The following is a 72,089-nucleotide window of genomic DNA, read 5'->3' on the forward strand; positions in this document are numbered from 1 at the left end:
CTTTATTTTCTTATCTTTCCTTCTCCTTGGTTACTTTTCATTGTGTACATAATAGGTAGTAATAAATCATATTTGTATTTCCTACCTTCGTTCTTCTTCTTCATGCTCGTCCGGTCGTCTTTGTGGTTTCCCCATTGAAAACCTGTGGCGCGATTTTGCCCAACGTTTCAGGATCGGGTTTAGTCTCTGCTAATGGTTCGTGCCACGGTTGCTAAACCGCTCGGCAATTAACATCTGTCCACGGTCGCGAACGAGGTTGCGCCCCTGCCTCTCCGGAGGGAGCTGTGCAGCTTCAGGACCACGTCGGTCAGTCATAGACGAGGGGATTAATCCCCCCTCGATAAGGGGAAAAGAGGCCGACGGAGAGATCCGTAACAATATATTTACAGTTTTAATTTAATTTACAATTTAATTGTTTACAAGTTTAACTTCTAATTAAATGTAATGATTGTTCCTGATTTTCTAAACACTTGAGTTATAATCCAGCATTGCTTACAGGATTATTTTGAACCGTTAATATGCGGTTGATTTTTGAATTTGGTCAGTAACAACAGACATTTTAAGGCCATTTTCCCTGCTAGAGCAAGGGTTAGCCTTGCGGGCCCCATGACGATCTCCTCCATTTTGCCCTATTTTCTACATCTCCCCTTGTTAACCCCCTTTCCCGCATTTCTTCTTCCACCAACTTTGGCCAAGTCTTTCTCGGTCTTCCCCGTCCTCTACTTCCTTTTACATTCATTTCCATCACTCTTCTCAACCAGTCACTTTCATCCATCCTCAACACATGACCAAACCATCTCAACCTGTTTCTCTTCACAGCATCCATCACAGGCTCTATTCCCATCATCTTTCGCAATTCATCATTTGTCTTCCTCTCTCTCAATGATACTCCACACATCCACCGAACCATTCGCATTTCCACCCTTCATTGCTGCTCGACGTTCATTACCCATGTCTCGCTCCCATGAATCATAACTTCTCACACATGCAGCATACACCGTTCCCTTCAGCTTCAACAACACTCCCATCCTCGTCAGCACGCCACACAGTTCCCGAAACTTCTTCCATGCACATCTCACTCGAGCAACCATTGCCGAGTCTGATCGACCTTCTCCATTCAGCATGTCTCCTAGGTAGTGAAATGTTTTCACACCTTCAAGCTTCACGCCGCCACCAAGATCCAACTCTTCATTTCCTCCATCTGCAGCTCCCTCTGTGCACACCTTACACTTGAATGTAGCTGCCACACTGGTTAATGACCCTCGAAGACAACTACATTTTTGATGAACCCACTCAGCGCACATTGTACATTGAATGGAGTTCACTCCGACATCCTTCCTGCATATAGCACACGGCCACTTCCCAGTTCTTTCCACTTCACCACATGCTTTTCCACTTGCCATCACCTTCGTCTTTCAGATATTCACCTTCAGACCTTTTGCCTCCATACATTCCTTCCACTTGTTCATCTTCTGCTTCAGTCCATCCATACTCTCCGCAATAAACACCAGATAATCTGCATACAACAACTCCCACGGTAAATCCTCCTTTAAGTCCTGAGCCACCACCTCCATCACAGCTACAAATAGTGGTGGACTTAGTACCGACCCCGTTGCACTCCCACCTTCACCTCAAACTCACGACTGTTCCTGTCCTTCATCCTTACAGCTGTGCGTGCTCTCTCGTACATTGCTATCACTACACTGATCAACCATTCCTCCACTCCTAACTTCCTCATTGCCCATGTCACTACTTTGCGTGGAACCCGATAGAATGCTTTCTCCAGATCAACAAACCCAAGAAACAACTTCTTCCTCTTCTCCATGTACTTCTCCTGCAACTGCCTCACAATAAAAAGCGCGTCTGTCGTTCCTCTTCCTGGCATTAATCCAAACTGCATTTCATCAATCTTCACTTTCTTCCTTATCCTCCTCTCCAACACCCTTTCTAATACTTTAATTCCATGCTCCAATAACTTTATCGCTCGGTACGAGCCACAGTCCATAGGGTCACCTTTCCCCTTGTGTGGAGGGACGAGGGTACTCAGTTCCCAATCCACTGGAATGCGGCCTTCTTTCACCACCAGATTACAGATCTCTGTCATTCTCTTCACACCCCAACTTCCTGCTGCCTTCAACATATCTCCCACAACTCCCGTCGGCCCTCCCGCTTTCCTACTCTTCATCGATTTTATCGTTTCTTCAACTTCCTTCTCAGTTATCTACTCTGCATGTGGAGTGGATATTCGGACAACAGTAAACCCTTGCTGTCCACGGGTGGTTACGTTTCCTCTCACCTATAAACTCATGCGTCCTGAACTGGAGAGGTTTTTTGGAATCACCCTCACTCGCAGTACAAAACCAGATGATTTTTGGCGTGCAGCAGTACAAAACCCTTTACTTCACGGATATTACACTGTACCCATAAACGCCATACAGTGCCTTCAGAATGTATTCACACCCCTTGACTTTTTTCACATTTTGTTGCGTCACAGCCTGAATTCAAAATGGATTGAAGAGATAGTTTTTGTCACTGATCTAAATATAATACCCCAAAACTTTTTTTTGACAAAATAATTAAAAATGAAAAGCTGAATGTCTTGAGTCAATAAGTATTCAACCCCTCTGCTATGACACACCAAACTGAGCTCAGGTGCATTCAATTGCCTTTGATCATCCTCGAGATGTCTCTACAACTTGATTGGAGTACACCTGTGGCCAATTCGATTGATTGGACATGATTTAGAAAAACACCTTTCTTTTTAAGGTCCCAAGGTTGACAGTGCACGTGATAGCAGAACCTCCACCATGAAGTCCAAGGAAATGTCCATAGAACTCCAACATAGAATTGTGAGGAGGTATAGATCTGGGGAAGGGTATAAAATAATTTCTCGAGTGCTGAAAGTTCCCAAGAGCACAGTGAGCTCGATCATTATAGTCCAGTCATTCTAGCGAACTTTTACCCCTAACCCACCACTAATTGCAAGAGAAAAAAAATGATATTTTTCTGAAACCTGTCGATCATCTGAACAAATACATAAAATTATACTCAATTATAATGAGTGGATCATACTTTATTTTCAGATTGAACGAGAGCCGTGAACGAGAGGTGGAGTGACGCTTGCAGTGAGAGATTTGATCAGTGTGCTGAGGACAGTTAAACGCTGTGGTCATTGTGAATGTAAGTCGTATTATATTTAATTTATGATTGTTTAAGGTTTTATTTTTATTTTTAAAAGCAGTTTTTTAACATTTAATTTTATAATAAACATGTTCAAATTTTGTATTTTTATGAACCTATACATTTATAGTAGGACAACACAGGGAATAAAATGTAATCCTAAGTTCCCTCTCTTTTCAGCAACATGGGTGATATGGACTGTGTCTTCTGTAAGAAACCCCTCTCCAGTGATCCAACCAGTACACCGACGGATAAAGGTTGTACGAGGATCGAAGAAGCTGGACGTGAGCGTGGTGAAGAAGTCCAAGTCCATCCAGGACAGGCAGTTCATACAGATTGTCGTAGGGTGTTCTGCAATGTGAGAGACATTGAACTTTCTCTGAAGCGAAAACGTGTTTCGTCTGAGGCAGACAAAGGGAGGTGCCTTCGTTCAATGGATTCAGCGTTTGACTACAGAACTCAGTGTCTTTTCTGTGGTAATCCTGACAAGTACCAGGGGAGGAAAAAGGACCATATGTTGATCCAGGTTAAGACATTCGACTTCCAAAATCATGTGTCTGCTGACTGTGAAAATCGATCTGACAACTGGTCGGGTACTGTGAGGAGCAGAATGGCATTTGTTGGCGATCTACATGCAGCAGATGCGGTATACCATAAGGTGTGCAGTGTTAACTTTCATACAAAGAAACAGATACCACTCAAATTTCAATCGGAAGAGGCGTCTTCATCAAAAAAGCAGAAGCTTGGTCGACCCAAGGACCAGATCAGACATGAAGCGTTCCTGAAGGTGGCAAAGTACCTTGAGGAAAATGATGAGGAACTAACCACAATTAGTGATTTAATTGGGAAAATGGAGGACTTCCTCGTAGACACTGGCTGTGATGCATATGGTTTTTCATACATGAAGGATAACCTTTTCAATCACTTTGGTGATAAGATCATAATTGCAGACATTAATGGAAAATCAAATGTTGTGACATTTAAGGGTGTGGCATCGTCGATTCTTCATGACTTCTATCGTCAGCAAAAGGAAAGGGACCCTGAAACAGAAAAGTTGCGTCTGATCAAGACAGCTGCTGATCTCATTAGAAGTGACATAAAAGAGGTATCTCAAAATAAGGACATTTACCCGACTATTCTCGATATGTCCACTGTCAATGCTGCAACCAAGTTCCTACCTGAGTCACTAAAGCTCTTGCTCGAAATGCTGTTTGTGGGGAAAGGAAAAGACTTAAAAATCTGCTCACTGGGACAGGCGATCATGCAAGCCACGAGGCCTAGGATCCTTCAAGCTCCACTGTTGGTGGGTCTTGGAATCCAAATGCACTTCCATTTTGGTTCTCGATTTCTCATAGACACGCTCTTTGCACATGGGTATCGTTGTTCATACACGGAGGTGCAAACATATGAGCGCAGCGCAGCAGTCACGTGTGGAACAGACATCCCTGGTTTTACCCCTGGACATTTCATCCAATATGTGGCGGACAATGTTGACCATGACATCTGCACATTAAATGGGAGAAACACATTCCAAGGTATGGGCATTATTGCGAGTGTGACCCCGAAAACAGTCCGGACACTTCAGATTGCCCGTAGAGCTGTCTCGGCAGAGGACATCGCACAAGTGGGGCGAATCAATATACGACCTTTCACATCAGCATGTGGAGGAATGCAGTCCTTTCTCTACGAGAAGCTTCCAGCCTGTACCGACTTGAGACAAATCAGCTCAAATGTTGACCTCCTCTGGAAGGTTTCGCTTACTGTTCGATCACCTCGGCCCTCTTGGACAGGAATGATGCAGATGGTACACAAGGGAGAACATCCGGGTGAGGCATCAATAATGTTTCTGCCCATGATTGATCTCAGTCCAAGTGACTTGGACTGCATCAACTCCACACTGCATTTCGTTTGTGAACATGCGCAGAGATATGGTGTAACCCCGATACTGACATTTGATCAGCCACTTTGGTGGAAAGCTCTCACCATAGTCAAGAGCGAGCCAGCGGACAGCAAACTTCACTCGATTGTTCTAAGACTAGGAGGATTCCATACACTCATGAGTTTTCTTGGGTGTATTGGCCACCTGATATCTGGTACTGGACTCAAAGAGCTTCTGGAAGTTGCATATGCCAGCAACACTACAACCCACATGATGAGTGGCAAAGCCGTGTCTAGAGCTATACGTGGACATCTACTCGTTGATGCAGCACTCAATGCAAAACTTGCTTCAAAGGTATTTCAGATGAACCTCCCAAGTGATGGAGACAGCGAGCGTACAGTTCCAGCAGAGCTCAATGATGCAGGCGACTTGTTTGACGGTCTGATGTCGGGTGACCAAGCAGTGTCAGACATCGAGTCATCGAAGGTGATGGAGGTCATTGGAGACAAAATCAATCAGGTGATTGATACAATAAGGCATCAACGGACAGCGAGACTGTGGTTACAATACATGGAAATGGTGGACATTATCCGTTTTTTTCTGAAATCTGAAAGAACAGGGGATTGGATGCTTCAGTTGCATATCCTGCGCGCCATGCTTCCATATCTTGCAGCTTCCGGACACAGACACTACACAAAGTGCCTGCACATATATCTGCAACTGATGACCGAGTTACCAAAGGACCATCCAGAAGTACATCAGAAATTTCTCCAAGGATTCCAAGTTGTCCGACGGAGCGACAGATACTGGGCTGGTCTGTCTACAGATTTAGTCATCGAACAAGTACTTATGAGAAGTCTGAAGACATCAGGTGGTCTGACCAGGGGACGAGGGATGACAGAGACACAATGCTCAGTCTGGGTCATGGCTAGTCCTTTTTTGCAGAGGTGAACAATGCCCTCCAACACCTCACTGATGTGATGTATGTGACAAGTGAACAGCACAATGATCTATCAAAGTCTAGACAGAAGAATGATGTAGCTGATACCCAGAAAATGCTTGAGTTTCTTCATGAGAGGGATCCCTTTCAAGACGACGATGCTCTTCACAACATTTTCACTGGTATAGTTGCCCAGACAACGGTGAATGTTGATGAGGTGAAAACTGTGGGAGAAAGGCTCTTGGGCCAGATGAGTGGTAAACGTGTGCTTGAATACAGCTTCAAGAAGAAGGGTCAAGCCATAACTATGGACTCAGAGTCTGCAATGAAGACACCAGACGGAGACATCAATATCGACCCTCAGTTACTCTTCCAGAGACTTGTGATCGCTGGCACTGAAGTAGGAGACTTATCCAAAGCACTCCTTTGTGAGTTATGCACATATCCTCCATCTTTGTTCGAGACCAAATATGCCTTGTTGTCCGCCAATAAGCCAGCGTTAGCCTCAGCAATCAAATCCTTGGCACCTGCCGATACTGCACAACCGTCCGATATACAATACGTACTCGATGGCGGTGCCCTATTGCAGCGCATACCGTGGCAGTCAGGTGAACAGTACAAGGATATTCTTGACCACTACCTGAAATATGTTAGTAGGCATTACGGGCATGCTGTCGTCGTGTTTGATGGCTATCGTGAAGGTCCCTCAACGAAAGACTGTGCCCATCAGAAAAGGGGTGAGCGACCATCAGTGAAGGTATCTTTTTCTCAAACCATGACGCTTTCTGTCAAGAAGGAAGAGTTTCTTCGGAACAAGGAGAACAAGCAACAATTCATAGACATTCTTGGTAAGAAACTGGAAGAATCTCATTGTGAAGTGCTTCATGCGAGTGGGGATGCGGACCTACTCATAGCAACAACTGCAGTTTGTAGCTCTTCAAAATCCAACACTGTTCTTGTTGGCGAAGACACTGACTTGTTGATACTACTGTGCTACTATTTTCGCAAGAATACTGCGCACACTCTCTACTTAATGTCGGAGCCGAAAAAGGGTTCATTGAATCCAAGACAATACTTGGACATTGGCAAAGTCAGAGAGGCTCTGGGTGATACTGTCTGTGAAAACATTCTCTTCATCCATGCGTACCTGGGATGCGACACGACATCAAGGGTCTTTGGGATCGGCAAAGGCACTGGACTCAAACTGTTCAAGGACAATGAAATGTTCCAGCAAGAGGCCCTAATTTTCGGCAATAAAGAGTCAACACAGGATGAGGTCATTGCTGCAGGAGACAGAGCAATGGTTTGTATGTACAGAGGCAAACCATCAGACAATTTGAACGAATTGAGGGTAGCAAAATTTCATGCTAAGGTGACAACAAACAAAACATCGTTGCACCCACGGGTACTTCCGCCCACGAGCTCAGCTTCCAAATATCACAGCCTACGGGTATTCCAACAGGTTCAGGAGTGGAAAGGACACAAACTCAACCCGCTTGACTGGGGATGGAGGATCATGGACACCAGGATGATCCCTATGCATTCTGACCTCGCTGCAGCACCGGACTATCTCCTAAAGCTGGTTAGGTGTTCTTGCAAGGGTGGTTGCAGTGATAAACGTTGTGGTTGTCGGAAACTTGGGCTGCCTTGCACATTTGCATGTAGGGAGTGCAGAGGTATTTGTGCAAATGCAGACGAATCAGTGGACGTTTTCGAGGATGCTGATGATAGTGACCATGGAAGAGACGAAGTGACATGTTAAATATTGTGAACGGACAGAAGGACATTGGGTACAAATAGTTGTGGTAGTGTATTCAAACATGGTTAAATAAATAATTTAGAGTTGATTTGGTGTATTATTAAGTGATATTGTCATATAATTAATTTCCAAACATTGCGGTAGTCCGAAAAGTTCCCAAATCGGAAAGGACCTGAAAAACCATGTTCCACTCAATATATTTAAGTATAATTTTGGGCAGATATTTCGTAGACATCAAGGTCTCAGAAAAGTATTACTTCGTTTCTCTTGCAATTAGTGGTGGGTCCATTCACATTTTGACTGGACTATTAGGAAATGGAAAGAATATGGAACTACCCAGACTCTTCCTAGAGCTGGCCCTCTGACCAAACTGAGCAACTATGCAAGGACCTTGGTCAAGGAGGTGACCAAGAACCCAATGACCACTCTGACAGAACTACAGAGTTCCTTGGCTGAGATGGGAGAACCTGCCGGAAGAAAAAGTCTCTGCAGCACTTCATAAATCTAGGCTTTATGGAAGAGAGGCCGGACAGAAGCCACTCCTGAGAAAAAGGCACTTGACAGGATGCATGGAGTTTGCAAAAATGCACGTGAAAGATTCATAGCATGAGGCAAAATATTTTGTGGTCTGGCGAGACGACAATTGAACTCCGACCTGAATGCAAAGCGCTATCTATGTCTGACTTCCAGGCTTGCACTTCCACACCCAGCTTCTTACAAAGGAGACATCTGACCAACTGAATCAAAGGTCCATCATGGGTCTAGTCTAACGTGAAAAGGCTACATTAGGAGACGTATTTCCTGCCAATGTGACTTCATCACAGCTACACTGTGAAAGATTTTAAATTAGATAAAGAAGTTACAGGGCCCAGTCATGCATTGCTCTCTTGCAAGTCCAATTCCCTGTTGGGGATTACAACATGTAGTCATGATATTTGCTTTAAAAGGTAGCCAGGATTTATCTGGACAACAAATGCATCCTTGTCACAATATTCAGCCAACACCAATGAAGGAAGTACTTTGCCTAAAACTTTGTGTGTGTGCAATCTAAAATGATGTGACCTAAATCTTTGTAATCATCATTATCTTAATAGTGTAGCAGCATAGCAAACCTGTTGTGCATTTTGTGATACAAGCACCAAATTTGGCACAAATGTACATTAATATGTTGCGAACATTTTCAGATATTGGGCCACTTGAAATTCTCTCTTTATGTCCGCCATATTGGATTTCAAAATGGCCGCCACTTGAAATCTACATTTGCTATTATCTCTGGACGTAATGCAGCTATTGACTTGATTCTGGTATCTAAATGTATGTTTTTGGGGGCAAGGAATCCAATGGTACCAATTTCAACTTAATATTATCTATCACAGTCTGTTATATAATTTTATTTGGAAATTATCTAGGCAAATATTGGATTCAACACAATACTTTGAAAAGAATGTCTTAGTTCTGTAAATGTCTTAGGTATAATACTGACATGCTACATGGTCTAGTATTTGAGGCTAGGTGTACTGGTATCTGAGGCTAGGTATATACCGGTACTGAAGATACGTGTACATAAACAGTGTCATGTTAACAAGTTCAGCATTGCCACAAGTACATGTATGTTGTTGACTCATCGTCATGTGCAGTCCCCTTCACACACACAGAGGGCTGTGCACTGAAGGGCAGCCTTTTTGCACTTGCAGCGCCTCACACACCCTTTCTTGCACTTGCAAGAAACCAGCTCAATGCAGCTGTGAGCTGCCTCAGTTAGCCTGGTCCAGTAAGGTGTGTACTGTCCTTCTCCAGTCCTTGAACAACCCCAGTTGGTTGGTGGAGGGAGCTCTGGTGCTGGCAGCAGTATCTGACCCCACACATGTCCACCTTGATACACTGCCCTCTTGACATGTTCCTCCAGAGCTGCCTTCGTTGGAGGGATGAGCTGCACATTGTTCTTCCTTGCGAAGAGTTTCCTCCTGGCCTTGTCAATGTCTGTGCATTTGCTGGTTCGATCATACATCAGGATCACGAACCTCTCGATGATGCGCATTGCATCGTCTGGTATGTCACGAGGTGCAGAGGACAGCAGCAGCAGCACCTCAGTGAGTTCTGGCAGTACAGTCCAGACTGCCCACGCAGTGTTCTTGCCATGTCTATGAAAACTAGACACAGTGTCGCATCCAGTTAGAGCGTGGAACATTGGCAGTGCACGAGCCTTCTCTCGTCCCAATCCAGCTGCTATTTCGTGTGCTGCTAGGTATCGGAAACTCTGGCCTGTTCCGAATGCCAGCCACAGTTTGTCTTCTGGTTGCAACTCCTGTGCCAGGGACACTGCCAGCACCACAACATCGGTGTCTACAGTCCGGATGAGTATTGCATGGTGTCCATGCTGGACTGCGTGAGATGCATGCAGCAACATCCGACTGTCAGCCTCTTCATGGTTACATGGGGCGAGTGAGGTCAGATCTGGCAGTAGTGGCTTGCTGAGCACTGCCTCTCCATCAGTAATGACGAGTTGCTTGTCCTCCTGGTCAAACCATTCCATGAGAGCTGCTGAGAGGAACCTGAACAGCTCGGTCTTGTTGCTGTCCACTCGTAGGAAGTTCTGCCAGTTTCCTGGTATGGCTGCGGCAGCCACCACATGTCTCCCCACACCTTGTCCCCGCGTTGCACGTGTACTACCTTTCAGTGAATCAGCAAGGTAAGTATCCCAGACCAGATCCAGGCGTGACACTGTTTGCAGCTTCGTGGACATATATGGGATGAAGATCTGTTGTGCATACTCTTCAAAGGTCTTTGATGCAGCCGGCTTCAGCATCTGGACGATGGCTGCTCCATCAAGCACAATACAGGTCGTGACAGGAGTCTCTGTCTTTGCGTCGGAGACTTCTTCCAAGCATGTGAGGAGATCACTCTTGGTACCAGTGCAGAGGCTTCCACCATCAGACAATGCAGGAGGACATGCCTGATTCTCGTGACAAAAGAACTCCTCAAGGTTTCCATCCCTCGTCTGGCAGCCAATGTACAGGCGTGCGAAGAGTTCACGGTCATTCTTGATGGAGGCGAGCTGTTGCTGACCTTTGCTCTGGCTTCTTGGAGTGGAAGTGCTGAACACCTTCAGCTTGTTACGAGGAATGGGTGCGTCCACTGCCTTTGTTCTGTCCAACAGACACTCTCTGGTGAAAGCCTCGAACTGCTCTTGGCCAATCCTCTTGGCATTCATCACGGTCTCCACAGCAGCAGGATCTGCGATCTCCTTTGTGTCCAGTTTGACTACATCCTGACTCTCCTCCTCGAATGGGTTGCCCATCTCCTCTATGACACCGACGAGAGAGCGAACATCTTTCACAAATGAGGCCTGTACACTTGGCGTCTGATCATGATGACGTGTGTCTGCTGTTTGCCGTCTCCAGTGTTGGTTCCCATCCTGGAATTCTTCGATCACCCTGGCAACTTCTGGTCCCGCAACCATCCAGCGACGTAGGGCACTAGGGTTGTCAGTGAGCCCAACTGCTCCACCGTCTCCTTTGATGCAGGCATTATTCTGCTCATGTGCCTGGTCAATCGGGATTGAAGAGAACACCCTCTGTGTTTTCTGAACGGTGAAGTGGCTTTCCCTGAATTTCCTAGCTACATCTGGGTGTTGATGGTGAGTTCGGCCATGTCCTTCAGGTGCACTGGTATCCACCTAGCATAGTGGGTGTGATCCAGTGCATGGAACCAGGGGACCAGCTCTGTCAGAGCATCGAGGTACATCATTAACGATCCCTGCCTGAGAGAACGCACATACACTAGAACCAACAGTTCTAGTTCCAGCACGGTTGCCCAGTAGTGAAACTGGGGGATGTCTTCTCCTCTCTGGCAACACCAGTCTTCAAACTCCGGAAGGTCCTCTGCATCCCTGGTTTCTCCCAGACAGTAGTGGTTGTAGGCACGGTGTTGCAGGATGTACAGTGCTGCTGCAGTCACTTGATGTGCTCTTCTTGTGCGCAAGACATGGGATGCTCGCAGGAATGAGTCTGCTGTCCCTGCTGTCGCAATCTCGGCTTGCACAAGTGCTTGCACCCAACCACTCCCTTTCAGCCAGTCCCCCAGTGTCCTCAGTGCCGCCATCTCTATGTGGAGGCCACCAAACATCACCACTATCTGGTCTTCACCATAGCTCTATGGCCACTTCCACTGTATCTGCTTGGCCAAAGCAAACAGTGGCTGATCAACGGTGACCACTGGTGTCTGTCCAGGATTCAGGTGTTCCACAGCATTCTTCACGACGTCCATTGAGTGCCGGATCATGGCCACTGTTTGGGCACTCTCCAGGAAGAGTGGAAGCAGCGACGTGGGGCAGATGACTCGAGCATCTGGTGGCTGTCGGCTGGCATGAAATGCAGCCCAAGATGTGTTGTCATTGTCCACTGTACCAGTGTTGTCTTCCAGGACTCGCTTTGCATTGCCTAGCCATTGGTATTCTTCATCAGTCTGCTGTTTGAAGTCTCCTCTGGTCAATGACGCCACTTTAGCAGCTGGGACAGGCGACTTCTTGATGCTGCTAGTGACAGGGGGTACATCAGTGTAGTAGTGCGGCAAGGGGGCGACTGTCTTGGACCGTGCATCCCCAGATCCTCCAACAATGACGATACTCCGATCCACTCCTTCACCAGTGTAAGAAGGATGTTGTATGAGGGAGATAGCGGTACCATGGAAGGAGTCCTTTGATGTTGTTGCACTGGGGTTGTGATCTATGTTGTCTACAGCGGCAGTTGTAAACACTTTGCCACGCATCTTCGGAGGGCAGACCACTCGTTCTCTGTGAAACTGTTGGCAGACACTGTTGCCCATCTGTGCTGAGAGCTGGAGCACTCTATCATAGGAGATGCTCAGGCCAAGGTGTGACAGTCTGTCGACCAATTCCTTCTTGCATGTATGAGCATGCAGCATCATCCCTATGTATATTGGAAGTGGGGTCTCCTGTGCAACACTGTGCCTGACACTGGTGGATGATGTGGTGCCACGTGTTCGCTTGTGTTTGATGCTGTTGAACTTCAGTATCTGAGCTGTGGCAATTGCTGCAGGGTTAGTGTCTGCCATCTGTTCCTTGATGCTGGGTCCCTCTAGGATCATACTGACTAGGGCAAGCAGCAACGGTGGCACAGATTCTTCTTGACATACTTCAGGGAATCCTGTGAAGGGCTTGGCTTCTCCAAACATGTGACGGCGAACAATCTGTGCAGCATGGGCAAGATGGACTGCATCACTATCACTGTCCAGCTCGCAGGCTTTGGCAAGAGCAGCACCGACATCTTCTTCAAATGCCATCAGGATGTCTCTCCCCTTGGTGTGTGCCCCCATGTCAGGAAACTGAGCCAACAGTCTCTGTTTCAGTCGTGTGGAGTGGACTCTCGTGTCGAGCTGGACTCCTAGCTGTTCCATTCTGGACTGATAGAGCTGGACAAGGTCAGCCAATCTGAATACTGGTGCCGTCTCCTCATCTTGTCTGGTTTCTTCAATGTAGAGGACGAGTTCAGCGAAGACAACTGCCGACATTGCTCGCTCTTGTTTTGTGTCCTGTGATCCTGTTGACTGGGCCTTTCTTGTGCGATTGTAAAGTCCTATCAAGCACCGTGGGTGATACTGGGCGTCCAACGCTATCATGTCCCCACCACTGAGACGGCCCAGCAGTTCTGTATCACCAAGAAGGGTTGCACAGGCACGCACCCGTTTGTCCATTTGGAATGTTGCAGCTTTCCGAAGACTGTCAGCCCCAGCAGGTTGTTCACAGAAGAAACAATTTTCTGGGACCTTCTTCTCTGTACTCGATGAGCGTGAATGTAACCTGGTGCGCTTGCATGCAGCTTGTTCCTCATCGCTCTCACATTCTTTCTTGAGTGCTCTCTTTTGTGCTCTCTGCAGTTTGGTGTTGTTGTACTGGAGCCTGCATGTCTGATGATATTTTGCACCGTGTGCAACCATCGCAGCTTCAATGCCATGACCATCATCGAGTCTTTCCAGGTGAAATGATCCTGGAAGCTCTCCAAGTTCACTGAATTTGACCAAGTTCTCTGCGAGTGAACTGTACCCACTCCCAATGTCTTTTCTCTTTGATTGGTCAGGTTTGGTCAGTGTCTCCGTCTTGTCCTCTTGACATATAAGGCATAACTTCCAGTCAGTTGTGGTGAGGTGCTGTGATGTTGATGGTGAAGTTCGCTCAACATCAGCTAGTCTGAAGCTCTTGGACATGGTGGAACTGTCTTCTGAATCTGCAACGATACAATGATATAATGTTAACATTTTGTTATATATATAATAGAGGGGTTTCCTCCGCCATACTAATGGAGAGGAGGATAATTCCTCTATATCGTAGAGCATTTAGCTTGGCACACTTAGGGAATTAGTTTTGTGAGATTATGCCGGAATTAAATTTTCACCCATACCGGAGGCAAGAAGAGAAATAAAATCACATGAGATTCTTTAGTTAAAAAATATTCCCAAATTTATTGAATATTTACAAAACATTTGAATTCATAAATTCTTACAATATTTACACAGCCAAGATTTAAATATAAATCAGTCTAAACTCTTATTAGGTTGGACAGTACATTTTCCAGACATACCCCGTTCTGTTAATTACAGCCTTCGTGTTAAATTCAGAACATGTCAAAACTGTCAGTGTGGAATACACACTTCACTCAAAATACTACTTTATATAAAACATTTCTAATTTAAAGCCTTATAGTAAGAATTTCAGATAAACCCCAAAAAAGTAAGACCAGGTTGGCTATTAGACAACCTGCCTCTGTCGTGCCCACCAGACAAGTGGTTTTAGCCAGCACACATGTGTATCAGGTAAGCTTGTGCTGAGTACATCATACCTGAACAACTCAGTGAGGCAGAACACAGCAGTGCACACCAGGGTGACCCCTTCAGTGCATAAACCAATTAACCTGTCCACTGCAGGGCATATAGAAATGAAGTTATTTTCTGCATATAATAATAATATAAGTTCAGTTCTATATAACAATTTCTGTTATCACCACTACCACTACAACTACCACTACTACAAGCTTTGTCTGGAATTTTGTGGACTAACAGACAAACAGACATACAGACAAGCTGGGATCAAAACATTACCTCCTTCCACCATTGAGTGTAGAGGTAAACATCATGGAAATTATATCATGCCCTAGATTTAATTCATGCTTACCCGTGTATTTGCTTCACTGGTTCACAAGGTCTTTTGCATACATGTAATTCAGACTCTCGTCTTCATTGCTGACCACACAATGTTGTCTAGCTGAGCCCAGATTGTATGTAATTAACTCATTTATGTGGAGTCACAAGGTGATTTAAACACAGCCACACACAAAGAACACAGTTGATGTGGGTCAACACACATGCAGCCTCTCTACTCTTTTATTTGGGTCAGGGCTGTGATTAAAGACATGTAGTGGAGTCATGTTTGTAAACATTGTTAAAGACATGCTACAGTGCATTGTTAAGGAAACAAGACAGATGGAAGCCTAGACAAGAAATTTCTGTACTCTAGAAACACAAAAGATGGCTTAAAGGGTCTAGGAAAAGGGGATTATGCATGTTTGGTATTTATTGACAATATGAATGTAATGTTACATAAAATATGCATATGAAAAACACAATTGAATGGGTCACTTTGTTTCCTAATGGGATATGAATTTATATTTTAGACTGCCAGTATATATGAGCTTGTCTGAGTTGTTACTAGTGATTTAGTATAGTTTTTTAAAAATTTATATTTACAGAACTAAGACATTCTTTTCAAAGTATTGTGTTGAATCCAATATTTGCCTAGATAATTTCCAAATAAAATTATATAACAGACTGTGATAGATAATATTAAGTTGAAATTGGTACCATTGGATTCCTTGCCCCCAAAAACATACATTTAGATACCAGAATCAAGTCAATAGCTGCATTACGTCCAGAGATAATAGCAAATGTAGATTTCAAGTGGCGGCCATTTTGAAATCCAATATGGCGGACATAAAGAGAGAATTTCAAGTGGCCCAATATCTGAAAATGTTCGCAACATATTAATGTACATTTGTGCCAAATGTGGTGCTTGTATCACAAAATGCACAATTCTTTTGAATATTTGGGCTAAGCCGCCCCACTATGAGAATTTGTAGTTCTTGTGGGGACGTTATTTTTTTTTATTAAATTTTTTTTTTTAATTAAAAAACCTCCCGATTAAATTAAAATTAATATTATAAATTAAATTAAATTTATTAAATAAATAAATTAAATAAATAATTTAAATAAATAAAATAAAATAAATAAAATAAATAAAATAAATAAAAATAAATAAAATAAATTAATTAATTAAAAAAATAAAATTAATAAATTAAATATTAAACCTCCCGATTAATTTTTTTTTTGTATACAGAATCGAGGCTCGCGAAAGAGCTAACATTTACTTCACAAACAAATCAACCAGACAAACAAAATATATAAAAAGAGGGAGCGGAAGACAAGATGGGGAGAGAAGGGGAAGCACACATACACAACATTTGAGAGCAGGGAGATGTGTGGAAGGGAGAGGGCTTGGGGGGAGGAGGTGTGGGAAGGGGGGGGGGGGGGGGAGAGGTATAAAACACAAGGACACCAAGGACTTCCAAGACAGAAGTTGGTATTTCAAAAAAGTGGAATTGGGGTGAAATTAGCGGGGGTAGAAAAGATCAAGGTTTTGGATGGGGGAAGATAAGAGATGGTGGTGAACAGCTGTTTTAAAGACCTGGAGGGTGGAGTGGGATTGAAGAGAGTGAGGGAGTTTGTTCCAGAGCAGGAAAAAAGAGGAATGAAGGAGTGAAGGTGAGCAGAGAGTCTTGATTTTGGCAGTTTAACCATAAGAGGGATGCAGGCAGATCTTGTGCGACCTGTAGGAATATTTGGGGGACAGAGCCCAGAGAGATCTGGGGGGAGGGGGAGGGGGCAAGGCCAGAGAGGAGTTAGTGCATTATGATATGTCATGAGTCACTCATGACGCTAGATTTTTGTGCCAAAAGTGATTTTTTTGCAGTTTTGTCAACTTTGTGGGGTAAATTAACAGAAAAATTAGGGGTTGAATTTGTTCGCTAACTTTTGGGGCATTGGGGGTAGAAAATTAGGGGTTAAATTTTTTCGCGAACCTTTCGGGTATTTTGGGGGGCCTTTTATGGGGGGGGGGCCCAAAAATTGCAAAATCTATATCTCGGCTCCTAGACATGCTAGCTTCATGATCTTGGTGTCTAGGATAGGGTTTCTGGGGGCGCCGAGTTCAATTATGATGTTTACAAGATGATCTGAGGTCAAGGTCATTGGCTCAAGGTCACCACAGGGAAATAAATGACCCCAAAATGTAAAATCCTAGTAGGACCTAGTAGGAGCCGAGATATAGATTGTGCAATTTTTGGGGGTCACCCCCCATAAAAGCCCCCCCAAAATCCCCGAAAAGTTCGCGAAAAAATTCAACCCCTAATTTTCCTTTTAATTTACCCCCTAAATTTGACAAAACTGCAAAAAAATCACTTTTGGCACAAAAATCGAGCGCCAGCCCTTTTTCTTACATATCATAATGCACTATCAGTCTCATCTCAAAACATTGTGGACCACGATCGGTCTCGCGTTATCTCTCATCTGAAGAGGTTTGTTCGAAGATTCTAAATTTATTATTAACACTGAGTGTAATGGGTGCCGACCACATTCGTTCGTGGTAGTCTAATGTTTTGGTGTACTGGTGGTTGTGGCGGTGTAGCGGCTGTGTGTAGTGCTTTTATCGGTGATTCACATTGTGCTTTTCGTAACAGCAATATGTATCTCGGTTTTGTAACGTCCACCAACACCATTCGGCTTCATAGTTAGTTCTATCTTTTATATTTTAACTAGCGGAGTCTTTAGGATATTTCTCATGTTGTAGTTTCACGGAGGCAACGAATAAAACGCCTGTGCGAGACCCAAGGTTTCCTGTCATCCTATTTCCTTGGTCTTCTTCTTCTTCACAATTCCCAGCCTTAGCGGCTCCTCTTCTTCATAAGCCGAACCCCAGCGGTTACACTCAGTGTGACGGTCGGTAGGTCACACAGACATTGTTATGGAACTGGACACGGGCGCGTCATGCTCCACTATTTCAGAAACTGTATGTTATGATAAGTTGTCTGAATTTTCATTGTACAACAACATAACTTTGCGTCGTTGTACATGGGAATTGGTTCTTTTTGTTAGATGTACCAAGTTACCAGTTATGGTATCGGGATAACCAGGCCTCCTGTGAGGGTCACACTGGAAGCCGATTGTTCTTGTAACACATTTTCTGGAGACGATTCAGACAAAACTGTTCTCGCTTTCTCTACGAAACGTTAACTCGTTGTAGATACCAATTTAACTTGGTGCATCATGAATTTTGTTTTTGCAATTTTGACTTAAACTGGCTGCCATTGCCTATTACGTCATAAGCTTTAAACATCTTCTCCATAACCGCTGAACAGATAAAGGCGAAATTTCAAAAATATGATCACCTCGGTATGTGGATGAAAGTTTGCGAAAAAAATGTCATGGGTCATGTGATTTGGTGGCCATATTGGGTTAAAAATAAAAATTAAAAAAACTACTTATGCGAAACTGCTTATCAGATCGATACAAAACTTGAAATATGTGAACATACTATGGGCTGTCTTTCCCTCACGGTCCCCCTGTACTGTCTTTCCCTCACGGTCCCCCTGTGCTGTCTTTCCCTCGCGGTCCCCCTGTGCTGTCTTTCCCTCACGGTCCCCCTGTGCTGTCTTTCCCTCGCGGTCCCCCTGTGCTGTCTTTCCCTCGCGGTCCCCCTGTGCTGTCTTTCCCTCGCGGTTGTTAGCTCTTTCAAGAGCCTCGATTCAGTATATATATAAAAAAAAAAAAAAAAATACTAGTGGGGGAAAAATATTTGCAAACTATTATGTCATCAGTCATATGGTTTGACCACCATCTTGAAATTAAGCAAAAAATTAAACAAGAAATATGTTGTGCATAGCACGATACTTGCGAAATCCCGAAGCCTAAAATAAGTTGTTGGCCTATGATGACCTGAAAAAGAATTGGTGGTTGGATTGAGTGACCTGGTATGCAAATCCTCTTAAAATTTCAAGTCTATCCGATGAAAATTTAGCATTATGGAAACTTGGCCTATGTTGACCTCAAAAATATTTGGTGGTTGAATTCAGTGACCTGGTATGCAAAATCCTCTTAAAATGTCAAGTCGATCCGATGAAAATTGACGATTTTAGAAATTTGGCCTCTGGTCGCTTTTGGCCTATGTTGACCTCAAAAATACTTGGTTGAATTCAGTGACCAGATATGCAAATCCTCTTAAAATTTTAAGTCAATCGGATGAAAATTGAGGATTTTAGAAATCTGGCTTATGTTGACCTTTTGGCCAATGTTGACCTTTTGGCCAATGTTTACCTCAAAAATAGTTGGTGGTTGAATTCAGTGACCTGGAATGCAAATCTTTTTTAAATTTTAAGTCAATCGCATGAAAATTAAGGATTTTATAAATCTGGCAGATGTTGATCTTTTGGTCTATGTAGACCTCAAAACAAGGTGGGGTTTGAATTCAGTGACCAGATATGCAAATACTCTTAAAATTTCAAGTTAATTGGATGAAAATTGAAGATTTTAGAAATTTAACAAAGTTGGTGACCTTTTGCCGATGTTGACCTGTTGACCTTTTGACCCCAAAACAATAGGCGTCTTGCTTATGACCAATTCTTCCATTTCGTGAAGTTTGGCGATGATCGGTTGAAAATTGTGACCTGTAGGCGACTGACATACAGAGAGACAAACGGACAGACAGAATAATGCACAAGACCAACCAATATACTTGAAACAACAACAACAACATGCATTTTAAAGGCCATTTTCCCTGCTAGAGCGGGGGTTAGCCTTGCGGTCCCCATGACAATCTTCTCCATTTTGCCCTATTTTCTGCATCTCTCCTTGTTAACCCCCTTGCGCGCATTTCTTCTTCCACCATCTTTAGCCAAGTCTTTCTCGGTCTTCCCCGTCTTCTACTTCCTTCTACATTCATTTCCATCACTCTTCTCAACCAGTCACTTTCATCCTTCCTCAACACATGACCAAACCATCTCAACCTGTTCCTCTTCACAGCATCAATCACAGGCTCTATTCCCATCATCTTTCGCAATTCATCATTTGTCTTCCTCTCTCTCAACGATACTCCGCACATCCGTCTAACCATTCGCATTTCCACCCTTTCCAACCTTCGTTGCTGCTCTACGTTCATTACCCATGTCTCGCTCCCATAAATCATAACACTTCTCACACATGCAGCATACACCTTTCCCTTCAGCTTCAACGACACTCCCCTCATCATCAGCACGCCACTCAATTCCCGAAACTTCTTCCATGCACATCTCACTCGAGCAACCGTTGCCGAGTCTGATCCACCTTCTCCATTCAGCATGTCTCCGAGGTAGCAAAATGTTTTCACACCTTCCAGCTTCACGCCGTCTCCAAGATCCAACTCAACATTTCCGCCATCTGCAGTTCCCTCTGTGCACACCTTACATTTGAATGTAGCTGCCACACTGGTTAATGACCCTCTCAGACCACTACATTTTTGATGAACCCACTCAGCGCACATTGTACACTGAATGGAGTTCACTCCGACACCCTTCCTACACACAGCACAGGGCCACTTCCCAGTTCTTTCCACCTCACCACATGCTTTACCACTTGCCATCACCTTCGTCTTTCCGATATTCACCTTCAGACCTTTTGTCTCCATACATTCCTTCCACGTGTTCATCTTTTCCTTCAGTCCATCCATACTTTCCGCAATCAACACCAGATCATCTGCATACAACAACTCCCACGGTAAACCCTCCTTTACGTTCTGAGCCAGCACCTCCATCACAGCTACAAATAGTAGTGGACTTAGTACCGACCCCTGATGCACTCCCACCTTCACCTCAAACTCACCACTGTTCCCGTCCTTCGTCCTTACAGCTGTGCGCGCTCTTTTGTACATTGCCAATTGCCAAAACCATTGCCAAAACCAATATACTTGAAAGATCTTCGATTTTCGGAAGTCATAATATTTTCCAGAGTACCTCTTAATGGATCAATGCAAAATGTCATACATATGATTAACTACTGATGTGGCAAATATATTTGTGAACTATGACGGCATCAGCCACGTAATATGCGGCCATCTTGGAGTTAAGGAAAACATTTAATCATTTTTTTCTCCAAAACTGCAGAATGTTTCAATGCGAAATTTCATATGGATGATCAACTCCGCATGAGGAAAAATATTTCTTTAATAAATGTATTATCATAAATATATGTGATGCAATGAGAAGTCCTTTGACAGGAATGCTGGTATAATCGACTGGAATACTCGGTATATGTCCTTCTCCAGGATACAATTGGGATCATCTGGATTCTGGTCAGGTATTCCAGATACACTGAGCCAACAAAGCTAAAGACTGCAAATCGGTTTTGCAATTTATAAAATTGACGAGTCTCGTTGCTCTGAAGACGCCATTTAAACCAAAAGGAAAAGAAGAAGCTGTAGGAGCTGGGCTCCAACGTAAAGCGGAAGAATGGACGCGACAAAAAGCTGGAATTCGTCCGAGTTTCTTTATTGTGTCAAATCAACTCGGGTACTCTGAAAAGCCCGTTTATCGGGCAGCAATATACATACACATTATCCCGGAGCGTTTGCCCGGGAAAGGCGAGACCGGGCGAGACCGGGCGTCCTGGGCGAAACCTGGAAAGGCGAGTCTGGACATGCCCGGGCGTCCTGGACGAGGCCTGGCAAGTCGAGAGCGGGCATGCCTGGGCGTGCCCGGGCGTCCTGGGCGAGCCCGGCATGGTGATCGCTCCGCGTCCTCGGTAGGTGCAAGGCGATTGTGTATACCCAGCAGTAGCCCCTACAAAGCCTTCATTTTCGCTTTTATTTTCGCACTGCAATGTGGCGGCGACACACAAATTGCTGACGTCACAAACAATCTTCTTACAAACTGGAAGAAGAATGATGTGCGTAAAAAAGAAGTATTCAATAACGTTGAAGAAATTCCGGGTGATCTTGTAAATCTCGGACTGTAACTGTGACGAAGGTTCACGTGATCGGGTTGGATCTCATCTGAAGAGATTTGTTCGGAGATTCTCATTTTATTATTAATACTGAGAAAGATCTGTAAAACGTTTATTTAAAGACAAAAATAATTTTCTGTTTGTTGATGATGGGAATGAAGATAAGTTAAACGAGTTTTTATTAAACGTATGTTGAAGTGTTTCATTGTTCATTTAATGAGGTGTTTTTCACTTGTTTTGTTTTATTCACTGCATTGTTTTATATGACTATATGATAGCCTGGTGTTGGCTTAGCGGTTAGGGTGCCGGCTTGGGATCCTTGGATCCTGGGTTCGAATCCCGGTCGATCGCTGAATTAACGCCAGGGGGGTTGACTCAGCCTGTCATCCTTCCGAGGTCGGCAAATTGAGTACCAGCTTGCTGGGATGAATGATCACGGTGAGTACCCTGATTTAGAATAGGTACACCGGCTCCCTGCGCATCGTAAGAGCGTGACCAAAGGTTGGCGTCAGGAAGGGCATCCAGCCTAAAAACATTGCCTCAAACAGGGAACCATGATTGTCATGGGGCCCGCAAGGCTAACCCCCTCTCTAGCGGGGAAAATGGCCTTAAAACGATCATTCATTTTCATTCATTCATTCATTATTGTTTTTCATGACGTCATCACTAAACTTCATACAGCGATGGTTAAACCGCATTCTTCCTTTTAACTACAAACCACGCAGAAAGTTTTCATAATTAACTTGTATATCCAAGGTGACCTCTAAATGAGGAGGTCTTATAAAGGTTGTAGATGGATGGATGGATGAGGGATCTATGTAGCGTTGGTACGGAAAAAAACGTCGGTCCCATCTGCTGCATCCAAAACTAAAGTTGGAGAATCTTCTCTAAAACGTCGTTAAGACCAGAGATTCTCAACCAGTGGGTCGCGATCATCAGTGGTCCGGAAGGCGCAACCTTGTGGTCCGCGGACATCATACCCAGCAGAGAAGGCAGGTTATTAGTTTACCTCACGAGTGTCGTAGAATTTACCTTACGAAAAAAAGTTATATTGATGTTGTTGTATTAATTTGTGATTGGAATGATGCTGTTTAACATGAAAATATGGAGAGATTGAGTTTAAAGGTGAATTAGGAAATCATGTGAGGGTTTCCATCCATAACATTCGCGGATTCTGTATTTGCAGTTTCGCTGTTGATCGTATTTGGTTGATCGAAGGTTTTTCCGGAATGGAGAACGTCTCGGACATCTCGTGTTCACACGAAAAGGCAAGCTGCTGTATTTTACTTTTACTGTGTTTTATTTTGACAAACATGGACCGTTAACTGAAAAGAAAAACCGACGATGGTGGCGAAACTTCAGGAGTTGCTAAAAGGAGGTGAAACTCATCGTCAGAAAATCCGACCCTGAATATATTAAGTTTGGATTGACAGTGACATGGGATTCAGTCAGAGTGGTCAATCAAGCTCCTGTTAACTTGCACCACCACATACCTGTGTGAGTCAGGGTTTTCACTTGTAATTGGCACAAAATCAAAGACAAGGAATATACTGAAAGCAACTTTGAATGGTACTCTGTGAGTCGGACTCTCACCCATCCCACCTCAGATTGATCTGATTGGTTCTGATTGGAAGTATCCCACTGATGTAAGCAGCACTCTATATTTAAGGCTCAAATGTCTTAAATAAGGAACCAAATAAAGTTATCATTAAAATTACTAGCAGAGTACCCGCCCTACGGGTGACCCTACGGGCAATCTTGTTCCAAGCGTGCAACACATTTTTCTGACATCGGACATTTCTGCTGACAACTGCTTTGATTTGAATTTCTTGCTGATTTCCTTTGGTAATATTGCTCTTGCTGATTTCTGTTCAACTTATGTGTCCTTGGTTTTTGAGGCATCTCAATTTTCCAGAAAAAAGCAAACAGCAAACGTCACCCTCACTAACAATACCCACAACCAACCCACACCCCCTTTTTCCCCTTGCCTCCACCATCCCCTCACAATCCCCCATCAAGCATCACCCGAGCTAACAATACCTATGACAACCCCACAAGCCTCCGCCCACTCTACTCCACCTCACAATCCCCCTTCAAGTGTCACCCTAGCTAACAATACTTATGACCACCTTACACCCCCCTCCCCACCCTCACAATTCCCTATCAACCGTCACCCGAGCTAACAATACCCACGACCACCCCACACCCCTTAACCCACTCCACCATCTCCCCACAATGCCCCCCTCAACCATCACCCTAGCTAACAATATACCCATGACCACCTTACCCCCTCCCCATCCCTTCACATTTCCCCATCAACCATCACCCTAGCTAACAATACCCATGACCGACCCACACCTCTCAACCCACTCCACCATCCCCTCACAATCCCCTATCAACCGTCACGTCACCTTAACTTGAAATGACCTTCAAACTAGGATAGCATCCAGGTGCTACTCAGGTCTTTGAAGACAGCGTTGAATTAGAGTGGCCGAGAAATTTTGGTCACAATGACATTGAATTAGAGTGGCCGATCCAGCTTATGCCCTTATTATGGGCACCTCGGGATGACGTACTGGCAAATCATTTATTTGTGACCATGCTTCACATCTCAAAGGTGAGTGTGGCTGTCTCTTACATATACTGTCAGTCCAAATGTGATGATCAAGTTGTATAGGTTTACAGGTGAGCTGGATACGTGAACAAATTGTACAAGATGATGACTCACCAAACATTCCAAACTAAGAAAAGAAAATGACATGTATAACTTTTCCGTGATTAACATATACATTGTATCCTTGGCAGGTAATCGGTGAAATGGAGAACTTCTTGGAATGGCTCAAGTCCCAAGGCCTGAGAGCAGAAACAGCCCAAGCAGTGATGGATAAACTTGGAATTGAGAACCAGAAGGTTATTCGAGCTTGTACTGAGTCGGATCTACTCGGATGTACTGAGTTGGAGTTCTCGCGAGATCTTGGAGACGGCGGCAGGGACTTTCGAAGCTCCACACGGTCTCCACGTTTTTCGAAGTTAAGTCTGTTCACAATTGTATTTTGTCGAAACTGTATTTATCTTTCGGTGTGTGAAGTTATTGTGTGCAACTTTGGTTGTTTCTCGGTGTTTATCTTTCATAAATTGATCGTCTGTTTGCCGTGTCGCGAGCAAGGCCTTGTACAGTGTGCACTGTACAACCTTGAGGCTTTGTTTTGCTCTCAGTGGTCCGTCGTTTGTGATCCAATAACTTTCGTTCTCTGTATTCCCAGACTTTTCACCCATAGCCTACCTACTTCCTTGTGTAAATCTCAACTCAAAAAAAAAACAAAAACAAAAAAAAAACATTTCCTTCTCTGTTCTCATTCGTTTATTCATTCTTATTCGTTCGTTCGTTCTTCGACCACGTGTTTCTCCCCCATTTCCCCAGATAGTTTTCACTCATTAACCTTCAATGTTTACACTTTCCCCTCAAGTTATGTATTCCGTCATATTTTATAACACCTTTTTCTTCTTCTTCTTTAAAAGGCTGCTTTCGACTTGCTCACCAAATCAATTCATCCCAAAAAAAATATCCATCTCCTATAGTGCCTTTGTTCTACATTCCCTAAACTCTCCTGCACTCCATCCTCCATCCAGCGTCCTTAAACGTATTTTTAACTCGAAGGTCACAAGAAACTCATTTTGCAATAAATGTTCGTTTCCCATAAATCGTACACTTTCAAAAATCCAATCTCACCCCTCCCCTCCAAATCTTCCCCATAACCCCTCCCCTCCAAATCTTCCCCATCACCCCTCCACTCCAAATCTTCCCCATCACCCATCCCTTTCAAATCTCCCCCCTTGCCCCCTCCCTCCTAAACTACTCCCTCACCCCTCCCCGCCAAGACGCCCCCTCGCCCCTCCCCTCCTAGACTCCTGCCTCACCCCTCCCCTCCAAATCTCCCCCATATCCCATCCCTTTCAAATCCCTCCCCTTGTCCCTTCCCTCCCAAACTCCCCCCTCACCCCTCCCCTTCAAATCTCCCCACCCTCATTGCTTCTCAATTTCCCCCCGCTCACTCCCCCTCCTCAAAGCGTCCTCCCCGCTTCTTCCCCCTTCAAACTCTCACCTCCATCTCCCCCAACCTTCTGCCTCGCTCTTCCCCCTCCTCAAATAACACCTCATTGTGGCTCACCCAATCACCATCAAACCTTTTGTCCGCCCCATCCTTCCCTTTCTCCGAGCTATTCTGAAATCTCTGACACACCTTCAACAGCTCTCCCTACCTCTTCCACCTCTTCCACATCTTACCCTACCCCTCCTCCCCCCTGTTCTGTATCTGATGCTCCCCCTTCCTCTTCATTAACGGTATGGACCTCAAACATCCGGGGCCTTCGTTCAAACTTAACTGATCTCTCCATACAGGTTGCTTCTGTCAAACCAGACGTGATCTGCTTAACAGAAACTTTCCTCCTTTATGATGTCTCTGATTCCATAGTATCTCTCCCGGGCTACTCCCTCCTCCGGTATGATAGACCTGAGCCTCGTCCTGGAGGCGGGGTTGCTATCTTTATCAAAAACTCTCTTCCTCACTCGCCCTGCACTGCACTCTCTCCACCTCACCCACAGGAATACCTCTGGCTACGGCTTCCCCTTCGCTCCCACCTCTTGTTCATATGTGTGTTGTACCGTCCACCAAACAGTGATGACTCCATCTACATCTCGCTGTCTGATGATATGGACCAACTTCTATCTACTCATCCCAACTCTCTCTTCCTCATATGTGGTGATTTCAACTGTCATCATGCCAGTTGGCTGGGTGTGGGTACCTCTCTCACCAGCCATGGCTCCTCAGCAAAGGACTTCTGCGACTCACTGGGACTGACACAATCTGTCAATTTCCCGACCCGGATCTCAGTCAACGGAACATCTTCTCTTCTGGACTTGGTTATGACTAACTTCCCTGAAAATGTCTGCTGCTCTTCTTCTGCTCCGATCGGATCATCTGATCATGTCCTTGTTAAAGTGGACATCTCTCTGACCATCCTCAGGGAGCCTGCTCAGCGTCGACGAGTCTGGCATTTCACTCAGGCCAACTGGCACGGTCTTCAAGCAGCCATCAATCATCTGGACTGGTCTCCCATCTCTACCACCTCTGACATCAACTCATCCTGGGAATTCTTCCAAAGTAAATTGCTCTCTCTCATGCACAGATTTATCCCATCTCGTCTTCAGTTGTCATACCCTTCCTCCCGTCCATGGTACACGGAATCTTGTGGTGAGGCTGTTGCCCAGAAACAACTTGCCTTCGTCTCCTGGAAAGCAAATCCAACGGAAGGAAATCTCATTTCCTTTCACAAAGCCCGAAACAAGTGTGTGTCCACCCTCAGGAGAGCCAGGAAACAATATCTCTCCGTTCTCAAGACCGAACTCTCTTATCTGTCTCCCTCTTCCAAATCCTGGTGGCGTCTGGTCAAATCCGTTTCTGGTGTTTGTTCCCCCTCCATCCCCTCCCTTACCTCAAACGGCTACACAGCTGACTCCGCACGTGAAAAAGCTGAATGCCTCAACTCTGTGTTTGCCTCTAAATCTTGTGTCCCAAACCCATCCCTCTCTGTACCCACCATACCCAGTCGTACCCTGCTGCTCCTGGACTCCGTGTCCTTTCCTCCTGACAAGGTGGAAAAGTTTCTGTCAACCCTCGACTCTGATTCTGCAACTGGACCCGACGGCATCAGCCCACGGGTCCTAAAATCCTGCTCTGCTGCTCTATCTCACCCTCTCTCTGTTCTCTTCACCCTCTCTTTTGCTCAAGGTCAACTGCCATCTGCTTGGAAATCAGCCAACATCACCGCTTTGCACAAAAAAGGTGCAAAAACAGATCCTAGCAACTACAGACCAATCAGCCTTCTCCCAATTATCAGCAAAGTCATGGAATCCATCATTGCTTCTGATATGAAATCTTTCCTCTTCTCCAATGGCTTGATCTCTGATCATCAATTTGGTTTCAGACCAGGTCACTCTACTCTGGACATGCTGCTTCTGCTGTCTCAACAATGGATGGAGGTCCTCAATGCCAAACAGGAAATTAGAGCTGTCTCCCTCGACATATCACGTGCCTTCGACACGGTCTGGCACCCCGCTCTGCTCACCAAACTCTCCTCCTTTGGTATCCATGGAAATCTCCACGCATGGCTGGCGGACTTCCTCTCTAGTCGTCGTCAACGTGTGGCCCTGAATGGGTTTCTCTCATCTCCTCTTCCTGTTCAGGCTGGAGTTCCCCAAGGCAGTGTTCTGGGCCCCGTGCTTTTTCTGGTCTTCATCAATGATCTCTCTGACTCTCTCGAAAATCCTCTCTATCTCTTTGCTGATGACTCCACTCTCTGCCGCTCCATTCCTCTTCCCTCAGATCGGCAGTCTGCTGCCTCCTCACTCTCTGAAGACCTGGACAAAATCACAGACTGGTCAAACAAGTGGAACATGTCTTTCAATCCTGACAAATCTCACACTCTTACTATGTCTCTCCGAAAAGATCGACTGGACAACCCCCCCATCTACTTTCTCAACAATCCTCTCCAAGAAGTTCTGTCGCTCAAGATTTTGGGTCTCACTATCTGCCATGATCTTTCTTGGGAAAACCACATTTCCAAGCTGGCCTCCAAAGCCAGTCGCCGACTGGGCATCCTCCGTCGTGCGAAGTCCTTCCTCGGCACACCTGAGCTCCTCACCACATACAAGGCTTTCATCCGCAGCTCAATGGAATACTGTTCTCCCCTATGGGCCGGTGCTCCTGCCTCACACCTAGCTCGGCTTCACGCTGTTGAAACCAAAGCTTTCAGAATTATTGGAATCTCCCGCGATGAAGCTATCTCTGAGGGCCTTTCACTCACTCACCGCAGGCAGGTAGGTGGTCTTTCTGTCTTCTACCGACTCCTCTCCGGCCTTGCACCCCCAGCTCTCTCTGTGCTCTGTCCCCCAAATATTCCTACAGGTCGCACAAGATCTGCCAGCAACCCTCTGATGGTTAAACTGCCGAAATCTCGGCTCTCTGCTCACCTTCACTCTTTCATTCCTCTTTTCTCCCGCCTCTGGAACAAACTCCCTCACTCCCTTCAATCCCACTCCTCCCTCCAGGTCTTTAAAACAGCTGTTCACCACCATCTCTTATCTTCCCCCATCCAAAACCTTGATCTTTTCTACCCCCGCTAATTCACCCCAGATCCACCTTGTTTGAAATTCCAACTTCTTTCCTGGAAGTCCTGGCAGTGTCCATATGTTTTATACCTCTCCCACTGCCCCCTTCCCACGCCCCCCCCCCCCCCCAAAGCCCTCGCCCTCTCTCAGATCTCTCGATGTCTCCATGTCTCTCGGTCCCTGCTCTCAAATGTTGTGTTTGTGTCCTTCCCCCTCTCTCCCCATCTTGTCTACCGCTCCCTATGTTATATGTTTTATGTGTCGGTTTGTCTTTCTGTGTGTTCATGTGATTAATGTTCGCTCTTTCACGAGCCTCGATATTGTATACAAAAAAAAAAAAAAAAAAAAAAAAAAAATCCATTACGGACCGAGCTCCTCTCTCTCTCCAAAGAGAAATTACAATTTGCGATGTATGCTGACTTCTGTACATTCATGAATTCTTTTTCGAAGAGGCAAGATGTCCAGATTGCAGGTTCTTCCCTTTTGGGAAGTGTTTTCGTCACCTTAGAGAATGTAATTCGGGAACTTTCCAGTTTCTGTGAAAAGATTTTCGGATCCCAAAATGTGCACCGGGACAACGTTTCTGGTTTCTGTGGAATCGGGCTCCGTGATTTCCGCATTCTCCAATTTCAGGATGATGGATTAACACCCAAGTCTGGTACGTGACGTATTTTTTAAATACAACTTCGCATGTCAAGAAGTAATCTTTATGATTTGTGATTTATTTTTTTCTTTTAACCTCTGCCGCAAAAAGGTGGGTGGAGGTTTTTTTTCCACCTCTATCTGTTTGTCTGTGAGCAGAATATCTCAAAACATTATGGATGGATTCTGACGAATCTTGGTGGACAAGTTGCGTGTGTGACGAGGACGTATCGCTTAGATTTTGGGGAAGACCCGGATGCGGATCCAATAATTAGCCCTTCTGTCGCACAGCAGGAGCCACTCAGCAGGCTCCACTCTTTGAATAACTTTCTCCATCCCACTCACATCACCAGCCCTCTCTCCACCGCAGCTCTTTTCTTTCCTTCCCTTCGTCACCAAGGTCCTAGTTTCGGGACCGCCACCGGCGGGTCTAAGCCATGAGTCCAAGTGAGATGGTGTGACATTATGTGCCAGCTTATTTGATGCCCATCTTGTGTGTGTACGTCAGGTTGTATCCATGTCCTTGCTCATTAATGAGGTTTGTCTGTCTGTGTCTGTCCCCGAACTTTTTTTGTACCGTTTGAGCTTTGTCATCAAGTTTTCAACATAACTTTATTTTGGAGAATATGGAGAAGACAAAGTAATAATTTGGTGGACAGGTCAAAGGTCAGTGTCGCATAAAATCTTCAATTTTCATCCAATTTACCTGAAATCTTAAGAATTTGCATACTGGGTCACTGCAGTGGTTCACCAATCAAAATTATTGTTTTTGTAAGAACAAACGGTCATGATTGTATAAAATCATCAATGTTTATACGATTGAATTGAAATTTGAGCAGGGTTTGCATATCGGCTTGCTGAAGCCTGTTGCTTTTGTGGTCAAAAGGTAAAGGTCGTCTAAAATTGTCAATTTTTTTGTTAGATATCTACCATGTGAAGCACAATGTGTGTTTGTTTATTTGTGCGTTTGTGTATTTGTGTGTTTGTCCCCCTTCATAAGGGTGGGTTTTAAAGGCTTTGAATAGCGCTTTCGCTGGGAGTGGGGTTTTATGTGAGGTTTTAATGGGCAATCTTTGAACACGACTGTTTGTCCACCGGTTAAAAGATCTAAAAGACTCCAAGGACCGAGAAGACACAAAATACCCAGAGGATCCAAAAGATCCAAACGACCCTGGACCAAGTGGACCAAAAAGACTCTGAAGACCCAATAGTTCCTGAAGACCCTCAAAAACCCACAAGACCCCGAAGACCCAAAATTCCCTAAATATGCTGAAGACCCAAAATAATGAAAAGATCCCAATACCCTTAAAAACCCAAAAGACACTGAAGACCCAAAATACCCCAAAGACCCCAAATACCCAAAGTATCCCAAAGACCCTGAATACCCATAAAACTCTGAAGACTGAAAAGACCCCGAAGACCCAAAATTCCCCCAAACACCCTAAAAGACTTCAAAAACCCAAACAATTAAAAGGCTCTTAAATACCCTGAGGATTCAGTGGACCCCAAATACCCAAATTATCCCAAAGACCCTTAAATACCCCAAACACCCTTAAATACCCAGAGGACTGAAAAGACCCATGGACCTCAAAGATCCAGAAGACCCAAAAGACTCAAATGACCTAGAGGACTCAAAAGACCTCGGAGGACTCTGAAGATCCAAAAGAAGAGTAATGATGTCTCTTACATTGGAATTGTAGATGGTGGCTTACAAACCAAGCCTCAAGGTCGGTGTATAGAGGCGTTTATTTCAAAATCGCAATATATATACAAGGTGCAGGGAGGTGAAATTTGCTGCACGTGATGTGCAACGTGCGCAGAGTAAACTGAGTGTTCATTTTCGTCTGTAGGATGTCTAATAAATAAAGATATAAGCACAGTGGAAGTGGTCAGGTGATCGGACCATTTTTCTTTCAAAGGAATGTCAATGGTAGCAGGTATCTGCAGATGATCAATGATGAAGTTCTACCGCAGCTGGAGGAGAACTTTGAGCGACAGGTTCATGATGTCTTCAGATATCTCTGGTGGGCCCAAGACAGCGCCCCCAGCACATCGTCTTATCGCTGTCCGAGATCGACTGAGGGAACTCTTTGGAGACCGAGTCATCGCCCTCAACCATGCAGTGGAATGGCCGCCAAGATCACCTGACCTCACACCATGTGATTATTTCCTTTGGGGACATTTGAAGAACAAGGTGTTCGACTGTTCGTAACTCCTCCCCATGATTTTGACGAATTGCAGGGCCATATTCGACATGAAGTGGATGCTTTGCGCAATGACCCGGCTATGGTGAGACGTGCAATTCAGGGCATGCTCCGCCGCTGTGAGCTTTGTGTTGAAAGGGGAGGTGGACACTGGACATGTTGAAGGTGTGGGTGCATAAAGGCCAATCATTCCTGAGAAAAGTTCACATCTGACGTTCATTTTGCATCAATTATCCTGACTTGCATTAATTAGCCAAACTTGTAAAAATGCGATTTGAACTTGTCATTTTCAATGAACATGTACTCGGCCATGTGTGACAGCAATGATGCATGGAAGGTATCAATGGAAACTTATTTAAATGGAATATTATATTTTGAACGCGAATCGGAACATCAATCAGTAAATAAACAGTACTTTGGCTGTGAAGTTTTAACGACTGCACATGCACAGAGAAGAGTGAGTTGATATTGTTACGTTTGTGGGGGTATGGGATGAAATCCCATAGTAGAGGCAGAATTGTATAGGTGCAGCATGGACAGTGGATGTGTAGGAGGCATCTCGATGTATTAAGTAAGGAAACTGGAGCTTTAGATTGTTTTTGTGTCATCACACGGGGGGGTGGAGCTATGTTTAACTAGGTAGGGATTAAAGTTGGTTTTCCCCCAGTTTGTGATTGCCTCCTGTGGCTTTTCCCTATGTTTTTGTTTTGTTTTGTTTTTTACAAGGCCGGCCATAAAACCTTTGCTACTACAATATCAACAACCTCCCATTAACCATTCATTCGCTCTTCCCTCTCTTCCTCTAAAGACTAAAGCTTACACTGCACACACTGTTCTCATTAAAACTCACCACATTCTGCTCTCATTACCCCTCCCTTTTTCCTTGTTTGTCTTCCCATTGCGGGATTGGCACATGTCCATTGACGTGTGCCGAGGGTGAGTCAGAGGTCTACCATATACTTTGCCCAACCTCTTTGAGTCTTTATGCTCTACTTCCACTGTATATTTTTTCCTTAATTATTCTGTTGGAGCCATGTTTTGTGTACAAATAAATAAGTAAGAATGCCTCAGGGGGAAATAAGTGCGATGGGTAAGATCTGCTCTTTTGTGCCTTTCTTGATGAGTTTGTAAATATTGTTGCAGATATGGGATTTGCATCCATCCATATCCGCTTGTAAATATTCCCCTATTTCCTCAGTACTTCCCAACTATCCCCAATCCCCCATTCCCTAGTCCCATTTTCTGTAAACAACACTCTGTAGACCCGACCTCCCCCTATTTCCCCCCATTAAATGTCGCATCCAGGTCCACCGCATCTCACGTAGACAACTATAGGACATCTTGCTAGTTATTCTTAGTCTATGTCAGTTAAGGATTCGTTTCCATTAATTCTGACACTTCGTTGCACCAGAATGTGATTGTATGGCATCGTTAGGAAGTTTAGGACCTCCCAATACCTCCCCGCAGCTCTTCCTCACGGTTCAGCAACAACAACAACAACAACAGCGGCGGCGGCGGCGTGGACAGGGAGTGCGCGTCCTCACTCCGGCTTGGTTGGTAGGGGGTGTTGGGAGGACATGAGGCCTTCCCAGCGAGCCGCCATCGAACATGTGCTCGACGGGGTTACCAAGTAGGGGCTCGCTGTCAGCTCCTCGTCAAGGGCGGAGCCCGGTAACCCCCGCACCCAATGGAAGCGGCGGACCGGTCCCATCTGGGGCGGAGCCAACCAGCCGAGGGCGTGTGACTCGCCGCTGAGCATGCGCAGAAAGAGGGAGGTGACGTGAGATGCGCGCTGAGCTTGGAGAAAGAAGGACGCCACCTCCGAGCGCTGTGAGACCTCCCCGCATCTTGGACTGGACCGTGCTTTATCCTGTCCCTGAGCCAAGGTGCACCTTGTGCTATCGACTGCCTGTCCTTCCCTGCCATCAATCCCTGTGTAAGTCAGTCTTGTCCCGTTTGTCTGTGGTCTGTCTGGGATAAAATAAGATTGTAACTAAGTGCCTATCTCTTCTGTGCCTTTACCTCACTACCTTGTAATCTACCCCTTTTCTCCCCCACTGTAATTATATCCTCCTCCGGAGGTCTTGAGAACTGTACCCCTGGCGTCGTTTCATTTATCCCAGTCGTTGTGTCCTTTCCATCATTGATTTAGCATAGCGCGATAAGGTCAACGTTTGGGTGGAATCGGGGTCTAGTCGGGGAATAACTGTTAGGTCGCGGTCATACCAACCGCTCGGTCAACAATAACATCTAACCGCGATCCGTAACAATTGTTGTCAGGAGTTGGGATTCGAACCTGGGACTAAATTTATTTAGCCCAAATTTTGGACACCAATTGTGTTATTACCGTAACAATTGGTGTCAGGAAGTGAGATTGGACCCGAAGCGCGCTTCACGCGCTCGAAATTATTAACTGTGAAATTTGTTTTGTTTTAAAATAAAAACCCGAATTTTGGAAGTCGCGCTATGGCAGATCAAGACGGCTGGGTTCCGGTAGAGGAGAGTGAGGCAGGGTCGATCCAGGACCAAATTGAGGGACATGAGGAGAGCAAAGCAGTGAGGGCGGCAGGTTCGCAAAATGGCGTCCTCGCGCACGAGGTTACGGGCGCGCAAAATGGCGCCTCGCAGATGGCTACGGCGACCGCGCCCGCGACCGTAGCAGCGCCCCTGGTGGATTTGAACCTTTTTTTAATACAAATGAAGGCCCTTATGGCCCAGAATAGCGAACGGTTAGAACAAAGGATGGGGTCCAATAGCGAGAAATTGAGGGAGGACATGGGGGCCAATAGCCAACGGTTAGAACAAAGGATGGGGTCCAATAGCGAGAAATTGAGGGAGGACATGGGGGCCCAGATCGGAGGGTTAGGGAGTAGAATAGAGGGATTAGACAATAGATTAGGGGAAATACAGGAGGGGTTAACGGGGGTAGAAAACAGAATGGCCGCTCAAGAGAATCAAATGGAAGGGATGAAAAAGGGGTTAGAGGGGTTAGAAAACAGTATGGAAGGCAAATTGAGGGACCAAGCGGAAAGGGAAGTTAAAAAAATGGGGCAGCAGATAGAGGGGGTCAGAATGGGGGTAGAAACTAAATTGGATGCTCACAGGGAGGAAATGGAGCAGATGAGGGTGGCATCTGGGCAGGAGATGCAAGTGATGGGAGAAGAGATCAGAAGAGGTGTGAGTGAGGAGGTCGGAGGAGTGCGCGAGGAGGTGAGGCACTGTAAGGAGCGCATTGAGAAGGAGGTGAGAAAGGGGACTGTAAAATTGCAAGGTGGTATAGAGGAGTTGACTCTGGGAGTAGAACAACTGACAGTGGGACAAAAGGAGTTGGGGGACCAGGTAAAGAAGAACACAGCGGTAATAGAGGGTTTAAAATCGACACAGAAGGAGATGAAAAAGGACGTAGGGGTAATTAAAAAAGAGTGTCAGACGGTACATGAGGACCTGACGAGGAAAATGAACAAGGTGGTAGAGGTGATAGAGGTTAAAGAGCGGGAGGTGCGGGAGCACATAGAAAAAAATAAGGTGGAGTTAGAGGAAGAACTTAAGGGGGCGCACGAGGAGATGAAGGAGGTGAAGCAGAAATTAGAAGAAGTGGAAGAAGGGGTGAGCGAAATTAAGAAGCGACGGAGAGAGGATAAGAAAGAGATAAAGGAGGAAGTAAAAGAATTGGTCCAAAGTCTGTGTTCGGATCGTGATGATGTGCTCATTAACCGGATGAGGGATTCGCAGGTGATGGAGGAGAAGCGAAGAGAAAGAGGACCCGGTGTAAGTGGTGACCAATATGGTCGTGCGTATGATGCGCCAGGTGATTTAATGAGCTTGGGGGTCGAGATGGACCAGGGTGTTCGTGAGAGGCCGTTGGTGAAGTGTGCGACAGGTCTGGTGTGCGAAAAAGGAGGTGTGCGAGAAAGTCCGACTCTGGTGTGTGTGAGGGAAAAGTGCGTGCCAAGGAGTGAGGGTGCTGTCGAGAGTGAGTCGGTCGTAGCGCGTGTGCGAGGGAGTACATGGAAGCGCGTAGTGAGGAGTGTTACGGAGGGTGTAAAGGGAGAATGCACGCCTGTGGTGAGTGTTACAGAGGATGTAACGGGAGAGTGTGCGCGAGAAAGGTGTGTAACGGACGGGTGCATGGGGAAAGAGTGCGCTGTCAAAAGTAAGGAAGAGTGTACACCTGTGGTGAGTGTTACAGAGGGTGTAACGGGAGAGTGTGCGCGAGAAAGTTGTGTAACGGACGGGTGCATGAGGAAAGAGTGCGCTGTCGAGAGTAAGGGTGAGTGCGCTGTCAAGAGTGGAGGTGAGAGTAGTAAGAGTGACACGGAGCGTGAGTTGGTTGTGACAGGTGAGAAAGGAAGCACACCTGGAATGGTAGAGCGTGTGTGGGAATGCACGCTGGAATTGGTAGTGAGGCACGTGGTTGGGTGTGCGAGTAAGAGCACACCTGTGATTGTCACAGAGGAGGTGACCGAGGAGGGGGCGCGAAGAGGTGTGTTGGTGAGGTGTGCGAGCGACGAATGTGTGCCAAGGTGCTCGGTGGTCAGGTGTGTGACCAAGTCTGTGAGCGGAATGAGTGTACCGAGGTGTGTAAGGAAAGGTACGAGGAGCATGGGAACAGCTGGAGGTATGAGCAAGAAAGGGGTAGCGTATGCGTGTGAGCATGCAGGTGAGGCATCGACGGTAACCGGGTTAGCGGTTAGAGCGACTTATAGCCGAATCGGGCCCTCGGTGCGTGCCGGGCTTCGCGTGCCGCGAGAACCAGCGGGGGTCCGAGCCACGGCGGGTTCGAACGGACCGCCGTACGCGATCCACGCTGGGCCTCGCTTTGAACGGCCGCGTCCATGCTCCACTAGGCGGAGCGGGCAGCCTGATAGGAAGGGTCGTCATGGCGACCACTTTTTGTTGAGGCATTCCGGCAGGTCGAGATCGGGCCATGGGATGGCTCCGTGCCGAGATGGTGCGTGGGACCTCGGCCCGGGTAAACCTCCTTCCCTGCACCGAATGCGGGACGTATCCAGCCGCTGGCACCAAACAACCCGCATTCATGGCTTGGCTGTACGAAGCCGAGCTTTAGAAGTAAATTGGCGCACCGAGAGGATCTAGTAAGTCGACTGTAATGACGAGGATAGTGTTTTGGCCCCGAAATTAGAAAAACAAAATTTGATGATTGGCAAAGGATTGGCAGTAATGATTGGCAGATGATGGGTAGTGATTGGCAAATTTTTGATTTGTTGAAATTTGATGTGCAAAATTGGTAGTGGGAGATGCCCGATGCGGTGGGATGGCAACTCTGTCATCCCTCACAAATGGGGGCAAATGCGCAATAGTTTATGGGGTGTATGGCAGTGAAAACTAGCCCGGGTGGGTTAGGATATTGTGTGTAGGGATCTAGCGAAGATGACATTAGGTGACGTTAAGGTTAGTTAGTGACAAGGATACCTGTAGAGGGGACGCAGGTAGATTAGAGTGGATGATAATGACGAGGGAGCGCAATAGTTTAAAGGGACGACTGGGAAGCGCAAGTTGCAGAGGGGAGTAGTTAGATGAGATGATGCTGTGTGAGAACTGGACAGGTGTGTGGAGCAGTGTATGAGTAGTGAGTGTTGTGGATCAGCGCGAATGCGCTTGGGGGAGAGAAGGGTGCAGGCGGCACCAAGTATGAGAGCCCAGGTGTGCAAGCACAGGTGTGTGGAATATATGGAGCGGAGAATGAGTGGTGTGGAATACATGGAGTAAGTGGTACGGAGTGGTGTGCATGGTGCGAAGGTGTGGATGGGGGAAGAGTGGACCCCTTTTCACGAGGACCCGGGGAGGGTAGTTTAAAGAATAGTTAGAAGGTATAGGTAAATTGTGGTTGGATATTGGCATTTGTGGTGCGGATGCAGAATGGTATTGTGGATGGGTGCATTGGTGTGGTGAAATTGGCTGGTCGTGTGGCCTGTTAGTATGAGTGTGAATGGTTGGGCACTCCGCCACTGTTAGATGTCGGCCAGGTGAGGCCGCAGGTGGGCTCTGGGAGCCGTTAGTGTCAGTGGGTGCCTGAGGATCCCGGGTGTGGATCGGGCAGCCCGTGCCAGAGAGGGCACTGAGGGGGTGAGAGTGCGAGAGGGCCTTCCCCAGTTAGTTAGGTTAGGGTGAGGAGCAGGTGAGCTCGGTAGGCAACAACAGTGGTGGAGGTGTGCAGGTGGGCGGACCAGCTGGGAGCGTCACACGACCCAGCCACCGAAATTGTGCGGGGGCACCGAGTGATGAATCGGGGGAGTGAGACCCCAACTTGAGAAGCACCACAGTTTGGTCAATGGGAATTGGTTTTTAGAACCCATAGTGTAAGTTGGCCAATGGATTGGCAGGGAAAGGCCCCGGGTAATGTAAAGTTGTTAAAGTCATTTAGGAAATAGTTAGGATTGATGAACCTGTCACACCATACGCAGCCACTTACCTGAGGTGATGATGATGACTCCACACCTGTGTTCCTTTGTTCTGTGTTGCAGGAAGGGAGAATTGCTGTGTGGATTTGTGAGACGCATCACGACGTGGATGAGACATTGGGGTGATTCCATCTCTCCCTCCTTAGGAGTGACTGATGATGAATTGGTGATGGCAAATTTTGATGTTGAGTTGGAGATGGCAAATTTTGATGAGAGTTGGAAATGGCAAATTTGATTGGTTAGGAGGGAGAGAAGACGAATTTGGTTTCTGGGAGGAACGGGGAAGACAGTAGGGACGTTTGTTGATGTGTAAAGTAGATGTTTATGGGTAGTGTTGTGTTTTGTGGATACAGTAAGGGGTAAGGGAGGGGCAATGTAGGTTACCTGGTGGGGGGGGGGGGCGTACGGTAGGAACGTACCTGTCTCACCTGATTCCCATGTGCCCCCAGTGTGCATTACCTTATATTGCGTGCACTTTTGCGCCCTTACCACTTTACTCACTTGTCTTCTTTTGTCTCCCACCTCCGAGGATCTGGCTTTGGGGCAGAGAGAGAGGAGAGAGAGGTGCTGGCTCCGCAGTTGTGGGCCTGTACTTCCGCTGCTTGCTGCCTGGATCGATACACCATATGGACCGCAATTTTTGTGGCCGCCCACAATGGACCGCAGTTCTTTTGCGGTCAAGCACCACCCGTGGATGGACCTGGGTCAACGTGGCACCTATGCCATACAGGTGAACCACTTTTAGTTGGCCCCCCTGACGGCCACAATTTAGAAATGGACGCAGTTGGCGCCTTTCTTTATTTCTAAAGAAGCCAGAAGGCCAAGTGCACTCCATAAAGGCAAGACCAGCGGCAGAACATCGGCCGGCTGCGACACCACCGGTGACCATGGACACTTAATTGTGCATTGTTACTGAACACTTTATTGGTGCACCGGATGGTGCTGACTGTACATAATGGGGTGGTGCTTTTGATGCTTGGATGGGGTGCTCTGCACATTATTAAAGGCCGTAGGGCCACAGGGCACTCGTGGGTTGGTGTATCGATGCTGGCATGCGTGCTCTCTCTATGCATAACATCTGCATGTGTTCCTCAAAGAACAGGTCCTGGATCGTAGTGTAAATATCAGTCTTGTATAAATGATGCTCCCTACCGGCTGTATGTGTAGTTTGAGGATGCTTTCCGCGATTCGGTTATCCTGTGGGTGTGTTTCTGTTAGGAGAAGGGTGCAACGTCGCAGGGGGACATATTTACTCATTTGTGAACATCTGTAAAACTGTCGCACTCAGGGTTGAGTTAATAGTAGAGGGAACTACATCTGAGTGCCACACTAACGTAGGTAAAAATTTATCGGGTCGGGACGCCCCGAGGTAGAGAAGGGTGCAATGTTGCGGATATGGGATTTGCATCCATCCATATCCGCTTGTAAATATTCCCCTATTTCCTCAGTACTTCCCAACTATCCCCAATCCCCCATTCCCTAGTCCCATTTTCTGTAAACAACACTCTGTAGACCCGACCTCCCCCTATTTCCCCCCATTAAATGTCGCATCCAGGTCCACCGCATCTCACGTAGACAACTATAGGACATCTTGCTAGTTATTCTTAGTCTATGTCAGTTAAGGATTCGTTTCCATTAATTCTGACACTTCGTTGCACCAGAATGTGATTGTATGGCATCGTTAGGAAGTTTAGGACCTCCCAATACCTCCCCGCAGCTCTTCCTCACGGTTCAGCAACAACAACAACAACAACAGCGGCGGCGGTGGCGTGGACAGGGAGTGCGCGTCCTCACTCCGGCTTGGTTGGTAGGGGGTGTTGGGAGGACATGAGGCCTTCCCAGCGAGCCGCCATCGAACATGTGCTCGACGGGGTTACCAAGTAGGGGCTCGCTGTCAACTCCTCGTCAAGGGCGGAGCCCGGTCCCATCTGGGGCGGAGCCAACCAGTCGAGGGCGTGTGACTCGCCGCTGAGCATGCGCAGAAAGAGGGAGGTGACGTGAGATGCGCGCTGAGCTTGGAGAAAGAAGGACGCCACCTCCGAGCGCTGTGAGACCTCCCCGCATCTTGGACTGGACCGTGCTTTATCCTGTCCCTGAGCCAAGGTGCACCTTGTGCTATCGACTGCCTGTCCTTCCCTGTCATCAATCCCTGTGTAAGTCAGTCTTGTCCCGTTTGTCTGTGGTCTGTCTGGGCTAAAATAAGATTGTAACTAAGTGCCTATCTCTTCTGTGCCTTTACCTCACTACCTTGTAATCTACCCCTTTTCTCCCCCACTGTAATTATATCCTCCTCCGGACGTCTTGAGAACTGTACCCCTGGCGTCGTTTCATTTATCCCAGTCGTTGTGTCCTTTCCATCATTGATTTAGCATAGCGCGATAAGGTCAACGTTTGGGTGGAATCGGGGTCTAGTCGGGGAATAACTGTTAGGTCGCGGTCATACCAACCGCTCGGTCAACAATAACATCTAACCGCGATCCGTAACAATATGTGCCCCATTATTATTGAATCTTGTGTGCTTCTAAATACGTACCTGTTCTTTGGTATGTGGTTTTCCATCCTGTCTGTTTTTGTTTAATTTCCTTCAATGGCTTGATTTAGTGTGTACAATTAGATAGACAGGATGTTTTGCCTCACCGATCGCTCATGCCACTAGCCATCGTGCACTCATGGTTCCACTCAACCGTATCTGATAAATAGATATATGGGTTCTCTCTCACAGCACAGATCCTCCTGGTGTCAGTGCATTTAACTTTGCCATGACACATGACCTGACTCAGTTCATCTCAGCTTCGACTTGAGTTCCTGAACGAGTTACTGAAAACAGGTATCCTTACTTCCACCACCGAAGGTTGATGGAGGTTATGTTTTCACCCTTGTCTGTCTGTCTATTTGTTACTTGTCATAAAATCCTTTTTTGACAAGTATGTTGATCACTCCGGTTTGTGTGTTTGTCTGTCTGCTCACGTATACTCATCTACAGGTCACAATTTTAAACCGATCTTCATGAAACTTCACCAAACGTTAGAGTTGGTGTTCTGACAGAATCCTCTATTTTTGATATTAAAAGGTCAAAATAGGCCAAAGGTCGACCACTTTTTAAAAATTACTTGAATCCTCAATTTTCATCTCATTGACTTGAAACTTGAAAAGGATTCACACATCAGCTAACTGAATTCAACCACCAACAATGTTTGACATCAACATCGGCCAAAAGGTCAATAATTCAAATTTCTAAAATCCTCAATTTTCATACGATTGACTTGAAATTTGAAGAGGATTTTCATATTTGCTGACTGAATTCAACCACCAACTATTTTTTAGGTCAACATAGGTCGTAAGATCAACATATGCCAAAGGTCAACCAGATTCTTCAAATTTCTAAAATCCTCAATTTTCATATGATTGACTTGAAATTTGAATAGGATTTTCATATCGGCAAACTGAATTCAACCGCCAACTATTTTTCAGATCGGTGTAAGCGATAAGGTCCACAACTTATTCAAATTTCTAAAATACTCAATTGTCATCCGATTCACTTGAAATTTGAATTCCTATCAGTGAAGAGGATTTTCCTATCAGCAAACTGAATTCAACCACCAACTACTTTTGAAGTCAAAAGGATGCGCTGCTCAGTGCCATTCAATTTTATTTTTTTCATATTTTTATGTATACAAAGTTGAGGCTCATGTAATAGTTAACACACCAAATATATAATAACGGGAGCGGGAGACAAGAGGGCGAGTGAGAGGAAAGTACACAAGCACAACAACAACAGAGAACAGTGACATTGGTAGATTCGTGGAGGGGTGGGGGAGTTGAGATAAAACGGTATTAAACAAATGGATACGACTTTCAGGAAAGTCGGAATTTGAAAAAGGTGGATTTGGGGTGTATTAACGGAGGTAGACAAGATCAAGGATTTGGGCGAAGAAGACAAGACAAGGGTGGTGGTGAACAGCTGCTTTTAAAGATCTAGAGGTGGGAGTGGGATTGAAGAGAGTTTGGGAGTTTGTTCCAAAGGCAGGAGAAAATAGGAATGAAAGAGTGAAGGTGAGCAGAGAGTCTTGAATTTGACAGTTTCACAAGAAGAGGGTTGTTGGCAGATCTTGTGCCTCCTCAAGGAATATTTGGGGGACAGAGCACAGATAGGGTAGGGGGAGTTAGGCCAGAGAAGAGTCATTAGAAGAAAGAAAGACCACCAACCTGCCTGCAGTGAGAGAGTGAAAGGCCCTCAGAATCAGCTTCATCGTGGGAGATACCAATGATACTAAAAGCTTTGGTTTCTACAGCATGAAACTGAGCTTGGTGTGAGGCAGGAGCATCAGCCCAGAGGGGAGAACAGTACTCCATTAAGCTGTAGATGAAAGCCTTGTATGTGGTGAGAAGCTCAGTAGTGCCAAGAAAAGGCACTGCACGACAGAAGATGCCCAGTCGGCGACTGCCTTTTGAGGCCAGCTTGGAAATGTGGTTTTCCCAGGAAAGATCATGGGAGATAGTGAGACCCAAAAGCTTGAGTGACAGCGGGTTTTCCAAACCGTCTTTACGAAGAGAAATAGTGAGGGTGTGAGATTTGTCAGGATTGAATGACATGTTCAACTTGTTTGACCAGTTTGTGATTTTAACCAGTCTGCAGAGAGTGAAGAGGCTGCTGCTTGCCAATCTCAGGGTTGAGATATGGAGTGACAGAGGGTGGAGTCATCAGCAAAAGATAGAGTGGCTTTTCCAGCGAGTCGGATAGATCATTAATGAAGAAGAGTGGATTTTCCAGCGAGTCGGATAGATTTATTAATGAAGACTAGAGAAAGCACAGGGCCTAGAACACTGCGTCGAGGTATTCCAGCCTGGTCAAGAAGGGGAGATGAGAGAATGCCATTTCGAGCCATATGTTGACTTTGACTGGAGAGGAAGTCTGCGCCATGTGTGGGGATTTCCATGGATACCATAAGAGGAGAGTTTCATGAGCAGGGCGGGGTGCCCGACCGTATCAAATGCACGACATATGTCAAGGGAGCCGGTTCTGAATTCCTGTTTAGCATTGAGGACCTCCATCCATTGCTGAGTCAGCAGAAGCAGCATGTACAGAGTAGAGTAGAGTGGTCTGAATCTGAATCCAAAATTATTATCAGAGATCACGCCATTAGAGAAGAGGAAGGATTTCATATCAGAAGCGATTATGGATTGGGAGTAGGCTGATTGGTCTGTTGTTGCAGGGATATGTTTTTGCACATTTTTTGTGTAAAGCTGTAATGTCTGATTTCCAAGTGTATGGCAGATGACCTTGAGCAAAAGAGAGGGTGAAGAGAACAGAGAGAGGGAGTGACTGCGGCAGAGCAGGATTTTGGGACCGGTGGGCTGATGCCACCTGGTCCAGTTGGGGAATCAGAGTCGAGGTTTGACAGAAACTTCTCTACCTTGTCGGTAAAGAAGGACGCAGAGTCCAGGAGCAGCTGGGTACGACTGGGTAAGGTGAGTACAGAGAGGGATGGGGTTGGGACACAAGATTTAGAGGCAAACACAGAGTTGTGGCATTCAGCTTTTTCATGTGCGGAGTCAGCTGTGTAGCCGTTTGAGGTAAGGGAGGGAATTGGAGGGGAACTAACACGAGAAACAAATTTGACCTGATGCCACCAGGACTTGGAGGGGGGAGACAAGTTTGAGAGTTCAGTCTTGAGAGTGGATAGATATTATTTCCTGGCTCTGTTGAGGGTAGATACACACTTGTTCCGAGCTTTGTGAAAGCATATTTTTTTGAGAATTTTTTAACGTCAGTAAATTCCAGAATTTTTTGGGGATTAATTTTACAATTTTTATTTTATTTAAATTGAATTAAACACTGTTGAACACAAATCGCCTTCTTGTTTCTTCCACGAACCTCCAGATTAGCAGTAGTTGGACATGTTAAATAGGGTGGTGCATGAGGATCATGTTGAAGACTGCTTTAATTGCACTTAACATCCATAATTTTTCTTTTTAACAATCTTTAACTTCATTATTACATTGAAATTGAAGTACACATTCCATGGTGTAACATGTTCTGTGAACTCTAAAGATGGTTCTCAATCTCATTTTGCTGCAAAAGACTGATGCTGATTTGTACACAGGTGATGTCTATTCTGTAAATGTGGAAGGCAGACAACACAACAACGATTCATCTGTCACAGAAGATTCAAAATGTGCTTCTGCAAAGGAAGGTTCAGATGATATTCACATGACAAACGGAAGTGTTTCCTGTTTTTCAACTGGTGAGTGGAAACGGAAAAAATTATCACACCATCTTTTGTGTTGAGAAAATCTAAAATTTTCGGAAAAGTGTTAAATATTTTGCATTTTGATTTTGACAAAAAATAAAATGTGTTCTTTGTCTCTGTAGAACAATCCAGAAGTAATATGGGACAAATAAGGTCCAGTCGCAGCTTGACAGTGAGGAAGAAGCCTTTTTTGAAGAAACGATCACAAAATCAAGACTCATTTCCTATAAAATACAAGTGCATGTGTGGGCCTCTCAACACCAAGATTAATATTAAATTAAACAAACACAAAATGGCTCTGGAAAGGCGAATACGTTATAATTGTAATGTGTGCAGAATGGATTTTGCTTCAACAGGTAACATCAAAATACATATGAGGATCCACACTGGAAAACGCCCCCACAAGTGCTCTGTCTGTGATAAAGGTATCTTGAGAAAAAGCAATTTGAAATTACATATGAGGACCCATACAGGAGGACGACCTCACAAATGCTTGATATGTGATGAAGGTTTCTCTCAAAACAGCAATTTGAAATCACATATGAGGATCCATATGGGAGAGCGTCCTCACAAATGCTTGACATGTGATAAAGGTTTCTCTCAAAACAGCAGTTTGAAATCGCATATGAAGATCCATATGGGAGAGCGTCCTCACAAATGCTCGATATGTGACAAAGGTTTCTCTCAAAACAGCAGTTTGAAATCACATATGAAGACCCATACAGGAGAGCGACCTCACAAATGCTCGATATGTGATAAAGGTTTCTCTGAAAACAGCCATTTGAAATCACATATCAGGATCCATACAGGAGAGCGTCCTCACAAATGCTTGATATGTGATAAAGGTTTCTCTCAAAACAGCAGTTTGAAATCACATATGAAGACCCATACAGGAGAGCGACCTCACAAATGCTCGATATGTGATAAAGGTTTCTCTGAAAACAGCCATTTGAAATCACATATCAGGATCCATACAGGAGAGCGTCCTCACAAATGCTTGATATGTGATAAAGGTTTCTCTCAAAACAGCAGTTTGAAATCACATATGAAGACCCATACAGGAGAGCGACCTCACAAATGCTCGATATGTGATAAAGCTTTCTCTGAAAACAGCAATTTTAAATCACATATGAGGATCCATACAGGAGAGCGTCCTTACAAATGCTCGATATGTGATAAAGGTTTCTCTCAAAACAGCAGTTTGAAATCACATATGAAGACCCATACGGGAGAGCGACCTCACAAATGCTCGATATGTGATAAAGGTTTCTCTGAAAACAACAGTTTGAAATTACATATGAGGATCCATACAGGAGAGCGTCCTCACAAATGCTCGATATGTGATAAAGGTTTCTCTCAAAACAGCAGTTTGAAATTACATATGAAGATCCATACTGGAGAGCGTCCTCACAAATGCTCGATTTGTGATAAAGGTTTCTCTCGAAAAGACAGTTTGAAATTACATATGAGGATCCATACTGGAGAGCGACCTCAGAAATGCTCGATTTGTGATAAAGGTTTCTCTCAAAACTGCAATTTGAAATCACATATGAGGATCCATACAGGCGAGCGACCTCACAAATGCTCGATTTGTGATAAAGGTTTCTCTCAAAACAGCAATTTGAAATTACATATGAGGATCCATACTGGAGAGCGACCTCAGAAATGCTCGATTTGTGATAAAGGTTTCTCTCAAAACTGCAATTTGAAATCACATATGATGATCCATACAGGCGAGCGACCTCACAAATGCTCGATATGTGATAAATGTTTCTCTCAAAACAGCAATTTGAAATCACATATGAAGATCCATACTGGAGAGCGACTTCACAAATGCTCGATATGTGATTAAGGTTTCTCTCAAAAAGACAGTTTGAAATTACATATGAAGATCCATACTGGAGAGCGACCTCATAAATGCTCGATATGTGATAAAGGTTTCTCTCAAAACAGCGGTTTGAAAACGCATAAGAGGAACCATCCAGTGGAGCTGAAATCTGAAATACCATGATATGAAAAATAAGGTTAAGAGGATTTCGAAATTGAAGAAACCTGACATTGTGCCAATGATAGTCGGATCAACGAGGCTAACCAGCCGCTCTAACAGGGAAAATGGCCTTAAAATGCCTGTTGTTGTTGTTGTTGTTGTTTTTTTTTTTTTTGATAGTCGGAGCAAGAGGGAATCCAGATGATCAAGAAAACCCTAACTGAGAACATAAAAAGTATTCCGGGGAATATCACGACAAACAATCTACAGGTGGAGGCTGTCAGAGTTTCAGTGATGGTTATAAAAGGAGACCTTGGAACAAAGTTATGAGAATGAAGTTTCACAAACTGGTTCATGAGTAATGATCCGAAAAAGGAGGTGGAGATTTTGAGTTCTGGGAGAACTGCCTCCCACCTCCTAAAACCCGCATATGGAGATAACAACCAACGAGAGCATCCTTGCAATTGTTCTATTTGTGACAAGATGACATTTCCAAGCGGAGCTTGAACTTCTCCATCGTGCAACCCACGCTGGAGTGCTGCACAAAAAGTGCTCTAACTGTGGGAAAAGTTTTTCTCATAAAGTTTTGTTAAAATCACATAGCATTACCCATACTTGGTTGAATGTATCCTGCTTGTAAGTGATCCTCAGCAGTAGGCAAGGTATTCAGTGAACCAGTAAGGCGAACGCTATCATGAAAGTGTACAGCCCTTTGGGCATATGCAGTGCATTCAGAAAGTATTCAGACCCCTTCACTTTTTTCACATTTTGTTATGTTGCAGCCTTATGCTGAAATCGTTTAAATTCATTTTTTCCCTCATCAATCTACACTCAATACCCCATAATGACAAAGAGAAAACAGGGTTTTAGAAAGTTTTGCAAATTTATTAAAAAGAAAAACCTGAAATATCACATTTACATAAGTATTCATACCCTTTGCTATGACACTTGAAATTTAGCTCAGGTGCCTCCCATTTCTCTTGATCATATTTGAGATGTTTCTGCACCTTGATTGGAGTTGACCTGTGGTAAATTAAATTGATTGGACATGATTTGGAAAGGCACACACCTGTCTATATAAGGTCTCACAGCAGACAATGCATATCAGAGCAAAAACCAAGCCATGAGGTCAAAGGAACTGCCTGCAGAGCTCAGAGACAGGATTGTGTCGAGGCACAGATCTGGGGAAGACTACAAAAAAAATCTGCTGCATTGAAGGTTCCCAAGAGCACAGTGGTCTCCATAATTCTTAAATGGAAGAAGTTTGGAACAACCAGGACTCTTCCTAGAGCTGGCCGCCCAGCCAAACTGAGCAATTGGGGGAGAAGGCCTTGGTAAGAGAGGTGACCCAGAACCCGATGGTCACTCTGGCTGAGCTCCAGTGATCCTGTGTGGAGATGGGAGAAACTTCCAGAAGGACAACCATCACTGCAACACTCCACCGATCTGGGCTTTATGGTAGAGTGGCCAGACGGAAGCCTCTCCTCAGTGAAAGACTGGTCAAAGTGTCATAGTCAAAGGGTCTGAATACTTATGTTGATGTGATACTTCAGTTTTTATCTTTTTAATAAATTTGCAAAACTTTCTAAAATCCTGTTTTCTCTTTGTCATTATGGGGTATTGAGTGTCGATTGATGAGGGAAAAAATGAATTTAAACGATTTCAGCATAAGGCTGCAACATAACAAAATGTGAAAAAAGTGAAGGGGTCTGAATACTTTCTGAATGCACTGTACCTTGTCAGCACAACTTCTCAGAGTACCACCTGTAACCCCTGACAACCAGCCAGCACTCCGAGAGCCCCTTGATGAAAGCCATACGTCCGGCTGTCACCAGAATGTCCACAACAATGACTGCAAAGTTGTGTCAAAAGACAAGAAAAATCTCCAAATGCTAAGCCCACCCGCATCCTCAAACTAAGTTTAAATAAAATGACAGCTTAAAAAAAGAAAAGCAACATTTATTAATTTGGTTCTCTATATTGTCGTAATCGAGAATTGTTGAAAAATTGATGCCAAAAACTCAAATGGCAACAGAACTTAATCTCTCAATCTGATCATTGATGTCACCGCGCTTCTTTCAGGGCCTTCCTTCGGTTGTTAGTTTGTTATTCTTGTTTCTGTCCTTGCCATGTATCCAGTCAAGTTCCATTTGAGTTTTTTTTTATTGTGACGAGTGCTTAGGAATTTTGTTTTTTATCTGATTTCGTTGTTTTTCTTGTCCCTTTTTTGGTTATGCTCAGTTGGCATCTTTCCATGGCAGTTTGAACATCAATTTTTACTCAATATTTGCTCTCGTCCATGCTTCTTTGCCATGTGTGATATGGGGAGAACACCCTTGTTGTAAAATTGTTTATCACAACAAGACTCCTGCCTATGTTTTTCATGAAACTTGAATTTCTGAAGGGTTTCACAATAAAGAGATGTCCTCAAAGCACAAATGTGGTATTGTGAATATGTAATGGCACATTATGATCAATTTATCAGTGAGTGGAGAGTTTGCTGTTGTCCATGTTCCCATAAGTAATCCTTCTCAAACCGAGAGTTGTTCACCAAACCAGTTGAAAGGCTTGCACAGCATTTACCATCATGATATGACTGCTAACCCCCGCTCTTGCAGGGAAAATGGCCTTAAAATGCATGTTGTGTTTGTTGTGTATATGACTGCACTTCATGCCATCACTGATTGCTGCCAAGCAGCTCACTGGTCCCAATGTGGAAGGCCACACAGCTGGTTGCTACCACATTTTTCTCAACATCAATGGTGAAGCATTGTTCAAGGAGGGAATACCTTTCAACATCGACTTTCAAAAAAGTGAAGACAGGAATGAACCACCCCCCCCCCCCCCCCTTCCACCAAAAGATTGAGATTCAAGTTGATTTGGTCACTGGTCAGACCAAGCAGTAATATTTTTTCCATGGAATCCATCATCACTTCTGACATTAAATCCTTCCTCTTCTCCAATGGCTTGATCTTATATCGATATGGATTCAGAGAAGGCCACTCTATTCTGGACATGCTGCTTCTGCTGTCTCAACAATGGACGGATGTCCTTTACGCCAGACAGGGAATCAGAACCGTCTCCCTTGACATATTTCGTGCCTTCAATATGGTCTGGTACCCCACCCTGCTCATCAAACTCTCCTCTTATGGTATCCATTGAAATCTCCATGCATGGCTCATGGATTTTCTCCTGGTGCAGTCAACATGTGGCTGTAAATGGAATTCTCTCATCTCCTCTTCCTGACCAGGCTGGAGTTTCTCAAGGCACTCTTTTGGGCCCTGTGCTTTTTCTAATCTTAAACAATGATCTTTCTGACTCTATGGAAAAATATTTTTCTTTTTGCTGATGACTCCACTCTCTGCCATTCCATCTCTCATCCCTCAGATCGACAGTTCCGGGTAAAAAGCAGCCTCTTACCTCTCTGCAGAGTTGGATAAAATTTCAAGCTGGTCAAACACATGGAACATGTCCTTCAATCCTGATAAAGCTCAGACTCTCACCATGTCTCTGAAAAGACCATCTGGAAAACCCTCACATCTACTTTCTAAACAATCCTCTCTGAAGAAGTTCTGTCACTCAAGCTTTTTGGTCTCACTATCTGTCGTGATCTTTCCTGGGAAAGCTACATGTCCAAGCTCGCCTCCAAAGCCAGTCTCCAACTAGGCATCCTCCATCGTGCGAAGTCCTTCCTTGGTACTGCTGAGCAGCACACCATCTACAAAGCCTTCATCCACACTTTGATGGAGTATTGCTCTCCCCTCTGGGCTGGTGCTCCTGCCCCATACCTAGTGCAGATTCACACTGTAGAAACCAAGGCTTTTAGGATTGTTGGTATCTCCCACAATGAGGCTGATTATGAGGGCCTTTCACTCTCTCACCACAGGCAGGTTGGTGGTCGTTCTATCCTCTATAGCAGCGTTTCTCAACCGGGGGCCACGGGCCTTCGACCGGGGGGCCACGAGCGGACGCCGAAAAACTGCGATTCAGAATGCAGAAGCTTGTAATGTATAATTAAGGTGACGAGTCTCCAGTCATAGTGTCAAAGTAAAAAGGGTAGATGAGTTTAACCTTCTCTAAAAAAGGGTAGATGAGTTTCTCTCCATCTCTTTCTGCTTCTTTACATCTCTACTTCCTTTCTTCTCCTTCCCTCCAGAGCACTTTTCTAAACCTAATTTTCAACCTTACTGTATTACCGTTACAAAAGTAATTAATTCGTATTTGCAATTTTTTTCTCAGATGTCGAAGGCTCGAAAATGGAATGACAGCTATGTCAAGTTTGGATTCACGAATGTCAGTCGAGATGGCGTGGACTGCGCGCAATGTCTGCACTGCTCGGTCGTGATGTCAAATGCGTCACTACGTCCTTCCAAACTTTCAAACCATCGCGACAAGATGCATCCCGGAAGGAAGGAAGATAATATCGACGCTCTGTCTGCGAAACGATCACAATATGACCGTGAAGCGACACTTCCCAAATTTGGATTCCGGCCAGAAGAAAAACCTGCTCTTCAATCCAGCTACAAAGTGGCATACCGAATTGCGAAGTACAAGAAGCCGCACACTATTGCTGAGGACCTTATCAAGCCATGTACAGAGAAAATGGTGGAATTGATGATCGGACCAGAGGCGAAAAAGAAGATCCAGAAAGTTTCGCTCTCTAATGACACGATCCGACGACGGATTGACGACATGGCTGCTGATGTGTGCCGTCAAGTTTGCTCCGAAATCAAACAAAGCACGCTCCAGGCTAGCCTTCAATTAGACGAGTCTATCGACACCGCCCTGGAGAGCCAGTTGATCGCCTTCGCTCGCTACGAGAGAAAGGGAAAGATGAAGGAAGAGTTCTTGTTCTGCAATACCCTACCAACCACAACGACAGCGGCAGATATCAAAGCTATTGTGGACTCTTTTTTTGAAGCTGACGGACTCGGTTGGCAGAATTTCAAGCACATTTGTACTGATGGTGCCCCAGCGATGGTCGGCGTCAGAGGAGGGTTCGTCACGCTTGTGAAGAACGAATGGCCCCATGTGACGTCCTCCCACTGTTCGCTACACCGATACGCTCTTGCGTCAAAGACTCTTCCGCCTCGTTTGCTGGAAGTCATGGACGTCGCGGTCAAAGTGATCAACTTCATTCGTGCGAAGGCCAAAAATCATCGGCTCTTCCAACTCCTGGCCAACGAAATGGGAGCGGAACATGTTGGACTTCTGTTCCACACCAAAGTCCGTTGGCTATCGAGGGGGAAATGCCTCTCTCGGCTGTATGAACCCCGGGTTGAGGTGGAAATCTTCCTGCGAGACAACGAAAACAACCTCCATGTCCACTTCGACAATGAAGAGTTCGTCATGATGCTCGCCTACCTGGCCGATATATTCGGCCGACTCAACGAAATGAACCAGTCCTTGCAAGGCCGTGATGTGACAGTCAGTGACGTTCAAGACAAGCTTGCCGGACTGTCTGCTAGAATGGAAGTCTGGCAGGCACGAATCAAGGCCGGTTCCACTGCCTCGTTTCCTTTCTTGGACGAGCACCTGCAGACGCAGAGGATTGAGCTTCCCGTCAGCATCAAAGATTGCATCACTAGACATCTTGACAATCTCTCCGCTGAGTTCAAATCGTATTTCGACGATGCACCGTTGGATGTTCCGTGGCACAAAGACCCGTTCAACGCCAAAATTGAACCTACTGAAGACGAAGCAGAGGAGCTGGCAGAGTTGAAGGTTTCAAAAGCAATGAAGCTGGTCTTCAGTAACAAAGAAGACCTCTCCACCTTCTGGTTGTCTGTTCAGGATGCGTATCCACTACTCAGCAAGAAGGCATCCGTAATGCTCATTCAATTCGCCACAACATATCTTTGCGAATCTGGATTTTCTGACCTTGCGACCATTAAAACGAAGTCCAGAAACCGTCTTGACGTTGGGAACGATATTCGCCTTGCTGTGTCCAAGACGGAGCCGGACATAAGAGGCCTCGTCAGACAAGCCCAACAGCAAGTGTCTCATTGATTGTATTGCTTAGAAAAATGTTTACTTTGATTTATCTTTTAAGACTGAGTAAATAAATTTCATAAAACGAAATCTGCATCTTTTATTGAAGGGCAGGGGGCCACGAATGTTAAGCGACTCGGTAGGGGGGCCATGGGCCATCAAAGGTTGAGAAACGCTGCTCTATAGACTCCTCTCCGGCCTTGCACCCCTGATGTGCCTGTGCTCTGTCTCCCATATATTCCTGCAGGATGCAGATCTGCCAGTAAACATCTTCTGGTGAAACTGCCACAATCAAGACTCTCTGCTCACCTTCACTCTTTCATTTGTCTTTTTCCGCCTCTGGAACGAACTCCTGCACTCTCATCAATCCCACTCCTCCCTCCAGGTCTTTGAAACAAGTCTTCACCACCATCTCATATCTTCCCCCATCCAAAACCTCGATCTTTTCTACCCCCATTAATCCACCTTAAATCCACCTCCTTCAAATTCCGATTTCTTTCCTGAATAAAACGTCGTTGTCGTGTCCATCTTGTTTATCCCGTATACCCCACCCCAGCCCTCTCTCTTCTACAGATCTCCCAATGTTCCTGTTCGCTACTGTTGTTGTACTTCCCTCTCTCTCCCCCTGTTGTCTCCCGCTTCCTTTTGAACTTGCGAAAATCGAAGATTTTATTGCTTAATAAAGAATTGAAGAATTAATTCTTAATGAATAATTAATTTAATTTAATTAATTAATAAAGAATCTTAATTCTTTTTTTTTTTTCTTCTTTTTTTTGCATACAAGATCGAGGCTCGTGAAAGAGCGAACATTAATCACACAGAAAGACAAACAGACACATACAACAAATAACATCGGGAGCAGTAGACAAGATGGGGAGAGAGGGGGAAGGACACAAACAAAACATTTGAGAGCAGGGACCGAGAGACATGGAGACATCGAGAGATCTGTGGGAGGGAGAGGGCTTTGGGGGGAGGCATGTGAAGGGGGGGGGGGGAGGGGGTGGGAGAGGTATAAACATATGTACACTGCCAGGACTTCCAGGAAGGAAGTTGGAATTTCAAACAAGGTGGATCAGGGGTGAATTAGTGGGGGTAGAAAAGATCAAGGTTTTGGATGGGGGAAGATAAGAGATGGTGGTGAACAGCTGTTTTAAAGACCTGGAGGGAGGAGTGGGATTGAAGGGAGTGTGGGAGTTTGTTCCAGAGGCGGGAGAAAAGAGGAATGAAAGAGTGAAGGTGAGCAGAGAGCCGAGATTTCGGCAGTTTAACCATCAGAGGGTTCCTGGCAGATCTTGTGCGACCTGTAGGAATATTTGGGGGACAGAGCACAGAGAGAGCTGGGGGTGCAAGGCCAGAGAGGAGTCGGTAGAAGACAGAAAGACCACCTACCTGCCTGCGGTGAGTGAGTGAAAGGCCCTCAAAGATAGCTTCATCGCGGGAGATTCCAATGATTTTGAAAGCTTTGGATTCAACAGCGTGAAGCCGAGCCAGGTGTGAGGCAGGAGCACCAGCCCATAGGGGAGAACAGTATTCCATTGAGCTGCGGATGAAAGCCTTGTATGTGGTGAGGAGCTCAGGTGTGCCGAGGAAGGACTTCGCACGACGGAGGATGCCCAGTCGGCGACTGGCTTTGGAGGCCAGCTTGGAAATGTGGTTTTCCCAAGAAAGATCATGGCAGATAGTGAGACCCAAAAGCTTGAGCGACAGAACTTCTTGGAGAGGATTGTTGAGAAAGTAGATGGGAGGGTTGTCCAGTCGATCTTTTCGGAGAGACATAGTAAGAGAGTGAGATTTGTCAGGATTGAAAGACATGTTCCACTTGTTTGACCAGTCTGTGATTTTGTCCAGGTCTTCAGAGAGAGAGGAGGCTGCAGACTGCCGATCTGAGGGAAGAGGAATGGAGCGGCAGAGAGTGGAGTCATCAGCAAAGAGATAGAGAGGATTTTCCAGAGAGTCGGAGAGATCATTGATAAAGACCAGAAAAAGCACAGGGCCCAGCACACTGATCTTCTGCGTAAACCAATTGAAGAATTGTTGGTCTTGTGCGTTATTCTGTCTGTCTGTTTGTCTGTACGTCAGTCGCCTACGGGTCACAATTTTTAACCGATCTTCACGAAACTTAATAAACGATTTCACCAAATGGTAGAGTTTGTCATAAGAAAGAAGCCTCTTGTTTTTGGGGCGAATAGGTCAATGTAGGACAAAGGTCACCAACTTTGTCAAATTTTTAAAATCCTCAATTTGCATCCGATTTATTTGAAATTTTAAGAGGATTAGCATATCTAAGTCACGGAATTCAACCACCAACTATTTTTGAGGTCAACTTAGCCCAAAAGGTCAACATAGGTTAAGTTTCTAAAATCCTCAATTTTCATCCAATTAACTTGAAATTTGAATCGGATTTGCATATCTGGTCGCTGAATTGAACCACCAATTATTTTTGAGGTCATCATAGGCCAAAAGGTCAACATAGGCCAAAAGGTCAACATAGGCTAAGTTTCTAAAATCCTCAATTTTCATCCAATCGGATTTGCATGTCTGGTCACCGAATTCAACCCCAAATTATTTTTGAGGTCAACATAGGCCAAAAGGTCAACATAGGCCAGATTTCTAAAATCCTCAATTTTCATCCAATTAACTTCAAATTTGAATCGAATTTGCATATCTGGTCGCTGAATTGAACCACCAATTATTTTTGAGGTCATCATAGGCCAAAAGGTCAACATAGGCCAAAAGGTCAACATAGGCTAAGTTTCTAAAATCCTCAATTTTCATCCAATCGAATTTGCATATCTGGTCGCTGAATTGAACCACCAATTATTTTTGAGGTCATCATAGGCCAAAAGGTCAACATAGGCCAAAAGGTCAACATAGGCTAAGTTTCTAAAATCCTCAATTTTCATCCAATTAACTTCAAATTTGAATCGCATTTGCATATCTGGTCGCTGAATTGAACCACCAATTATTTTTGAGGTCATCATAGGCCAAAAGGTCAACATAGGCCAAAAGGTCAACATAGGCTAAGTTTCTAAAATCCTCAATTTTCATCCAATTAACTTCAAATTTGAATCGCATTTGCATATCTGGTCATTGAATTGAACCACCAATTATTTTTGAGGTCATCATAGGCCAACAACTTATTTTCTGGATTTCGCATGTATCGTGCTGTGCATGACATATTTGTTGTTGTATGGTCCACGTGTTAGATCTTATAGGAGCCGAGACCAAGTACACAAAAAAAAGTTTCACTGTCTCCCCTTTTGGAAAGCACTGTTCTTGGTCAGTTTCTCACAGTTGGTGTTTTGACTGCAAGTGGATGAAAACGAACATAAGTGATATTTGTTGTTCTCCCAGGAAGAATTTGAGTTTGGCGACGATCTGTGCGCATGGAAACTGGTCCCTGCTGTCGATTCTGCACAGTCTGATTGACTGTACAATATATATTTATGATCGGCTCAATTCTGGAAACAAAGAAATGAATGACTACGGTCGCACTACTATATCGTCAGACTTGTCCTTGTTCTGAACCATCAACTCAGAAATTACGCAGAAGACAATTATTGGGTCTGTCACCGGTCCCTTACTGACCAAAACAGGGACTAAAATGGACTCTTCTCTGCCACCGCTTTTAAGCTTAAACTGCTTCAAACCATCCTTCAAATGTAGTGTGGCTTCCATTTGCAGCCTTTGATCACAATCCATCCTGTAGGATTTCTTCCACCGGTCTTACAACGGTGTCTGGCAAGTTATCTTGTAGCCAGTCTCTGCTTGCTGTGCTTACTTGGGAACCAGCATCCCAAAGAGCCTGAACCTCAATACCATTCAGTGTGCAGTGCGTTATGGGTTAACCGTGGTCGTACACTGACGAACATCGACATTGTTTAATCCAAACAATGGACGAGTTGGTTAAATCATGCATCAGTTCAATATTAAAGTGAATAATCGTAGAAATAAAAACGGGACTGTGGGTTCTGAAGCTTCCTGGATCAGGAGCAGCAATCACTCAAACCCGACAGATCTCTTCAGACCTTGATATTTTATTTATTTATATCGTGAACAAACCTTTGTTCATCACGGATGATGAAGGTTGTAGTCAAGTTTCATCGAAATTGTGTGTGTAGTTTCGGAGAAGAAAGTAAATGAATATTTTGGGTCGGGGCAAACCTCCCCCCTCCTCCATCCCATCCCACACCGCCCCACCCTAGGAGGCGCTCCCAATGAGCGGTATCAGGTATGCAGGTTGTGGTCAGGTTGGTCAAAATCGTGTGTTGCGTTCAAGTGATAATGACAAGTGTTTGTGGACTCACTCACTCACTCAATTCACTGACTGACTCACACTCACTCACTGACTGACTCACACTCACTCACTCTCACTCACTGACTGACTCACACTCACTCACTCACTCACTGACTCACTCATTCACTGACTCTCACTCATTCACAGGCGCACTCACTCCCTGACTCACTCGCTTACACACACACACACACACTCACACACATGCTCACTTACTCCCTCACTTACACACACACACACACACACACACACACACACACACACACACACACTCTCTCACTCTCACACACACACACACACACACACCTACGGACACTGCTCGATCGATAAGTTTACCAGACGAAAGTCCAGGTGAGCTAAAAACGAGTTTGTTACCTGTTAAAAAGTGAGCCAAGTTTTAGGAATCCTTTTTAACCTTACACGAATGTAAGTACACGTGGGCATCGTGTGTAAATGTAAGTACACGTGGGCATCGTGTGTAAATGTAAGTACACGTGGGCATCGTGGGGAGTGACACATTTATTTTATTTACATATTTCAAACAGAAGAAAAATAAATAAATAATCTGAGAATTGTGACCAAGTATCACAAACTATTAAGAATACCAATAAAAAATGGCGATGCGCTTGTTTGAAATATTTTTGTTCTTCATTTGTACTGTGAGTACTTTGTGCTTTCCTGAGATTAAAAGGTATATCTCTCATCGCAGGTAACCACTTTGTACGCAAATGATGGGTTTCAATCGCGAGTGCAAAGTCTTCACACAACCTATATGGTCGTTCCTCCAGGGTTTGTAGTTTACAAGTTTCCAAAGCAAGATGGTAACATGTGTAACGTTATCCTAACATTACTTTACACACTCTTTTTTGAACCCGTTCTAAATTGTTCACCTGTGCTCCTCCAGCAGGACTATTTTTCACATCTGATCTGGTTCCCTTGTATTTCACGCACGACTGACGGAATTCCATAAAGCTAATAATCCAGGAGATAATACCTGCACGTACTCCAAGGTGAATGAATTTACAAACCAGAACATTGTGATCAATTCGATCGAAGCTTTTGAAAAATCTGTAACAATTCCGGTGGATATTGATTTTGGATTATCATCATTTTCATAGAGCTGATGAAGCATTCCTATTGGATAATGACAAGTTGATAGTTTGCTTTGATTACCGGACTGATTGGGATCAATTTTTTTAATGTCCTCAAGGAGCCATTTTGCAATAAATGATTCCTCAACTTTTGCGAAGAAGCTCGTCGGTGCTATTGGTCTCAATTCCTGCAAAGTCAGTGGTTGTGGCTTTGGAAAGGGCGTCACTTCTGCACATTTCCAACGATCGGGAAGTTTCTCTTGTTCAAATGATGCATTTAAATTCCTAATGTCTAATATCTACACCTGCCTTTGTGTCGGCCCCACCTCGAGTGGCCTCAAAAGCTTTGTAGCAGGCAATGTCTCAAATAAATAAATATGGATGTGCATTGAGAGTGCGTACCTTGAGAGTGTGTACCTCGAGAGTGCGTACCTTGAGAGTGTGTACCTTGAGAGTGCGTACCTTGAGAGTGTGTACCTTGAGAGTGTGTACCTTGAGAGTGCGAACCCCAATTGACACCGCCAAACCGTTTGGCACCAAAAGGAAACACGTTTCTGAAAGAGCGAGAACCCTGCTTCCGGAACAATTGACATCAGGAGTGAGAATCGAATCTGGGGCGATATCAGCGGCACTCCAAAAATCGTAAGGACTGTGGGGGAAATTGAGCTTAAAATAATAATACAGCGATGTCCAGCCAAGGTGGGGAGGACCTGGTGGGCCTACTTGAGGAGGACATGGAGGAGCTAATGGCACAGGAAGCTGTATATGAATGTGACATTGTGGGAGAAGGACCAGGAGGGGTAGCAGTGGAGGGGCCGAAAGCGATTGAGGACACAACCCCCTCCTCTCTCCCCCCCCCCCCCCCCCTCAAACGCTTGGAAAAGGCAGCACTAATGGCATGGAATAGTGGATTGCCGTTGTCCTCGCAGTGCGGCAGCGACCAGGTGCTGTTGTTGATTAGTCAACTAAAGGCACAGATGACGATGAAAATTCATAAAATTCACTCTCCCATAAAGCCGAGATTTGTGAAGTGCTGCAGAGACTGTTGTCCTTCCAGTAGGTTCTCCCATCTCAGCCAAGGAACTCTGCAGTTTTGTCAGAGTGGTCATTGGGTTCTTCTTCACCTCCCTGACCAAAGTCCTTATTCTTACCCAGTTGCTCAGTTTGGTCAGACAGCCAGCCCTTGGAAGAGTCTGGGGAGTTCCATATTCTTTGTATTTCCTAATGATGGAGTTCACTGTGCTCTTGGGGTCTTTCAACACTCAAAATCGTTTTATACCCTTACCTAGATTCTATACCTCCTTACAATTCTATCTCAGAGTTATACGGACAGTTCTTTGGACATCACAGAAGAGTTTCTGCCCTGACATGCACTGTCAACTGGGACCTTATATAGAAAGGTGTGTTTCTTTCTAAATCATGTCAAATCAATTGAATTGGCCACAGGTGGACTCCAATAAAATGGTAGAGACGTCTCAAGGATAATTAATCAGGATTGCAAACCATCTTAAATATACGCAGCTCAATAAAACATCCCTGGATATACACACGACAATGACTTAAGGCAGCGAGTGACTCGGGGAGAAAAACTCAGTTGGGATTCGGCTTTTTCTTTGCCTTTTTTGCCAATTTTGCAAAAAAAAATATTTGCCCCGTCTCAGATCAGATTGCACATATTGCACATTCATTCTATTTTTACGTTGACACATGTTCTATTTTCAGGTTGACACATGTTCTATATTCACGTTGGCACATGTTCTATTTTCACGTTGACACATGTTCTATTTTCACGTTGACACATGTTCTATTTTCACGTTGACACATGTTCTATTTTCACGTTGACACATGTGCTATTTTCACGTTGACACATGTTCTATTTTCACGTTGACACATGTTCTATTTTCACATTGACACATGTTGTATTTTCACGTTGACACATGTTCTATTTTCACGTTGATGCATGTTCTATTTTCACGTTGACACATGTTCTATTTTCACATTGACATGTGTTCTATTTTCATGTTGACACATGTTCTATTTCATGTTGACACATGTTCTATTTTCACATTGACACATGTTGGATTTTCACATTGACACATGTTCTATTTTCACGTTGATGCATGTTCTATTTTCATGTTGACACATGTTCTATTTTCACATTGACATGTGTTCTATTTTCACGTTGACACATGTTCTATTTCACGTTGACACATGTTCTATTTCACGTTGACACATGTTATATTTTCACGTTGACACATGTTCTATTTTCACATTGACACATGTTCTATTTGCACGTTGACACATGTTTTATTTTCACGTTGACACATGTTCTATTTTCAAGATGGTTTTGTGTGTCGGTTTCTATTTTCACGTTGACACATGTTCTATTTTCACGTTTTGGAAATGTTGCTTTTGAAATGTCAATTTTGGAAATCGAGCACGTATTGCTCTTGCTAATTTTGGACATAAAGGGGAGGATGTCATGTATGAAGGTGCAAATATCCCCCGTTTTATTCCGTCACCGTGACCACGGGTTCATTTCATTTCCGTTTCCGGAAGTTACGGCCCAGCTCGGATGACGCTGAGGTGAATCGGGGCTGTATCTGCAGAGTGAATAAATGTGCAACAATCGATCGTAGTCTGTCGGGATACCTTACCGAGTGGATGGAGACGGTCATAAGAAATGCTTCAATGTTTGAAGATCCCTTAATCAAAGTTTTAATGATACTGACGTGGCTCGGGCGCCTCACCACACATGGGTTCAGAGGGATCGGTGTCAATGACAACATCGTATAATTATATTTGCTGTTACTGGTTGTTAAATATAACTTCACTATTTGATATATTTTTATTTTCTTTGTACTGCATCTGGTAATGTTAAATTTAGTCAACCGGTGTCTTGATCTGACGCACTTCCGGTCACACAGCACAGTATTCTTGGCGAGGACCGCATCACAACTCACAAGTTTGTGTACATACGTAATCAGGAAATAGTGCTGTATATTACCCCTGATTTGTATCGATATACTTTAGTTTGAACACTTTTTTTACCACAAGATGTGTTTGTCTAGCCCAGAGTCATGCATTGGAATACTTTGTAATGTACGTGTGTGATTATTTCGACCATGTTCGAAAGTCGCTCTTCCGGCGTTTATTCATTCGCCAAACGTCTTTGAGCGGAAGAGAAGCCGCCGAATCTGAGCAAGAAAACTCGTCTTTGGAGCCCAGGATAAAGAGGTAACAAGGTATTCCTTCATTATAATTCAGTGTATAAACATGTCGGACATCTATGGAACAAAGTATTTTGTGGTTTCAACACCTCATCCCGACCCTCTCTCTCAACACTTCGTCCCGAACCTCTCAACACCTCATCCCGACCCTCTCTCTCAACACTTCGTCCCGACCCTCTCAACACCTCGTCCCGACCCTCTCAACACCCCGTCCCGACCCTCTCAACACTTCGTCCCGACCCTCTCAACACCTCGTCCCGACCCTCTCAACACCTCGTCCCGACCCTCTCAACACCTCGTCCCGACCCTCTCAACACTTCGTCCCGAACCTCTCGTCTCAACTCCTCGTCCCGCTGAGCGCCGATTTGCATTAAATTCATAGATCGCCAGAACTCAACTTTTTAGCGCCCGAAATGTCGCCAAATTTATCATCCTCGGGTAGTTTGGTTGCATCATCATCCTCGGGTAGTTTGATTGCATCATCATCCTCGTCTAGTTTGGTTGCATAATCACCGCTCGGGTAGTTTGATTGCATCATCATCCTCGGGTAGTTTGATTGCATCATCATCCTCGTCTAGTTTGGTTGCATAATCACCACTCGGGTAGTTTTATTGCATCATCATCCTCAGGTTGCTTGATTGCATCATCACCTTTTGGGTAGTTTGGTTGCATCATCATCCTCGTCTAGTTTGATTGCATAATCCCCGCTCGGGTAGTTTGGTTGCATCATCATCCTTGGGTAGTTTGGTTGCATCATCACCCCCCGGGTAGTTTGGTTGCATCATCATCCTCGGGACAGGAGTTCTGATTTTAAAAACCGCAACGTTCCGCCGAACTCACGGGTTATTCCATTTACTAATGAACCTTATTTTGTCATTGTACAACTCAGGTGCCTTCTTTTGTCAGTTTTATATGACGTCATCACAAAACGTCATACAGCGATGGTGAAACCTCATTTCTCCTTTTAACTAAAGTTTAACTAAACTTTTAACTAAAGCAAACTGCTCTCTCTCATGCACAGATTTATCCCATCTCGTCTTCAGTTGTCTTACCCTTCCTCCCGTCCATGGTACACTGAATCTGTGGTGAGGCAGTTGCCCTGAAACAACTTGCCTTTGCCTCTTGGAAGGCAAATCCAACTGAAGGCAATCTCAGTTCCTTCCACCAAGCTCGGAACAAGTGTGTGTCTACCCTGAGGAGTGCCAGGAAGCATGATCTCTCCACACTCAAGATTGAACTCTCAAACCTGTCTCCTTCCTCCAAATCCTGGTGGTGTCTGGTCAAATCCGTTTCTGGTGTTTGTTCCCCCTCCATTCCCTCCCTTACCTCAAATGGCTACACAGTTGACACCGCACGTGACAAAGCCGAATGCCTCAACTCTGTGTTTGCCTCAAAATCTTGTGTCCCAAACCCATCTCTCTCTGTTCCCACCTTTCCCAGTCGAACCCAACTGCTCCTGGACTCTGTGTCCTTCTCTCCTGACAAGGTGGAGAAGTTTCTGTCAAACCTCGACTCTGATTCTGCAACTGGACCAGACGGCATCAGCCCACGGGTCCTAAAATCCTGCTCTGCCGCTCTATCTCACCCTCTCTCTGTTCTTTTCACACTTTCTTTTGCTCAAGGTCATCTGCCAGCATCTTGGAAATCAGCTAACATTACCGCTTTACACAAAAAGGTGCAAAAACAGATCCTTGCAACTACAGACCAATCAGCCTGCTCCCAATTATCAGCAAAGTCATGGAATCCATCATTGCTTCGGATATCAAATCCTTCCTCTTCTCCAATGGCTTGATCTCTGATCATCAATTTGGATTCAGACCAGGTCATTCTACTCTGGACATGTTGCTTCTGCTGTCTCAACAATGGATGGAGGTCCTCAATGCCAAACAGGAAATCAGAGCTGTCTCCCTCGACATATCACATGCCTTCGATACGGTCTGACACCCCGCTCTGCTCACCAAACTCTCCTCCTATGGTATCCATGGAAATCTCCACTCATGGCTTGCGGACTTCCTCTCTGGTCGAAGGCAACGTGTGGCCCTGAATGGATTTCTCTCATCTCCCCTCCTGTTCTGGCTGGAGTTCCCCAAGGTAGTGTTCTGGGCCCTGTGCTATTTCTGGTCTTCATCAATGATCTCTCTGACTCTCTGGAAAATCCTCTCTATCTCTTTGCTGATGACTCCACGATCTGCCGCTCCATTCCTCATCCCTCAGATCGGCAGTCTGCAGCCTCCTCACTCTGCAGACCTGGACAAAATCACAGACTGGTCAAACAAGTGGAACATGTCTTTCAATCCTGACAAATCACACACTCTTACAATGTCTCTCCGAAAGGACCGACTGGAAAACCCTCCCATCTACTTTCTCAACAATCCTCTCCAAGAAGTTCTGTCGCTCAAGCTTTTGGGTCTCACCATCTGCCATGATCTTTCTTGGGAAAACCACATTTCCAAGCTGGCCTCCAAAGCCAGTCGCCGACTGGGCATCCTCCGTCGTGCGAAGTCCTTCCTTGGCACACCTGAGCTCCTCACCACATACAAGGCTTTCATCCGCAGCTCAATGGAATACTGTTCCCCCCTCTAGGCTGGTGCTCTTGCCTCACACCTAGCTCGGCTTCACGCTGTTGAAACCAAAGCTTTCAGAATCATTGGAATCTCCTGCGATGAAGTTAACTCCGAGGGCCTTTCACTCACTCACCGCAGGCAGGTTGGTGGTCTTTCGGTCTTCTACCGACTCCTCTCCGGCCTTGCTCCCCCAGCTCTCTCTGTGCTCTGTCCCCCCAATATTCCTTCAGGTCGCACAAGATCTGCCTGCAACCCTCTTATGGTTAAACTGCCAAAATCTAGGCTCTCTGCTCACCTTCACTCTTTCATTCACCTTTTCTCCCACCTCTGGAACAAACTCCCCCACTCCCTTCAATCCCACTCCTCTCTCCAGGTCTTTAAAACAGCTGTTCACCACCATCTCTTATCTTCCCCCATCCAAAACCTTGATGTTTTCTACCCCTGCTAATTCACCCCAGATACACTTTTTTTTCTTTCTTTAATTCCAACTTCTTTCCTGGAAGTCCTTGCAGTGTTCATATGTTTTATACCTCTCCCACCTCCCCCAAAGCCCTCCCCCTCCCACATTTCTCCCGTTGTCCCTGCTCTCAAATGTTGTGTTTGTGTCCCTCCCCCTCTCCTCTCTCCCTCTCTCCCCATCTTGTCTGCCGCTCCCCTTATTTTTTGTGTTTTGTGTGTCGGTTTGACTTTTTGTGTGATTAATGTTAGCTCTTTCACGAGCCTCGATCTTGTACACACAAAAAAAAAAAAAAAAAACTACGAACCAGTCAGAAAGTTTTTATTATTAACCTGTATATCCAACGTGACCTCTAAATGAGGAGGTGTTATAAAGGTTGTAGATGGTGGATGGATGAGGGATCTATGTGGCGTTCATATGGAAAAAAAATGTCAGTCCCATCTGCTGCATCCAAAACTAAAGCTGGACGATCTTCTCTGACAGGTCGTTTAGGCCAGAGATTCTCAACCGGTGGGTCATGACCATCACTGGGCCGGAAGGTGCAACCTCGTGGTCCACGGATATCATACCCACCTGAGAAGGCAGGTTATTCGTTTACCTCATGAGTGTTCGCAAAGTTTAACTCTCAAAAAAGAAGTTATTATTAATGTTATTGTGTTAATTTGTGATTGGAATGATGCTGTTTAAAATGAAAATATGGAGAGATTGAGTTTAAAGGTGAATTAGGAAATGACGTGAGGTTTTCCATCCGTAACATTCGCGGATTCGGCATTTGCAGTTTCGCCATTGACCGTATTTGGTTGATGAATGTGTTTCCGGTATGGAGAATGTCTCGGGAATCTCGTGTTCACACGAAAAGGCAGGCTGGTGTATTTTACTTTTACTGTGTTTTATTTTGACAAACATGGACCGTTAACTGAAAGGAAAAACCGACGATGGTGGCGAAACTTCAGGAGTTGCGAAAAGGAGGTGAAACTCATCGTCAGAAAATACGACCCTGAATATATTAAGTTTGGATTTACAGTGGCAGCGGATTCAGTCAAAGCGGCCAATGAAGTTCCTGTTACTTTTCACCACCACGGGTCAGGGTTTTCACTTGTGACTGGTACAAAATCTAACACCAGGAATAAACTGAAAGCAACTTTGCCGACGTCACAAACAATCTTCTTTGCGAGTACTCTGTGAGTCGGCCTCTCACCCATCCCCCTCAGATTGATCTGATTGGTTCTCAGAAGCAAACCAGGTATCTCACTGACGTAAGCATGACTATATTTAAGACTTAAATGTTTATTTTTGGCCAACACAAACCTTCAAACTAGGATAGCATCGATGTACTACTCGGGTATTTGAAGACAGAGGTTTTGGTCACAAATACCTGGAATTAGAGCGGCCGATGCAGCTTCCCACCTTATTTTGGGCTCATCAGGATAACGGACTGGCAAATCATTTATTTGGGACCATGCTTCACAGCTCAAAGGTGAGTGTGGGTGTCTATTAGGTAAACTGACGGTGTAAATGTGGTGATAAAGCTGGATACGTTTACCGTTTATCTGGACACGTGATCAAATTGGAGAAGATAATAACTCACAAAACATTCCAAAGTGAGTAAAGAAAATAACATGTATAACTTTTCTATGATTAACACAAACATTGTATCCTTGGCAGGTAATCGGTGAAATGGAGAACTTCTTGGAATGGCTCAAGTCCCAAGGCCTGAGAGCAGAAACAGCCCAAGCAGTGATGGACGAGCTCGGAATTGAGGACCAGAAGGTTATTCGAGCTTGCGCTGAGTCGGATCCATTACGGACCGAGCTCCTCTCTCTCGCCAAACAGAAATTACAATTTGCGATGTACGCTGACTTCTGTACATTTATGAACTCTTTTTCGAAGCCGCAACATGTCCAGATTGCAGGTTCTTCTCTTTTGGGAAGTATTTTCGTCACCTTAGAGAATGTTATTCGGGAACTTTCCAGTTTCTGTGAAAAGATTTTCGGATCCCAAAATGTGCACCAGGACAACGTTTCTGGTTTCTGTGGGATCAGGCTCCGTGGTTTCCGCAGTCTCCAATTTCAGGATGATGGATTTACACCCAAGTCTGGTACGTGACGTATTTTTAAAAATACAACATAGCATGTGAAGAAGTAACCTTTATGTTCTGTGATTTATTTTTTATTTTTACCTCTGCCACCAAAGGTGGATGAAAGTTATGCTTACACCCCTGTATGTTTGTCTGTGAGCAGGATATCTCAAAACATTATGGATGGATTCTGTACAATTCATATTCATTCATATTTTTTCTGACGAATCTTGGTGGACCGGTTGCATGTGTGACGAGGACTTATCGGTTAGATTTTGGTGAAGATCCGGATGTGGATCCTTCAATTAGCCCTTCTGCTTTCCTTCTTTTTTTGAACCCAAATGTGATATCCAGTCGCAATGCTTTGTTTCCTGTGCCCGGTGGGATCATTAGGTTGTACCTGAGCAAGGGATGACTTCATTGTTTTCAGTGATTGCTTTTGGATAACGTTTCCATGAGTTTCTGGAGCTGGAATGTTGAGATTTTTGCAGATGGGTTAGTGGATTACTCCACATTCCTTGTTGTGTATTTGGGTGCCGCCCAAACAGCATTTTTGTCCATTGGTTGTTTTCTCATGTAGTTATGGTCTTTCTCCAAATGGTGTCAATGTCATCTCCACTATTTTGTTTGCCAGCTCTTATTCCAGTATTTGATGTTCCTCATCATCCTTATAGTGCTTCTCTCCTTCACATCCCTGTTCCTTCTGTCCTTCTGTGTTATCATCTGCCGTTCTCATTTTCATCCTGTTCAATTGTGTTGATGTTTTCACTCGGTCCACGATTGTAACTCTGGTCTGTTTCCCCTCCGTATTAGGGTGGTTCTTTGTCTCCTCCACCTCCACCTCTCCCTCACCACGCCTTCGTCGTTGTGTCCCGAGTGACGCTCCGCATTCCAAACCATTGCTTCATCGCGCAGTTTCTCCCCATGCTATTGTGGCCACTTTTCCACCTCTCCTCTGTCCATCACTGGTGAGCACGTGGCTCTCATCCTCACCATTTCTTTTGCTTGCCATCTGCCCTTCACCGTTGTCTCTTTTTGTCCCCCGTCGCTCAGCGGAGCGAAAGGGGGACTATGGCTTTCCCCTCCGTCCGTGTGTCCATCCGTCCGTCCGTGCGGGCGTGCATGCATGCGTGCGTAAGCGAAGGACCGCATTCGAATTTGGTGTGTGGGTGCAACCCACGTCAAAATCCAAGATGGCCACCGCCATGTATTTCTGATGCCATGTATGTCTGAACCTTGTAACCTGCATATCTTGAAAAATAAGCGAAGTACCAACTTCTAATCTGGTGTGTGGGTGTATCTAGGCATAAGGAAGAACGCTACTGAAAATTGGGTCGCCACGTCAAAATCCAAGATGGCCGCCGCCATGTATGTCTGAACCTTGTGAGATGGATATCTTGAAAAATAAGTGAAGTACCAACTTTTAATTTGGTGTGTGGGTGTATCTCGGCATAAGGACGAAAGCTATTGAAAATTGGGTCGCCACGTCAAAATCCAAGATGGCCGCCACCATATATATGTCTGAACCTTGTGAGCAAAATATCTTGAAAAATAAGCGAAGTACCAACTTCTAATCTGGTGTGTGGGTGTATCTAGGCACAAGCAAGAACGCTGTTTAAAATTGGGTCGCCACGTCAAAATCCAAGATGGCCGCCGCCATGTATGTCTGATGCCATGTATGTCTGAACCTTGTAACCTGCATATCTTGAAAAATAAGCGTAGTACCAACTTCTAATCTGGTGTGTGGGTGTATCTAGGCATAAGGAAGAACGCTATTGAAAATTGGGTCGCCACGTCAAAATCCAAGATGGCCACCGCCATGTATGTCTGAACCTTGTGAGATGAATATCTTGAAAAATAAGCGAAGTACCAACTTCTAATCTGGTGTTTGGGTGTATCTCGGCATAAGGACGAACGCTATTGAAAATTGGGTCGCCACGTCAAAATCGAAGATGGCCACCACGATGTATGTCTGAATCTTGTGAGAAGAATATCTTGAAAGATAAGCGAAGTACCAACTTCTAATTTGGTGTGTGGGTGTATCTCAGCATAAGGACGAACGCTTTTGTAAAGTGGGTCGCCACTTCAAAATCCAGGACGGCCGCCACCATATATATATATGTCTGAACCTTGTGAGCGAAATATCTTGAAAAATAAGCGAAGTACCTTCTGGTGTGTGGGTGAATCTCGGCATAAGGAAGAACGCTATTGAAAATTGGGTCACCACGTCAAAATCCAAGATGGCCGCCTCCATGTTTGTCTGACCCTTGTGAGCGAAATATCATATCATAGCATGTTTTCTGCGTGTTCCACTTTGTCAACTCACATCACTTCCCCGACGGGGGACCTAGGCGTAACGCTTGTTATTTTTATTTTAGGATTTATGTGCCTTTGACACAACTTTTTCAATTTTTTTGGATAGCACCATCTCTGCTCTGGTGGTCAATCTGGTCTTCAGCTGGTCCATTAATGTAGCTCTTCCACTGGCCACCCTCTAATGTTGATGTCTTGAAAAGACGTTACAGTTGTAAATGGACTCCTTCTCCTCCATGCTCCAAGGTTCCTTTTCTTGAGTTTAATTTTTGAGATGGGTAGCACCTCCACAGCCTCTTGGCTTGTTCCAAATCTCTATCCAATTGTGTGTTGGTCTTTCTTCCCACTAGAGGAGGGGGCAGGATTCATTCTTTGGACTGAGCTTGGTGCCGCCGCACATACTAACACCACACGGTGATCTGTGTCCCATAATTTGTTTTTGCCTTTATTTCCAACACACATTTCGTTTGTCGAAGGCTCTAACCTTCCCCCACCCTCCTGTGGCCCATCCGAAGTAGTTTCCCACCTCAGTGATTCCCGAGCTGGTGACTCGACATTACGTTTGTCGATTGCTTCTCTGCACACGTTTCCTCTGAGGCTACGCACAGCATGCAATCAATCGCAAGGCCTCGTTCGCGTATTGAGTACCTCGTATCGAGCTTCATCTCCACTCCTTAAATAACTCTCTCTATCCCACTCATCACCAGCCCTCTCTCACCTGCAGCGCCTTCCTTTCCTTCCCTTCATCACCAAGGTCCTGGTTTCTGGACCACCATCAGCGGGTCTAAGCCATGAGTCCAAGTGAGATGGTGTGACGAGGACATTATGTGCCAGCTTCTTTGATGCCATCTTGTGTGTGTTCGTCATGGTGTATCCATGTCCTTGCTCATTAATTAGGTTTGTCTGTGTGTGTCTGTCCCCTAACTTTTTGTACCATTTGAGCTTTGTCATGAAGTTTTCAACATTTCTTTATTTTGAGAAGATGGACAAGACAAATTAATAATTTGGTGAAAAGGTCAAAGATCAGTGTCACATAAAATCATCAATTTTCATCCAATTGACCTGGAATTTTAAGATTTTGCATACTGTGTCACTGCAGTGGTTCACCAATCAAAAGCGAGAAGCCGATTGTTTTTTTTTTGTCAGAACAAACGCTCAAGGTTGTATAAAATCATCAATTGTCACACGATTGACTTGAAATTTGAGCAGGGTTTGCATATTGGGTTGCTGAAGCCCATCGCTTTTGTGGTCAAAAGGTAAAGGTCGCCTAAAATTGTCAATTTCTGGTATTTTTTGTTGGATATCTACCATATAAAACACAATGTTTGTCTGTCCCCCTTTATCATGTTGGGTTTTAAAGGCTTTGAGTTGCGCTTTAGGAGGGGATGGGGTTTTATGTGTGGTTTTAATGGGCAATCTTTGAACATGACCGTTTGTCCACCGGTTAAAAGACCTAAAAGACTGAGGACCCAAAATAACCCAAGGACCCAGAAGACACAAAACACCTCAAGGATTCAAAAGACCCAAACGACCCTGAGGATGCAAAACGAACGAGAGGATCCAAACGGCCCTGGATCAAGAGGACCCAAAAGATCCTGAAGACCCAATAGACCCCAAACACCCAAAATATCCTAAAGACCCAACAGACCCCGAGGATCCAAAAGTCCCTGAAGACCCAAAATTCCCTCAAGATCCTGAAGACCCAAAATAATGAAAAGACCCCAATAACCCAGAAGACCCAAAATATCCCGAAGACCCATAAAATCCCGAAGACCAAAAAGACCACAAAAACCCAAAATTCCCCAAAGACCCACAAATACCGAAAAGACTTAAAAGACCCCAAGACACTTAAAGACCAAAACACCATGAAGACCACAAATACCCAAAATACCCCAAACACCCTTAAATATCCCAAAAACCCAAATGATTCAAAAGACCCCGGAGACCCTTAAATACCCTGAGGACTCAGTGGACACTAATACCCAAATTACCCCAAAGAGCCTTAAATACCACAAAGACATTTGAATACCCCAAAGACCCAGAGGACTGAAAAGACCCAAGGACCCCAAATATTCAGAGGAACCCAAACGACTCAAATGACCCAAAGGACTCAAAAATGACCCAAAAGACTCAAATGACCCAAAATACTCAAATGACCCAAACATATTGACACTCTCTCAGACAATCAGTCTCCACAAAATATGATCCAGAAGTTGATAATGAAACTTTGAATTGAAGTGATTTTGCTGATCTACATAATATCACGTTAAAAAAAGTATTCTTTGTGGAGACATATTCATGGTTTTCTTTAATTCCTTGAAACAAGTGAATAGTCCAATGGAATGTCACAACCTACTTGTGAATTGTTTTTAGAATACATGTTTTATTCGTTATCAAGGTGATTTGCATGTTTGCTTATATAAGAACAACAACAACATGCATTTTAAAGGCCATTTTCCCTACTAGAGCGGGGGTTAGCCTTGCGGTCCCCATGACAATCTTCTCCATTTTGCCCTATTTTCTGCATATCTCCTTGTTAACCCCCTTGCCCGCATTTTTTCTTCCACCATCTTTAGCCAAGTCTTTTTCGGTCTTCCCCGTCCTCTACTTCCTTCTACATTCATTTCCATCACTCTTCTCAACCAGTCACTTTCATCCTTCCTCAACAGATGACCAAACCATCTCAACCTGTTCCTCTTCACAGCATCAATCACAGGCTCTATTCCCATCATCTTTCACAATTCATCATTTGTCTTCCTCTCTCTCAACGATACTCCGCATATCCGTCGAACCATTCGCATTTCCACCCTTTCCAACCTTCGTTGCTGCTCTACGTTCATTACCCATGTCTCACTCCCATAAATCATAACACTTCTCACACATGCAGCATACACCTTTCCCTTCAGCTTCAACGACACTCCCCTCATCATCAGCACGCCACTCAGTTCCCGAAACTTCTTCCATGCACATCTCACTCTCGCAACCGTTGCCGAGTCTGATCCACCTTCTCCATTCAGCATGTCTCCGAGGTAGCAAAATGTTTTCACACCTTCCAGCTTCATGCCGTCTCCAATATCCAACTCAACATTTCCTCCATCTGCAGCTCCCTCTGTGCACACCTTACATTTGAATGTAGCTGCCACAATGGTTAATGACCCTCTCAGACCACTACATTTTTGATGAACCCACTCAGCGCACATTGTACATTGAATGGAGTTCACTCCGACACCCTTCCTACACACAGCACAGGGCCACTTCCCAGTTCTTTCCACCTCACCACATGCTTTACCACTTGCCATCACCTTCGTCTTTCCGATATTCACCTTCAGACCTTTTGTCTCCATACATTCCTTCCACTTGCTCATCTTTTCCTTCAGTCCATCCATACTTTCCGCAATCAACACCAGATCATCTGCATACAACAACTCCAGCAACTACAGACCAATCAGCCTTCTCTCAATTATCAGTAAAGTCATGGAATCCATCATTGCTTCAGATATGAAATATTTCCTCTTCTCCAATGGCTTGATCTCTGATCATCAATTT

General features: G+C 44.9%; 3 protein-coding genes and 1 long non-coding RNA gene across 10 annotated transcripts in view; all 4 read left to right on the forward strand.

Annotated features, from left to right (window-relative positions):
• The first annotated feature begins 17,673 nt into the window (after window positions 1-17,673).
• LOC137414984 (uncharacterized) lies at window positions 17,674-25,556 on the forward strand. The gene is made up of 3 exons (XR_013621973.1): window positions 17,674-17,824; window positions 23,039-23,120; window positions 24,658-25,556. It is a non-coding gene; the product is annotated as an uncharacterized LOC137414984 (long non-coding RNA).
• Window positions 25,557-29,151: 3,595 nt separating this feature from the next.
• On the forward strand, window positions 29,152-48,965 carry LOC137414961 (uncharacterized). Of its 5 annotated transcripts, none has more exons than XM_078770916.1 (3): window positions 29,152-29,678; window positions 44,393-44,533; window positions 44,662-48,965. In XM_078770916.1, exons 1-3 carry the CDS (start codon window positions 29,429-29,431, stop codon window positions 46,389-46,391), a joined length of 2,121 nt encoding a protein of 706 aa, XP_078627042.1. In that variant the 5' UTR covers window positions 29,152-29,428; the 3' UTR covers window positions 46,392-48,965. The 5 variants fall into 5 exon arrangements, with proteins under 5 accessions (XP_078627042.1, XP_078627064.1, XP_078627049.1 ...); XM_078770938.1 differs by having other exon boundaries at window positions 29,567-29,678; window positions 44,424-44,533; XM_078770923.1 differs by having other exon boundaries at window positions 29,590-29,678; window positions 41,016-44,533.
• A 1,800-nt stretch (window positions 48,966-50,765) lies between these two features.
• LOC137414963 (protein FAM200C-like) lies at window positions 50,766-52,535 on the forward strand. Its single transcript, XM_078768929.1, has one exon. It carries the CDS (start codon window positions 50,766-50,768, stop codon window positions 52,533-52,535), a length of 1,770 nt encoding a protein of 589 aa, XP_078625055.1.
• A 7,741-nt stretch (window positions 52,536-60,276) lies between these two features.
• Window positions 60,277-72,089, forward strand: part of LOC137422856 (uncharacterized) — a 21,195-nt gene continuing 9,382 nt past the window's right edge. Inside the window, exons 1-3 of one of the 3 annotated variants that reach the window (XM_078770971.1) lie at window positions 60,277-61,147; window positions 64,637-64,734; window positions 65,819-66,251. In XM_078770971.1, the coding sequence (XP_078627097.1) occupies window positions 65,831-66,251 (421 nt within the window). In that variant the 5' untranslated portion in view covers window positions 60,277-61,147; window positions 64,637-64,734; window positions 65,819-65,830. The remainder of the gene's footprint in view (window positions 61,148-64,636; window positions 64,735-65,818; window positions 66,252-72,089) is intronic. The other 2 variants (XM_078770966.1, XM_078770974.1) reach the window with 2 other exon arrangements.

This window comes from Myxine glutinosa, chromosome 1 (assembly GCF_964187855.1).
Source record: "Myxine glutinosa chromosome 1, kmMyxGlut1.1, whole genome shotgun sequence".
NCBI classification, from domain to species: domain Eukaryota; kingdom Metazoa; phylum Chordata; class Myxini; order Myxiniformes; family Myxinidae; genus Myxine; species Myxine glutinosa.

What these genes read in the sequence shown, in the direction of transcription:
- LOC137414961 (XM_078770916.1), top strand. Translation starts at nt 29,429, where the DNA reads ATGTATGCTGACTTCTGTACATTCATGAATTCTTTTTCGAAGAGGCAA. An exon ending in TGGATTAACACCCAAGTCTG is followed by an intron (nt 29,679 to 44,392) that starts GTACGTGACGTA and finishes ATTTGTACACAG; the next exon opens with GTGATGTCTATTCTGTAAAT. An exon ending in TGTTTCCTGTTTTTCAACTG is followed by an intron (nt 44,534 to 44,661) that starts GTGAGTGGAAAC and finishes TTGTCTCTGTAG; the next exon opens with AACAATCCAGAAGTAATATG.
- LOC137414963 (XM_078768929.1), top strand. Translation starts at nt 50,766, where the DNA reads ATGTCGAAGGCTCGAAAATGGAATGACAGCTATGTCAAGTTTGGATTC.